Source organism: Hypanus sabinus, unplaced genomic scaffold, assembly GCF_030144855.1.
Source record: "Hypanus sabinus isolate sHypSab1 unplaced genomic scaffold, sHypSab1.hap1 scaffold_190, whole genome shotgun sequence".
Classification (NCBI taxonomy): Eukaryota; Metazoa; Chordata; class Chondrichthyes; order Myliobatiformes; family Dasyatidae; genus Hypanus; species Hypanus sabinus.
Genome location: NW_026779992.1, coordinates 458,650 through 530,738, shown reverse-complemented (window position 1 = coordinate 530,738; position 72,089 = coordinate 458,650). Strand labels below are relative to the sequence as shown.

At 44.7% G+C, this 72,089-nt stretch overlaps 2 protein-coding genes and 1 pseudogene across 5 annotated transcripts; 2 read left to right on the top strand and 1 right to left on the bottom strand.

Moving 5' to 3' along the window:
• Positions 1-9,535, top strand: part of LOC132387471 (zinc finger protein 850-like) — a 26,610-nt pseudogene extending 17,075 nt beyond the window's left edge.
• Positions 9,536-19,305: 9,770 nt separating this feature from the next.
• On the top strand, positions 19,306-37,833 carry LOC132387469 (gastrula zinc finger protein XlCGF26.1-like). Of its 4 annotated transcripts, XM_059959839.1 has the most exons (5): positions 19,628-19,650; positions 23,036-23,208; positions 24,409-24,575; positions 32,934-33,154; positions 35,015-37,833. In XM_059959839.1, exon 5 carries the CDS (start codon positions 35,423-35,425, stop codon positions 37,115-37,117), a length of 1,695 nt encoding a protein of 564 aa, XP_059815822.1. In that variant the 5' UTR covers positions 19,628-19,650; positions 23,036-23,208; positions 24,409-24,575; positions 32,934-33,154; positions 35,015-35,422; the 3' UTR covers positions 37,118-37,833. The 4 variants fall into 4 exon arrangements, with proteins under 4 accessions (XP_059815821.1, XP_059815823.1, XP_059815822.1 ...); XM_059959838.1 differs by lacking the exons at positions 19,628-19,650; positions 32,934-33,154 and adding an exon at positions 19,306-19,436; XM_059959840.1 differs by lacking the exon at positions 32,934-33,154 and having other exon boundaries at positions 19,627-19,650; positions 24,413-24,575.
• A 17,209-nt stretch (positions 37,834-55,042) lies between these two features.
• On the bottom strand, positions 55,043-68,942 carry LOC132387468 (zinc finger protein 229-like). Its single transcript, XM_059959836.1, has 3 exons — positions 68,813-68,942; positions 64,658-64,808; positions 55,043-56,809 (listed from the first exon to the last, which is right to left on the bottom strand). Exon 3 carries the CDS (start codon positions 56,335-56,337, stop codon positions 55,048-55,050), a length of 1,290 nt encoding a protein of 429 aa, XP_059815819.1. The 5' UTR covers positions 56,338-56,809; positions 64,658-64,808; positions 68,813-68,942; the 3' UTR covers positions 55,043-55,047.
• Positions 68,943-72,089: the final 3,147 nt, after the last annotated feature.

Sequence of the window (72,089 nt, the reverse complement as noted above, 5' to 3'; positions counted from 1 at the left end):
TATAAATGCTAAATTCTCACATAAGTGGGTCAGACACCCAGAAACATCGGCAGCACTTCAGCAGGTGAAAACAGTGGAATGAAACATGCTGAAAATATTGCCGGAAAAAAACCATATTGTCCACCACAACGAGAGGACGTGACAGATCCGGATCTCACTGCCTTGTCTGAACGGGGAAAGATGAAGCTACACGTATAGGTAGAGCAGTGACCCGCAGATGCTGCAGATCTGCAGAGAAACGTGAACAGGAAACGGGATCACATGGCCGCTTTGGTCCTCACCCCCAGATAGATGTCCGTTTACCCACTACTCTGTGGAAAGACGCAAACGCCGCTCACATCTCCACTCACCTTAACTGGATTAGACATTTCAACCCCCAGGAAAAATATATCGTCTGTCCACTCGATCTATTCCTCTCGTAATCTTGTAAACGTCCATCCAGTCTCACCCCAGCCTGCGCCGCTCTGGAGAAAACAACACAAGTTTGTCCAGCCTCTCGTTATAGCTCATGCCCTCTAATCCAGGCAGTGTCCTGGTAAACCTCTTCTGCGCCCTCTCCAAAGCCCCGACATCCTCCCGAGAATGGGGGCGACCAGAACTGTATGAAACACTCCAGATGTGGGCTAACTAGTTTTATAAAATTGTGTTACAAACTGTAGCGTTTTAGAAACAAACCAGCAGCAATAGAGTTCACAGTGGAGTCTGGTTTTGATGTTAAAACCATTATCTTTAGTAGTATCGACTGATAATATAGTAACTTAACGAAATAAAGGAAAGTTAACAGTGTTATGTGTATATATGTGTAAATATAACTCCCAGACTATCGAGCGTGAGGGAACAATGCTCAGAGTCTTGAGATGGTAAAGTAGGAAAGTTCAGTAATCCACGGAATAAATGATGGGAGAGAGATATTTGTAATCCAAGGTGAAACGTAGAGAAAAGGCCGTTACTTCAAAACAACCACCGTCGAAGTTCTTATCCGCTGAATCCGTCCACAGACGAGTTATCAGCGAAAGTGACCTGTCACATGAATACCGTCTTCCAGGGGTTACCACACAACATTCCCAGGCAAGGGTTAACACAAGATATTCCACAATCCACTCCTATGGATTATACGAAATGACAGCCACACACATTCGTTGTGTTTCCGTGTACCGATGATCAAACCACTCTTGTGGGCATAGGAGAGTTCCAAGCATCTGCTGCGACTAACTAAAGCGATCAGCTTTTCTTCTCTCTCTCTCTCTCTCTCTCTCTCTTCCCCTCTTCCCTCTTCCCTCTCTCCCTCCCTCTCCCTCTCGCTCTCTCCTCCTCTCTCTCTCCTCTCTCTCCTCTCTCTCTCTCTCTCTCTCTCTCTCTCTCTCTCTCATGGTTCAGTCCACAGTCAGCGCTGTCAGCCTGTGACTGACGTCATAGTCCCGCCTCCTCACGCCTGCGCTCTTAAAGAAACAGTCACAGTACGACCACAGGCTCGTAACAGCCGCAACACAACTTCCCGACTGTTGAACTCAATGCTTCAACTAAGAAAGACAACCACGCCATTTGCCTTCTTAACCACCCGATCAATCTGTGCAGTCTCTTTCAGGGAGCGATGAACTTGGAGTCTAAGATCCCTCTGATCATCAACACTGTTCAGGGTTTTACATTTAACAGTGTACTGTCTCATACATTCGACCTACAGAGCTGCCAAGATGATCATCACTAATCAAATCTCACTGAGATTTCTCAGGACCTGTTGAATTTATTGCCAAGTGCACAAGTACGGGAAGGTACAGGTACAGAGAAACACTGACTTGTGGCAGCATCACAGGCAAGTACATTCAGATAACACGCGGAACACAAATTATACGATTCTCTGTCAGTAACAATCTATAAATATGTTTTATGTCATTAACAATATATAAAATACATTGTGCCATGATCAATATTAAAATGTGCATTTTGTGTCAATAACAGACTTGGAAATGTTGAATTTGTTCCCTGTCTCCATTCCTCCTGTAATCCACAACCAGCTCCTGTGTTTTTGTCACAATGAGGGAGAGGTTGTTTTCTTGACACCACTGTGTCGGGGTGATGACTTCTTCTCTGTCGGCTGCCTCGTTATTATTTCGGATTCGGTCGATCAATGTAGTGCCGTCAGCAAATCTACTTAGCAGATTGGGACCCGCCACTGCAGCCCCACAGTCCACTATGTACTGATTGCAAAGCTACGAAATTGCATGTGAATAGCCTCCCCTCCCCCAACTCCACTCTTTCTGCGTCACCAGCAGACTGGGGCATCTCACATCTCGCTGCCTCCGCCAGGACATTAAACTGTGAACAACTGTGGTCAGGGACTGATCTCTGGGGTACTCCAAACGCTACCTCCTTCCAGTCTGAAAATGACCCACTCATCCAGACACACACTACCGGCAGTTTATCGATCTCCAACGAAAAAGCCTAATCACCTACTCCTGAGGGTCAATACCATTGCTGACTCGGAGTTTACAACCGTCAAATGCCGGGAGGGTCATAATAATCAGAAAGTCTCTAGTCACAGCCGTCTAAATACAATGTGATCTCAGTGGGTGTGTGGCGCATGCTCAGAATGCGAAGGAGACAGACAGACTGAGCCAAGTCACAGACTGATGAAGGGGAGGAATGATCCATTTTGATACAGAGAGGGAAGCGGAGAGTTTGATGTTGTGCCTGATGCCGGAACTGTAGCCTGTTAGAAGATGAAGTCTTGTTCCTCCAACTTGTTCTGAGCTGTTTCAGTTTTTTTCAGAAGGCACCATGGAGAGTAAAATTACCTGAGTTGAAATGTTGTCCTTCACCCTCCAACGTGCTTTGTAAGCTTTTAACAGTGTAGAAAAGGCAAAGGAATTGTCTATGCGACTCACAAACACGTTAGTCTGCTGTATCTGTCAGGTCACCATCGCTTGAATGCCTCCGGTCCTTGAATGTGGAGGCAGAGATGTTGGAGAAGACAGCGTCCCACTCGCGACAAGGAGAGCCCGATCACGTGTCCATGTCCGTGATCTGATTGGATACATCGCTATGACGTTATAGCACTGTGACGTCATTCACTGGCTCTCATTTTGGAAGGGATTCAGTCGGCCATCGCAGATACACTAACAGCTTCGCACAGGGAAGCGGCCGTTCACCTGCTCCGTGTGTGTGAAGAGACTCATTCAGTTAATCCACCTTGTGATGCTCCGGTGAGTTCGCAATAAATAGAGGCCACATTTCTGTCTGGAGTGAGCAAAGAGTTTTACTCAATCATCCCAGCTGCTGCAACACCAGAAACTTCACATCAGGGAGGAAGTTCAAATCAGCTCCGTGTTAAATGTTTAACCATCACGGTGACTGAAGGCAGCTGCAGGTTTATGAGGGACCGTTACTGTCAGATTCTGCAGTTCTTGCGGCTGCTCATCGCGCCCAGGACTGAACCCTGGTCACTGAGCATTGGAGGAGTCGGTTCTGCTGATGTTAGCCTTAAACTATACTGGTGTTTAATATTGTGGAGCTGTGAAAGATAAATCAGTTTGTATCAAATCCCGTGTCTCACTTGAGAGACCACTCGGCCCAGCTGATCCCTGTCCATTTTTCTGTTCCATATCAGTATATTAAAATCTATCCCTGCCGTTCCCCTCTCACCCTCCCTGAGATGACAGATTGCAACTAGTCACTACTCCGTGGGATAGGAGATTTCCCTTGAATTTCACAGAAACATAGAAATCTACAACATATTACTGATGCTTTGGCCCACAATATCGTACCGACCATGTAACTTAGTCTCTTAACTGTCTAGAATTACCCTACCGCATAGCCACCTATTTCCTAAGCTCCATGTACCTATCTAAGCGTCTCTTAAAAGATCCTATTTTATCCGCCTCTACCGACGCTGGCGGTGCATTCCACACAGACATCACTCTCTGTTTAAAAAAAAACTTGGCTCTGACGCCTCCCCTGTACCTACCTCCAAGCAGCTTAAACCTATTCCCCCTCGTGTTAGCCGTTTATGCCCTGGGAAAAAGCCTCTGACTATCCACACGACCAATGCCTCTCATCATCTTATACACCTGCATGAATTTCCTGCATGATTTTCTCCTGCTGAACAAGACGATGAGCTCACTGTGGTTGTGACGTTGTTCAGGGCTCAGGACGAAGTTGGTTAAACTCCTTCTTACCCGCCCTTTTCAACGTTTTAGGTCACTCTCACTAATTTCAAAGGTCTTCGCTTCGAACTGCTGGGTTGTTACAATGAACATCTGAAGTCTGACAGCAGACTAGCGAGTGAATGGAGCAGAGTCAGAAACCAAGTTGCCAGTCAGGGATTTGGGGCTCCAGAAAGAGATGGGGCCTGGAGTTTACAAGGAGGAGGAAGAAGACAAACCGAACCTGCAGGATGTGGCTACAAATGAAAGATCAGACACATTTGGAAACTGCTTGATTGAAAAAAAAGTGGTTAATTTCTGCAAAATACTGGAGGAAATCAACATATCAGGCAGAAGATGTGGAGAGGAATAAATAGACAACGTTTAGGCCGAGCCCTTCAGTATGCCTAGACTGTGGACTCCTCTGCTCAGTTGCTGCCTGAACTGCACAGTTCCTCCAGCATTGTGGGTTTGTGTGTGTGTGTCTGTATTTCTAGCAACTGCAGAATCGTTTGTGTTTTATATCTTCATTTGTAAGAGGGTTGTACTTCGGCATTAGATAAACAGAATGCCTGTTGATATTGTTTTTGGGAGCCGCTTTCTACGTTAAAAGAGCTGCTGAGTTTTCTACACAGAAAAAAACCCTGAGGTGTGGACATAGAACCGGTGCTTGCAGGAACTTTTTATGGCACCGTGATTACCCATAAAACAGTGCGTTTAAAATTTCTCTGCCTCTGAACCACCAATCAAATGCGCAGGCGTCAAGGTTGTTGACGTATTCAGATCGCATGCACGCTGTACACAAAAGGACTCAGCAGGAGCGTTCAAGGTAAGAATGAATCTACGGGCGGCTATCTTAAACACCGAGTGTGGAACAATTGCTCTGATGCCGGACACCGTGACCCACAATCCCGGGACAGTCCTGCTGTCTTCCCCTTCTCTCAGCCCCACGATCCGTACACAGGCCCTGGGAAGCTTCCGGCTGCTGAGGGAATGGGAACCGATGGATCTCTCAAACAGAGCTGAGATCCAGCTATTTAAATGCAAGGATTAGGAACTCGGAGAAAGGGAACAAAATCTTTTACATCACCAGTTGAGAAAATCTTCTTTGTTCTACCTCCAATCACAAACAAGAGAAAACCCGTGGAGAGGGCGCAGTTTTAAGGTGCTTCGAAGCAGGTACGAAGGAGATGTCAGGGGTGTTGTGTTCTTTATACGGACCGTGGGTTACTCATAACAAACTATATTAGGGAAGAATTGACCTTTTATTTAACAGCAACAAAACCACGTTTTACACTGCCATGCTTCTCGATCATTCTTCATTTCTGCGCATTCTCAGAACTCTGTCCAGTCACGTCCTGGCACGTGATATCACCACGGGGGGGTGAGTTTCTTTACGCAGAGTGATGAGTGTCCGGAATGGGCTGCCGGCGACTGTGATGAAGGCGGATGCAATAGTGTCTTTTAAGAGGCTTCTGGTACATGGTGCGCAGAAAAATAGAGGACTATGGGAAACTCTAGGTAATTTCAAAAGTAAGTAATATGTGGCACAGCATTGTAGGCCGAAGGGCCTGTAATGTATAAATGGTGAAGTCACTTACCCATGACCTCTGCTTGTCAGCCCACCCAACATCAGTGGAAAATGCTGCTTGCAAATACCTCTATCTATACCCTTATAATTCTGTATACTTCCAACAAATCCTCAAAGCAGTGTACAAACTCCATTTCCAAAAAAGTTGAGATATTTTCTAAAATGCAATAAAAACAAAAATCTGTGATATGTTAATTCACGTGAACCTTTATTTAACTGACAAAAGAACAAAGAAAAGATTTTCTATAGTTTTACTGACCAACTTAATTGTATTTTGTAAATATACACAAATTTAGAATTTGATGGCTGCAACAGACTCAACAAAAGTTGGGACAGAGTTAAAATAAGATTGAAAAGTGCACAGAATATTCAAGTAACACCGGTTTGGAAGACTCCACATGAAGCAGGCTAATTGGTAGCAGGTGAGGTATCATGACTGTGTATAAAAGTAGCGTCCATCAAAGGCTCAGTCTTTGCAAGCAAGGATGGGTCGTGGCTCACCCCTTTGTGCCAAAATTCATGAGAGAATTTAGGTCTTTCAATATCTACAGTACATAATATTGTGAAGAGATTCAGAGAATTCAGAGACATCTCAGTGCGTGAAGGGCAAGGTCGGAAACCACTGTTGAATGCACGTGATCTTCAAGCCCTCAGGCGGCACTGCCTAAGAAACAGTTATGCTATTGTGACAATTATAGCCATCTGGCCTTGGGAGTACTTCGGAAAACCATTGTCACTTAATGCAGTTTGTCGCTCCATCCAGAAATTCAACTTGAAACTGTATTACTCAAGGAGGAAGCCATACATCAACTCTATGCAGAAACGCCAGCAAGTTCTCTGGGCCTGAGCTCATCTCAGATGGACTGAAAGACTGTGGAACTGTGGTCAGATGAGTCCACATTTCAGTTAGTTTTAAGAAAAAATGGGCATTGAGTTCTCTGTGCCAAAGGTGAAAACGACCATTCTGATTGTTATCAGTGTAAGGTACAAAAGCCAGCATCTGTGATGGTATGGGGGTGCATCAGTGCCCACGGCATGGGTGAGTTTCATGTATGTGAAGGTAACATTGACTCTGAGGCATATATTAGGATTTTAGAGAGACATATGTTGCCATCAGGGCGACGTCTCTTCCCGGGACGTCCATGCTTGTTTCAGCAGGACAATGCCAGACCACATTCCGCACGGGCTACAACAGCGTGGCTTTGTAGACACAGAGTGCGTGTGCTTGACTGGCCTGCTGACAGTCCAGATCTATATCCTATTGAAAACATATGGCGCATCTTGAAGAGGAGAATCAGACAACGGAGACCACGGACTGTTGAGCAGCTGAAGTCTTACATCAAGCAAGAATGGACAAAATTTCCAATTGCAAATCTACTACAATTAGTATCCTCAGTTCCAAAACGATTCAAAAATGTTATTAAAAGGAAAGGTAATGTAACACAATGGTAATCATGCCTCTGTCCCAACTTTTGTTGAGTGTGTGTGTTGCAGCCATCGAATTCTAAATTTGTGTATATTTACAAAATACAATTGTTGTTCAGTAAAACTATTGCAAATCTTTTCTTTGTACTTTTGTCAGTAAAATAAGGGTTAATGTGAATTAACATATCACAGATTTCTGTTTTTATTGCATTTTGGAAAATATCCCAAGTTTTCTGGAAATGTTGTTTGTATAATTTCCTTGTTTATGCTTAGAGCCTTTTTTAGGTGTATGTGAGCTCGATTTAACATTTAAGAGGTTTTTAATAGGTACCTGGATGGCAGGGGTATGGGACTGGGCAGTTTAAATGGTTCAACACAAACTCGATGGCACATAGGGCCTGTTTCTGTTTTGTATTTTTCTACGACTGTGACAGGATCCTGAAATAATTCTAATATGTACTCTATGAACTTGTAACAGCTGTGTTGACCAACCATTCATCTCAGCAGGAATTTTTTATATGGCGTTAAAACGGTGGCACTTTAAGTTAATAATACATAAAAGAATTCCCAGCAGCACGTCAAGAAAGACTATTTGCGTTTCAGATACTGTGGGGCCAGGCACCCGTGCTGCTCAGCAGGAATAGGGAATATGAGCATTAGAGAGAGTCAAACTGAGCCAAGGCACAAATTCGAGATGGCAGAAATGCCCCATTCTTATAGAGACAGGAAGAGCATCAGGGAATTGATGGTCATTCCAGATACCAGCACTGTGCACAGTCAGGAGATAATTTCTCTGTCCAACTTGGGTTTAACATCACTGTAACATCAGTGTGATACGAGATCAAACCTCGGCAACTCAAGTAATTTCATCTCAGATGTTGTCCTAAACCAATTGATGGATTATGTAAATCTTTTTACAGGTTAAAAACGAGAAGGAATTTGTCTCCACGAATCTCAGATACGGCACGGCAATTTTGCTGTCTCTGTCCCGATATTTAAGAAGTGGAGCAAGGGATTCAATCGACCATCCTTCCTGCTCAGACTGTGGGAATGGTTTCACTCGGTTATCTCAGTTGAAGGTACATCAGCAAGTTCCCACTGGGCAAGGCCATTCATCTGTTCTGTGTGTGAGAAAGGGTTCTATTTGGCATCCCACCTGCGGACAGACCAGTCCGATCACACTGGGCCGAGGCTGGTCATCTGCTGAATTTCAGGGAAGGGATTCTCTCGGTCATCTGACCAAATGGCACACCAGCAAGTTCATACCGGGAAGCGGCCATTCACCTGCTCAGACTGTGGGAAGGGATTCACACAGTCATCCACACTACAGATTCATCAGCGAGTTCACACTGGGGAGAAGCCATTCACCTGCTCAGAATGTGGGAAGGGATTCAGTCAATCATCCAACCTACAGAGTCACCGGCGAGTTCACACAGGGGAGAAGCCATTCACCTGCTCAGACTGTGGGAAGGGATTCACACTGTCGTCCCACCTACAGAGACACCATCGAGTTCACACTGGGGAGAAGCCGTTCACTTGCTCGGTCTGTGGGAAGAGATTCAGTGAGTCATCTGACCTACTGGTACATCAGCGAGTTCACACTGGGGAGAGGCCATTCACCTGCTCAGTCTGTGGGAAGGGATTCACTCAGTCATCCAACCTACTGATACATCAGCGAATTCACTCTGGGGAGAGGCTGTTCACCTGCTCAGTCTGTGGGAAAGGATTCACACTGTCATCCCACCTACAGAGACATCTGCGAAGTCACACTGGAGAGAAGCCATTCACCTGCTCAGAATGTGGGAAGGGATTTACACTGTCATCCCACCTACAGAGACACCAGCGAGTTCACACTGTGGAGAAGCCATTTACCTGCTCAGAATGTGGGAAAGGATTCACTCAGTCATCCATACTGCAGATTCATCAGCGAGTTCACACTGGGGAGAAGCCGTTCACCTGCTCAGACTGCGGGATGAGATTCACTTGCTCATCTAAACTGAAGGTACATCAGAGAGTTCACTCTGGGGAGAAGCCGTACACCTGCTTAGACTGTGGGAAGGGATTCACTCAATCATCCAACCTACTGGTACATCAGCGAGTTCACACTGGGGAGAGGCCATTCACCTGCTCAGTCTGTGGGAAGAGATTCACTTGCTCAACAAAACTGAAGGTACATCAGAGAGTTCACACTGTGGAGAAGCCGTTCACGTGCTCAGTCTGTGGGAAAGGATTCACTCAGTCATCCAAACTACAGAATCATCAGAGAGTTCACACTGGGTAGAAGCCGTTCACGTGCTCAGTCTGTGGGAAAGGATTCACTCAGTCATCCCAATTACTGGCACACCAGTCAGTTCACAATGGGGAGTGGCTGTTGTTATGAATCCCTGGGTTTTGTTTGCTGTGGACTGTCATTTTAAGAGAGAGACAGATTAAGAAGGTGAATCAGTCTGACTTGCAGCTTGTTTACATCGCTCACAACTTGTTTAGTTTTAACTGAGGACACAGACACTCAGAGTCAGACGGAGACGAAGGAGGAAAAATGGAAGGATCGAAACCAGGGAACTGGAGGCCAAGGGTCAATCTTTGGAACTTTCCTATGCCCACAATGGTGGGTTAATTATCGATTCATCGTACATCGAATGTGTGGTTGTCACCTCGTTTGATCCATAGGAGTGGATCTGATTTGGGGTATCATGTGAAGACCACTGATGTGTTAACCCTTGCCTGGGTGTGGTGACGATACCCCTTGTGACAATTTGCTTTTGGTGATAATTCGTATTTGGATTTGGAATGACGATGGATAAAATCTACAGCGATTATTCTCTCGCTTTACCACCATGGAACCTGTGGAATTCGACATAATTGCCTTCTCTCGACATTTACCCCGGATTACAAATATCTCCCTCATCACCTATTCCGTGGATGAACTGAGCTTTCATACTTTACTATCTCAAGACTCCTTGTTTCCCCCGTGCTCAGTAGTTTGGGAGTTATGTTTACACACATTTATTCACATAACACTGTTAACTTCTGTTTGTCTTGTTTAAATTACAATATTATAAGTAGTTATTAATAAAGATAGTGGTTTTAACATCAAAACCAGACTCCAGGTGTAGTCTATTGCTGCTGGTTTGTTTCTAAAGCGTTACGGTTCATAACAAAATTGCATCCTGCGTCCGGGATATGAACAAACTTGGGGAAATATTGATCGATTAATTATCGAGTTGAATGGGGTGATCCCTTTTGATTTATTTGTGTGTGAAAATCAGCAGCAATGGATATTTATATAATTCTGGAAGCACCAACCCCTGAGGCATTAGGAAAAGCTAAAAAGAATGAATTGCTGACTATTGAACCTCAATGAGGTAAGGGGGTGTGAAGGAGCAGGGGAAGCATAAAACTGGGAGAGCAGGTAAAGGTGAAAAAAATAGGGGTTTTATTACCCAGAATGTTTATAAACTCAACAGAACTGTTCTAGAGTCAAACTTGAATCAGCTAAACAGAACAAAACTGGGTTACAACAATGCAGCGAAATACTCCTCAGACCTAGAGACACCGCTCAGCTCCTGGCTGTGGGCTTATATTGGATGCTGGCTATTCAATAGTAAATTGCATGGGACAGAAAACATTCCTCTCCTTTAAAAGATATGCCATAAATGACGTAGCTCCAGAGAACACCCCTCTGGCTGTAGCAGAATCCAATTATCCAGCCCCATCTACATAGGCTGGTGTCATGCAGCCACTGAGTCATTTCCCAGGTTATCAGGAGGACGGTCGGCTACAGGACACTTTAATAGGCCCGGCTGATGGTGCGGCTGCGAATTGCAGACGCCACAGGGGACTATGAGAAAGCCAGAAATTCAGAGGAAAATAGTTGAGCACTATATATCTATGAAGGTATTTGATAAGGAAGTGTTAAAGAGGTTTCCTGTGAGTAAAGAGGAGATCCAGTTACAACTAGAACAATTGAGGACTGATGTACTTAGATTAGAGGCTGAAGAAAAAGAGACAGAGGGGGTTTGATGCTAGAGAGGTAGACAAACAGAAGGAGGAAGCAGAAAATAAGGTGTTTTGAAGCTGAGGAAGCAGACAAACAGAGGGAAGAAGGAAAAAGACAGAGGCAGGTTCTGACAGATAAGTTAAGGCTCAAGAAAGAAGTTGCTGTCTCAAAGGAGTTGGTTGTACCATTTATTGCCAGCCAGGAAGTTAAATTGGTCCCTCCATTTGATGAAACCGACGTAGGTAAATACTTCCAGCCTTTTGAGAAAGTGGCTGAAAGTCAAAAGCGGTCGAAAGGAAGCTGGACTCTTTAGTTACAAAGTATAATTAAGGGCAAGGCTCAACACACACATTCTGCCCTATCAATTGAAAATGCAGCTGATTATGTCATTGTGAAACAGGCTGTGCTCAAAGCTTATGTGTTGGTTCCAGAAGCTTACAAAGGCTTGGAAATTGGAGGAAATCTATGAAACAGACTTACATGGAATTTGCTTCTGAGAAGTTTGTGTGTTTTGACCGCTGGTGCACATATAAAAATATAAATGATGATTTTTACAGATAGAAAGAGTTGGTTTTAATTGAAGAATTCAAAAGGTGCGTCTATGATGACATAAAGAGATATTTAGATGAAAATGATGCTGCCACTTTGCAGGAGTCTGCTAGATTAGCAGATGTTTGCTTTAACTCATAAGGTTAAGTTTACCCCGAATAAGAGCTTCCAAAAGAGTAGCAGGGATCACCAGGGTAAACCAGAAATTAAAGCTGGGACTAGTGACAAGAGTAAGGATGAAGGGAAACAGTTGAAGGAGACATATTCTGGTCTTGCTTGTTACTATTGTAAGAAAGCTGGTCATGTGATGGCTAATTGTTCTGTCCTGAAGAAGAAAAAGGAAAAGGAGGCAGTCCCAAATGCCCGTGGTCAGTATGTTGAAGCACCTATAAACCCACAGGGTTCTGAATATTCTGTTGAGGCTCAGTTAAGGACTGAGAGGTCTGACTGAGTTAAGAAGGTGTTCGATCATTTTATGTCAGATTTTTTGTATTAGTAAATGAAGAATCAACCCCAGTACCAGTGAAAATTCTTCGAGATACAGGGGCTTCTCAGTCACTTGCATTAGACAGTGTTCTAAAGTTTGGTGATGAGTCTAACACTGGTGAGGTAAATCTTATTCAAGGCTTTGGGGGCGGTGTGGTTTCTGTGCCGTTGCACAAGGTAACTTTATAATCAGGATTGGTTTCAGGACCTGTTGAGATAGGATTGTGCTCCAGTTTACCAGTGGAAGATGTTACTTTGCTGTTAGGGAATGACCTGGCAGATGGTAAAGTAGTTCCTGCAGTGCAGTTCACTACTAAGCCAACCACTGATGACCCACAGATGGATTTTAACATTTATCCTTCCTACGCAGGAACTCAAAGTATGGCTAAAAAGTCTGCCAATGCAAAGTCTGTGCAGCATGATTCTGATACCCATGATAGCCAAAATCGGGATTCAGGTTATGATGACTCGTCAGGGACTTTTCTGCCTTCATTGTTTCATCAGGATTCAGGTCGTAAGTCTGATGAGAAAGATTTATCCCTGTCTAGGAGATTATAGTAGAACAGAACCGAGACCCTGAGTTTGAAGCTTTAAAAGAAACAGCTCTCTCAGATGATGAGATTAAGAAAGTGCCAGTAGGGTATACATCCAGATTCCCAGAGGCAATAGCTCTCAGAAATATTAAAGCTAAAACTGTGGCAAAGGCTGTTACCAAGTTTTTTACTTTATCTGGTTTGCCTGAAGAAATCCAGTCTGATCAAGGAAGTAATTTTACATCTGGATTATTCCAGCAGGTAGTTTATGAACTGGGAACGAAACAAATTACATTAACTGCATTCCATCTGGATTCACAAGGGGCTTTGGAAAGATTTCATTCTGCCCTCAAAACACTGATTAAGACATACCATGATGAAAATGGAAAAGACTGGGATGAAGGAATGTATTTGGTTTTGTTTGCAGTAAGAGTTGGTACAGGATTAACTGGGCTTTAGTCCATTTGAATTTGTATTTGGTCGCAGAGTGAGGGGACCTTTGACCTTGTTAAAGGAACGGTGGATTGATGGGGATGTACATGTTAACCTGTTAGACTATGTTTTAAAGTTCAGAAATACACTGCACGAAGCCTGTATTCTAGAAAGACAAAACTGAAGGATTTCTCAAAACAAAATGAAGTGTTGGTTTGATAAGCGGGCTTGCGAAAGAAAATACCAGGTGGGGGATAATGTGCTTACCTTATCTCCAATGTTGATGAATCCACTACAGGTGAAATTCAATGAACCATTTCAAATAGTCTCTCAACTTATTGATGTGAATTATGTTATTAAAACACCTGATCAACGTAAACTAACACAGGTGGTACATATAAATATAATAAAACCTTATTTTGAGAAGCAGGCATCATCTGTGAGTGTTGTTGTCAAAACATATGAATCTGGTAACCCTGAGAATGAAACAATTGACTCGTCTGAGACTTTTCACAAGCCAAACATGGTCCCAGATAGACTAATGAACTTGGTTGTTCCAGAAAACATTGATAACAAGTTGACTGATCTGCAGCCAAAGCAACAACAACAGCTGACGGAATTAATTCTGAAGTTGAAAGATTTTTTTCCCGATGTTCCCAAACAACCACAATCGCAGTACATGGCATAGATAATGGTCAAGCTAAACCGATTAAACAACACCCATATTGCATGAACATGAAAAGTGTAAATAGGCTGAGCAAGGAATTGAATATATGCTGAAAAATGGTATTATTAGTCCTTCAGCATCAGATTGGAGCTCACCCTGCTTTATTGTGCCCAAACCTGATGGCAGTGTTAGATTTTGCACTGATTATAGGAAGGCAAATGCAGTAACAAAAACAGATGCCTATCCTATCCCTAGGATAGATGATTGCATCGATAAGGTTGGAATAGCTAATCTTACAAAGATTGATCTGTTGAAAGGGTACTGGTGTGTTCCATTGATGGACAGAGGTAGAGATATTTCTGCATTTGTGGCACCATCTGGGTTGAATGAATACAATGTTTTACCTTTTGGAAAGAAAAATGCTCCAGGAACATTCCAGAGAATGATTGATTCTGTAATTCGAGATTAGAACACACAGATGCCTATATTGATGACTTAGTCACAGGGAGTGACACTTGGGAAGAGCATATATCTGCAGTAGAAAAGCTGTTTGACAGGCTTTCCCAGGCCAGCCTTACAGTTAACTTAGCTAAGAGTGAATATGGCCATGCCACTGTGTCCTGTCTTGGCGATGTTGTAGGTCAAAGCAAGTTTGCTCCTGTTCGGGCAAAAGACCAGGCAATTTCTCAAGTTCCTATTCTGACTGCTAAGAAGGCTGTTAGAAGGTTTCTGGGAATGGATGGATATTATCGTAAGTTCTGGAAGAACTTTGCTGCTATCGCTCTTCCTCTGACTAATCTCCTAAAGAAGGTTGAAAAGTTTGTTTGGACCGAGCCTTGTCAGGAGGTATTTGATCGATTGAAAGTTATTTTTTGAGATTAGGCCAATCAATGTAGTGCTGTCAGCAAATTTAATCAGCAGATTGGAGCTGTGGGTGGCAACACAAGTCATGGGTGCACAGAGAGTAAAGGAGGGGGCCAAAGAGACAAACCTCTGGGTTATGTGTGCTGAGGGTCAGAGAGGCAGAGGAGATGGAGCCCACTCTTACCACCTGCGGCGACCTAACAGCAAGTCCAGGATCCAGCGACACAAGGCAAGGTGAAGGCCAAGGTCTCTGAGCTCCTTGTCGATACTTCACGCCTTCGTATGGCTACTGCTCTGCCCATGACTGCAAGGAACTGCAGAGAACTTTGGAGAGCAGAGAACATCAGAGAAACAAGCCTCCCCTCCATGGACTCTTCCTACACTTCCCCTGCCTCGGAAAAGCAGGCCATGTACTCAAAGACCCTCAGAACCTGGACATTTTTGCTGTAAACCCGCTCCCACATTGGCGGAGAGATACAAAAGCCTTAAAGTGCGTAACGCCAAGCTGAAGGATGGCTTCCTGTCTGCAGTTATGCCAAATGAATGATAAAATGGACCCGACTTCACAATGTAACTCAGCGTGACCCTGCACCATATGTCTATCTGCACTGCACTTTCTCTGCAGCCATAATGCTTCGTTACAGTTATTTTTTTTGTTGTATATCAGCTCAATGTACCGTCGTAATGTATCGATCTGTGTGGATGGTACATCAGGCAAGATTTTCACTGTAGCTCAGTACGTGATGATGATAAACAAATTTCCCCATTTTAATTCTGTGGAAATATTAGACAGACTGAGCTTCTGCTCTGGAACCTCAGAAGGAAACTGAACTGTTGTCATTTCTGTGGAATGCAAATATATGGAAAATGCTTCAATCTCACATTACGATCTGCAGTAACAGGGATCAGGTGACCGGTGGTGGGTCTCCCATATCAATATCAGAATCAGGTTTAATAGCACTGGCATATAGATAGATAGATAGATAGATAGATAGATAGATAGATAGATAGATACTTTATTCATCCCCAAGGGGAATTTCAACCCATGAAATATAACTCATGAAAGGGGAAATGTGCCATGAAATTTATTGTCTCTGTGGTAGCAGTAGAACCTAATTCTTAACAAAAGATTTTAACAATTGTGATTTAAAATAAGAATATATATATAGTTCAAAAATAGAAAAAATAAAAATCTAATAAACTTTTAATTCTGTGGAACTATTTGACTGACTGGGTTGTAGCTTTGTAAATTCTGAAGTGAAGCTGAATTAAACTTTACACATTTCTGAGAAACTCAGATAAATACAAATGGCTAAATTCTCACATAAATGGGTCATACACCCAGAAAAGTTGGCAGCACTTCAGCACGTCGAAACTGTGTATGAAACATGCAGAAAATATTGCAGGGAAAAAAAAATAACACTGTCCACCCACAACGAGAGGATGTGACAGATCCGGATCTCACTGACTTGTATGAATGGGTGAAAGATGAAGCTGCACGGACACGTAGAGCTGTGACTCGCAGATGCTGCAGATCTGCAGAAAAACGTGAACAGGAAACGGGATCAGGTGACGGGTGGAGGGACTCCCTCCTGAACCGGTGACTCTGCTCCTCGCCGCTCACACGCTGCCCGACCCATACGCCGCATTCCCCACATTATTCCATATTTACACCAGATACCTGTCTACTTTTCCACACCATATCTACCCCGATCCCTTTCCCTCCACCCCCAGGTCACAGAGTCACGGGCTCGATTCCCATCCCCTTTTTCAGAGACTGGGATCCCTGGTTCAACCGGTAATGATGCTGTGCATTTCAATGTGTTCAGATCTCAGTCCTCGATTGTCTAAATGACACTTAGAGTTATCACATTTGATCTTTCTTCAAGTTATGACCCCACCACTCCAGGGATCAGTTAGGTGTATCTTCATTGCACTCTCTATAACAAATACTCTCTAACCTTTTTGTTCATCCTCTATGGAATTAATTTAAACTTTCTGCAGCCCTGTGTTGCCCCAACTACTGACGTCCCACCCTTGTTACTATTTCCACCTTCCACCTCCCCCCTCACCTGGATCCACCTCTCACTCCACAGCTCTTGCCCCATCCCCACCCCTCACCTCCTTTCTCTGACTATTTCCCGTCCACTCTCACTCCAGAGGGATGGTCTCGGCCCGAAATGTTGACGGTCCATTTCTCTCCACAGATGCTGTCCGACCCATTGAGTTCCTCCGGCAGTTTGTTCTTTGGTGTGTATAACCCGTATTAGTATGGGGAGCGGGATTTTACACCATATTGCAGGGTTAGTTTGTTGAAGTTCTTTGTTACGTCAGCAATATTTCAATGTTATTTTCAGTTCGGTGCATTGTTTTACCATACCGAGCTGCAGAAATCTTTTCAGCATTTTGTCCAACTTTGCCAAATCATTCCTGATTCCCACATCACTCTCTGGGACTGGGAGCCTTTCCCCATCAGCAGGTCTGAGGAAAAGCAGGGAATCCTCTGTCACGGTTTCCTTCTCTGTGAGTTCTGTGATTTCCTGTAAACATGGAAGGTGTTGAGTGATGGATTGAGTGAAAGGGAATGGAGAAGACATTATCTGCTCAGTGATGAGACGTCTCAGTGACTTTGATCACAGGAACAGTCACTGGGCAGCCTCTACACCCATTCTGTAAATTACTGGGTTCGGTAATTAGCAGCAAAGCACATGACTGTGGAAATAACAACTTGCATACACTTCCCATCCATGTCCTTACCCAAATTTCTCTTTAGTGTCTAACTTGAACCCACATCCACCACTTCCACTGGCAGCTCATTCCACACTCTCACCAACCTCTGAGTGAAGAATCCCCCTTCAGATTCCCCAAAAATATTTCACCTTTCACCCTGAAATATCGTGTGACAGTGGGAAAGTGTGTATTGAACCGGAGGAAATAGCAGAGGTACTTAATGAATACTTTACTTCAGTATTCACTATGGAAAAGGATCTTAGTGATAGTACTGATGACTTGCAGCAGACTGAAAAGCTTGAGCATGTAGATATTAAGAAAGAGAATGTGCTGCAGCTTTTGGAAAGCATCAAGTCGGATAAGTCGCTATGGATATGAACATTTGGAGAGGTATAATATGATTAGTAATAGTCAGCATGACTTTGTGACGGACAGGTCGTGCCTTACGAGCCCGATTGAATTTTTTGATGATGTGACTAAACACATCAATGAAGAAAGAGCAGTAGATGCAGTGTATATGGATTTCTGCAAGGCATTTGATAAGGTAACCCATGGAAGGCTTATTGAGAAAGTAAGGAGGCATGGGATCCAAGGGGACATTGTTTTGTGGATCCAGAACTGGCTTGCCCACTGAAGACAAAGAGTGGTTGCAGATGGGTCATATTCTGCATGGAGGTCGGTGACCAGTGGAGTGCCTCAGGGATCTGTTGTGGGACCCTTACTCTTTGTGTTTTTTTATAAATGACCTGGATGAGGAAGTGGAGGGATGGGTTGGTAAGTTTGCTGATGACACAAAGGTTGAATGTTTTGTGGATAGTGTGGATGGCTGTCAGACTTTACAGCGGGACATTGATAGGATGCAGAACAGGGCTGAGAAGTGGCAGATGGAGTTCAGCCCTGGTAAGTGTGAAGTGGTTCATTTTAGTAGGTCAAATATGATGGCAGTTAACATGTCGGGACTGAGATGAGGGGAAATGTCTCCACTCCGAGGGTGGTGAATGTCTGTAAATCCACACCACAGAGGGTGTTGAAGACTCGGTGATCGTCCTCACATAAAACAGAGGCTGGCAGATTTGTGGAGAGCCAAGGGATCGAGAAAATCAAGATCGGTAGAAGCATGTGGCTGAGATGGGAGAGTAGCCTCCATCTTGCTGATGGTTAAAGGGGCCGAACGGCCTCCTCTTGTTGTTTCTCACTTAATGTTTCAGTGTTCCTGTCCAGTGAGGCCAGAGGAATGTGAATAGAAATGAGTGTTTATAAACATAGACTGATTTAAATGACAAACACGAGGAGATTTGCAGATGCTGGAAATTCAAGCAACACACACAAAATGCTGGTGGAACGCAGCAGGTCAGGCAGCATCTATAGGGAGAAGCGCTGTCCACGTTTCAGGACTGACGAAGGGTCTCGGCCCGAAGCGTCGACAGCGCTTCTCCCTGTAGATGCTGCCTGATCTGCTGCGTTCCACCAGCATTTTGTGTGTGTTGACTGATTTAAAAGAAACCAGCTCATTTTCTGTGTGGGTCTGAACTGTGTGTCGGGATGGGAAGTGAATCGAGACTATATCTCTGAGAACTCTGTGACCTGGGGCTGGAGGGAAAGGGATCGGGGAAGATATGGAGGGAAAATCTAAATACGTATGGAAATGATATAGGGAAATAATGTGGGAAATGCGCCGGTGGGTAGGGCAGTATGTGAAGGGCGAGGAACAGTCACCGGTCACATGGGAGACCCTCCAGCGAAACGTGATCGTGTTTTACCGCAGATCGGCAGCATTTTCAGGTTTGTTTCCGTGGCTCCGCCCACCGCCTGTGACGCAAAAAAGAAGCATATTGCGCATGCTCACAGTGCCGAGCCAGGCAGTGATTTTTTTTTCTTTGTGGAAGTGGGTCAGCGGTGGGTCCGGGTCCGGGATCGGGATCGGGATCGAGATCGGGATCGAGAGGGGGTCCTCGCCCCCTTGGACAGGGAGCCGGAGACGGATTATTCTCTGCGGGGCAACACCAACAATTTCCCTTCAGTGAGTATTGAAGCCGGTCCCGAGCGGGGTGGTCTGACGTTGTGTGGTGAGTTAACTTTCCCGAACTTAAACAAGAGAAAATCTGCAGATGTTGGAAATGCGAACAACGCGCACAAAATGCCGGAAGAACTCAGCCGGCCGGGCAGCATCTAGGGGAAGAATACAGTCGACAATACCGACATTACTGCCCTTCGGCAGGACTGGAGAATAAAAGGTGGGGGAGGGGAAGGGAGCGAGAAACACAAGGTGATCGGTGAAACCTGAAGGGGGAGGGGATGAACTTTCCAGAACTGGCGGCCTCGCCTCGCTTCCTTCACAGAATCTGCCGGGGTCGGTCCGGGTTGTGAGACCTTCACACCGAACCGTCTGAGATGAGCCGCCGCTCAGCCCCTGTTGTTCTGGTCCCATTAGCAGGATGAAGTTAAACATGTTTCTATCTTGTTACTGACAGAGAATTGTAAAATTGCTGTTCTGTGTGTTATCTGAATGTACTTGTCTGTGATGCTGCCACAAGTCAGTGTTTCTCTGTACCTGTATCTTCCCGTACTTGTGCACTTGGTAATAAATTCAACAGGACCTGAGAAATCTCAGTGAGATTTGATTAGTGATGATCATCTTGGCAGCTCGGTAGGTCGAATGTATGAGACAGTACACTGTTAAATGCAAAACCCTGAACAGTGTCGATGATCAGAGGGATCTTAGACTCCAAGTTCATCGCTCCCTGAGAGAGACTGCACAAATTGATCGGGTGGTTAAGAAGACAAATGGCATGGTTGTCTTTATTAGTTGAAGCATTGAGTTCAAAAGTCGTGAAGTTGCGTTGCAGCTTTATAAAACTAGTTAGACCACATCTGAAGTGTTTCATACAGTTCTGGTCTCTCCTATTCTCGGAAGGATATCGGGGCTTTGGAGTGGGCGCAGAAAAGGTTTACCAGGATATTGCCTGGATTAGAGGGCCTGAGCTGTAACGGGAGGTTGGACAAAATTGTGTCGTTTTCTCCGGAGCCTTGCCGGCTGGGTTGAGACTGGATAGACGTTTAGAAGATTACCAGACGATTAGAAGCCATGTCTCAGAAAGGCAGCGTCCATTATCAAGGACCTCCAGCACCCAGGGCATGTCGTTTTCTCACTGTTACCATGAGGTAGGAGGTACAGAAGTCTGAAGGCTCACACTCAGTGATTCAGGAACAGTTTCTTCCCCTCTGCCATCCGATTGATAAATGGATTTTGAACCCTTGAACACTACCTCACATTTAAAATATATAGTATTTCTGTTTGTTGCACGATTTTTAATTTATTCACAGAAACATAGAAAACCTACAGCACAATACAAGCCCTTCAGCTCACAAAGTTGTGCCAACATGACCCTAACTTAGGAATTACTATGGTTACCCGTCGCCCTCTATTGTTCTAAGCTAGTATTTCTTTATTTTTCTCCAGTGTCTCCAGGTACCTATTGTGCTGTCTTGCCATAACCATTTCAGACCAGGGAAAAAGTCTCTGACTATCCACATGATCAATGCCTCTCATTATCTTATACACGTCTATCAGGCCACCTCTCATCTTCTGTTGCTCCAAGTAGAAAAGGCCGAGTTCACTCAAACTTTTCTAATAAGGCATGCTCCCCAATCCAGGCAACATCTGCGTAAATCTCCTCTGCACCCTTTCTATGGTTTCCACATGCTTCTTGTAGTGAGGCAACCAGAATTGAGCACATTGGGGTGTGACCAGCATCACATATAGCTGCAACATTACCTCTCGGCTCCTAAATTCAATCCCACGATTGATGAAGATTGATTGAAGATTGATATGCCTTCTTAACCACAAAGTCAACCTGCGTAGCAGCTTTGAGTGTCCTATGGACTGGGACCCCAGGATCCCTCTGATCCTCCACACTGCCAAGAGTCTTACCATTAATGTTATATTCTACCATTATGTTTGACCTAACAAAATGAATCACTTCACACTTATCCTGGTTGAACTCCATCTGCCACTTTTTTGCCCATTTGTTCATCCTATCAATGTCCCACTGAATCCTCGGACAGCCCTCCACATTATCCACAACTCCTCCAACCTTTGTGTCATCAGCAAACTTGCTAACCCATCCCTCCACTTCCTCATCCAGGTCATTTATCAAAATCACAAAGAGTAAGGGTCCCAGATGAACTGTAAATGATTTAGTTGTTTATTTTTATTATTTTATATTGTTTTTTTTTTCCTTCTATAATATGTATTGCATTGAATTGCTGCTGCACGGTTTTCAAATTTCATGACACACACCGGTGATAATAAACCTGATTCGGATTCTGAGTGGACAGACAATCTATTTTTCCTGGGGGTTGAAATGTCTGATATATTTATGGTGAGAGGAGATGTAAGCAGCAAGTTTGTTTCTTTACACAGAGTGGTGGGTAGCTGGAGAACTCTGCCTGGGGTGGGAGACCTGACTGTTCACGTGATCCCGTTTGCCCCTCCCATTTAACAGCAGATGGGCAGCACCTGTGCACCTGTTTCCGAGGACCCGCCCTCCGGATGATGTGACACTCACTTCGCGCATGTTCAATGTCTCCGTCTGGGTGGTGTTTTCTTTTCCGCTCAGTGCTGAAGTGCATCACCTGTGGGATCGAGGGAAGGCTCCTCACCTCCTGGGTGGGGGAGCCAGGGGTTGGAATCACTCTGTGGGCTGAAGATACTGCGTTCCCATCGGGGAGTATTGAGACCGATCCCGAGCGGGGAGATCCGATGTTGGCCGTGAGCCCCGAACTGAGGACCAATTACTCATTTATTTTCCGATTATCTGGGCTGGGCAAAAATGTGTAGACTTCACTTAATCTGCATTGAACGATCCAAACCTGGAGCCCAGGATGTCTATTTCCACAGAGTTGAAAAGGGAGACCCACTGACAGGTCACGTGAGTCTGTTTACTGTCGATCTGCCCTACCCTTCACTTTGTAATGCAAGATGACGTGGTGTGTGTTCAGAGTCCCCAGATGGGTCAGGGTACTTCCTCTATGTTGTGTTGGGGAATCTGATGTTGGTCACTGAGTCCCGTTAACTTCCCCCAACTCGCCTCGTTTCCTGAGGCTGCTCAAATTTGTCCTTGAGCTTTCTGACTGTTGTGTCTTCTCCTGGACTGGGGTGGCTGAGAAAGGAGAACGTCTCAGGTTTTGGGGATCTTTGATTTCACTGCCTGCTTTACCGAGGGACTGGGAAGTCTAGGGGGGAGAGTGGTTTCTGTGATGTGCATGTGGCCAAGTGGTTAAGCAATCTGAAGGTCATGAGTTTGAGCCTCAGGCCAGGCAATGTGTTGTATCCTTGAGCATGGCACTGAACCACACATTGCTCCTACATGTTTATAGCCCAGATGGATTAAATCACCTGATCCTGTTCCTGTACTACCATGACAGAATGATGGCTCCTTCTTATCCTATATTGTTTTTTGATGTGTGAGCGACAATATAATACTGTTCACTGAGATTATTATATTTGGCTTCAACGTTTAAATTTCAGTGAGTTTTGTTCTTAGTAATATTAAGCAGAAATGTTTGGTTCTCTTTTTCATTGTTACTGTGCTTCATTATCTCTTTGGTTACTGTTAGACCTGCGGTGAGAGGTTTATTGGAAGAAAAACCCCAACTGGAAGCAAACCATGGCTAAAGATGTGGGAATAGCAACAAGTGAACTGGCCCGAGGACTGAGAGCATCAACTGGAGAGAACAACACTGAATCAGCTGACTTGGAGTTCCCAGTGAGTCAGTGAGGAGGAAGTTTGGTGAGTCTCATTTACTCAAACACTGGTTCTTTATACATTACATACCTGTACAATAGAAGATGGGAAAAAGTTGTTGAGACTGAATGTGCCCAGAAGAAACATTTATGCCTCTGTCAGACACAGTTGCAATCACACCAGGTCCGGTAATGTGCTTCCAGCAGCCCAACCCTTTAAAATCACTCACATATTGTGGAAGTCAAATCTGGATGAAGTGGTGGAAATCGGGCACAATCTTAAGTTGCTGGAGCTCTGCACTAAAAACTGAAAATGTTTGAAGTCATCCTGACAAAATGTTATTAACCTGAATTGTAAAGATTGTCCCCCTCCCCACAGCTGTTCCTTACATGCTGAGCAGTTTGGTCATTCCAATTTCTTTTTATTACATTCACTCTGGATTGGTTTATGTTTCCTAAAATGTATCAGTTTTAATGTGGAAGTGGAAATGGCTCACTCTTTGATAGTTGAACAATAAAGTAACCACAACTTTTCCCTGCAAATTACCCTGGTGCCAATTAGTTTGTTATTCCTAGAAATGTGTTCAGTACAGTTGTTGTGAACAAGGTTTACAAGAATAATCTCAGGAATGTTCGGCATTATGTATGAGGAGCATTTGATGGTTCTGGACCTGTGCTCAATGGAGTTCAAAGGGACGGTGGGGATGGTGGAGGGATGTTTGGTTAAATAAACCTACCAAATACTGAAAATCCTGGATACAGTGGACATGGAGAGGATGTTTCCATTAGACTGTGATCTGATGGCACAGTCTCGGAATAAAGAAGCTTTCCTTTAAAACTGAGGGGAGGAAAAAATTCAGCCAGAAGATGTCTGATCTGTGGAATTTGTTGCCACAGAGTTGGTTGAAGCTGCCATTTGGGTATACATATGACAGAGATTAACATATTGATGATTGCTGAGCAGCTCAGGGTTACAGGAGGAAGGCAGGAATGTGGTGTTGGAATGAAAATCAGCCATGGTTAAATGGTGGGGCAGACCAGTTGGACCAAATCACATAATTCTGTTCCTGACTGAATGATGGCTCCTCCTTATCCCGTATTGTTTTGTGATGTGTGAGTGACAATAAAAAAATGTTTACTGAGATCATTATATCAGCTTTCTACGTTTTGTTCTCAGTAACATTAACCAGAAATGTTTGGTTCTCCTTTTTATTGTTATTGTGCTTCATTGTCTCTCTGGTTAAAGTTAGACCTGCGGTGAGAGGTTTCTTGGAAGAAAAACCCCAACTAGAAGCAAACCACGGCTAAGACAAGGGAACAGCAACAAGTGAACCAGCCCGAGGACTGAGAGCACCGACTGGAGAGGACCCATCTGACTCAGGGTTTCCATTGATTCAGTCAGGAGAAAGTCTGGTGAGTCTCATTTACACAAACACTGGTCCTTTAGACATTACATACCTGTACAAAGGAAGGTAGGAGATAGTTGGAGTTGGAGAATGTGCCCAGAAGAACCAGTTATGCCTCTGTCAGACCCAGTTGCAATCACTCCTGGTCTGGTAATGAGCTTCCAGCAGCGCAGCCCTTTAAAACCATTCCCATTCTGTGGAAGTCGAATCCGGATAAAGTCACTCAGAGACCGTACGGTACAAACTCTTTATTCCAAGCACCCGGGGCTTACTTAGTTAGTTGCTCAAACAGGAACAGTCTGTGACTGTTCCCACCCAATCCACTAACTGACTAACAATTCCCCTTACACCACAGATATATCCATCCAGATACCCCCACACAAGACAGGCTATGTACTACATGACAGGCTGGAGCCCCTAAAGACAAACTACAAAATAGTCATAATGGTTTACCCACACAGAACAGACTGAAGCTATCCTATCTCTACATGTGAATGCGCAAGGAGATAAGCATCCGGAAACCCTAGCTCGCTACCCTCAAGAAGAAATATGGCTCAGCATGGCTTAGTACATCTATTGATCATCAGAATTTTCTTTCAGAAAAACAGGCTGCTATTGTTTAACAAAGTGTTAACCATTTTACACACTTTATCCTTCCCTCCTTTTGATCATTACATTATCAACAACGCAGTAACTTTTTACAGAGAAAGCAACTGACGACAGCATTGACTTATCAGTGGGTAAAGACAGTGTACAACAGTAATTGTAACAAAGATATATACAAATATTAGGCCATAATGCAGTCTTATTCCCCACATATTACCAAATAGGCCTTCACAGATCACCCGTGTAATCGGTGAACCCGTGTAAATCCTGCCCTACTTTCTTGATGCTGTCAATCTCCTTTTCAGTGTGCTCGGAGAGGGATGTAATGTTAGTAGATTCATTAGGGGATATACATGCAGCATTCTGTGTCAATAACAGCACAGGTTCCCTCTTTCTCAGCTGGGATAAACTCTAAAGCCGTACGATTCTGTACGACTGTTTGCCAGATTGCAATCATTTCAGTGGATATTTCCATTACTTGGGCTTCTGTTACTGTCAGGGCCCCTGCAGTGTTGTGGCCAGCTCCTCAAGTGCTGTATCCAAATTGATTATCTCTAATGAATTCCTGGCTACTCCATAGGAGAGAAAAGTAATCATTCAAAATCAAGCAGACTCAGTTGTTCCTCTCGGCTGCTGGGCACCTGCAAGTATGGCCAGGATGCATGTTTTCCAGTATTGGAAGTTCCATTTGATGGGGGTCTGAGACACCATCCCTCAAAACACTGACAGCCGCAGTCATCTCTGACTGGACCACAGGTCCTCATCTCACTTCCCCGGAAGTTATTTGAGAAAGCCCGGGCTGAGAGTTCCTCACTCTGGTTGAGCAGGATTACTGACATTGGAACCACAGTTTGACCATGCTGTGGAATTTCAGCACAAACCCAGCAGGCCCCTAGTTCTACCTGTTTGGCATAGGTATGACAGAAAGATGGAAATGTTGACATGGGTGCCCCCGGATGCTGGGGTGAGCCCTCTCAAAGACATAACCATGAACACCACTAACAACCAATACGTTTTCCATTAGTCTAAGAGGGACCTTCTACACAGTTCCTTCAGTAACATGTTTGGCACCTAATTGCTGTATCCACCGAGATTGCCCCTTCAGTTTCACACCCATCTAAGTGGTCAGCAACACCTAATATGGTCCTCTCCACCGAGGTCCAAGGTTCCCTCAATCCCAGTTGTTTGTCCGGAAAAAAGTATCCCAGGTTCCATGGTGGGATAGTCACTCCTCTCTGCAGAGTAGTTCTCTTCCTTGTAAGTCTGTCGTACCTGTGAATGTATGCTTGGAAAATTTTGGTTAGTTAGCATATATATTTCCCCATGTCTTCCCCTTGGGTATGAATATCCAATTTTGTTGGTAGACTTTCTGGGAGCAATGGTACACAAGGTCTTAGTCCCCAGGGTGTCCTCATGGGCCATCCATAAATAATTTCAGCTGGTGACAAATCTGTTTTCCCCTGTGGAGTAACCCTCATATGGAACTGGTAGGACTTTCAACTGAGTCCATTCTCCACTGTTAGTTTGGCCAATTTACTCTTCAGAGTGCCATTGGCTCTCTCCACTGTGCCAGCGGCCCGTGGGTGGAGTACAAAGTTGAATTGTTGCTGGATAGCTAGTTCATTACTTATGCCTTTGTTTACTTTCATCACGAAGTGTGGGTCATTGTCAGAGCTCAGCATCTCTGGCAGGCCGTACCTGGGAATTATATCCTGTAATAATACCTTCACAACAGTCATAACAGTATTGTTGGTAGTTGGAATAGCTTCAACCCATCTACTAAACACATCTATAATATCTAAGCAGTATCTATAGCAATGTACTCTAGGCAATTCAATAAAATCAACTTGTAGACACGAAAAGGTCCACCTGGCAAGGGACTCGTACCCGGTGTGCAGGGTACAGGTTACCAACCATTCCCTCCTTTCCCAGGTGTGTATAATTACGTATATAATCGACCAATGTTGGTAAAAACTGTGTAGGAACACAAACCTGTCCCACTGGGGTGATCCAAAATCCTAGGTCGGGGTCTTACTGGCACCCCATCTGGGACCACAGTTTTCGCTTCTCCTCAGAGAAAAAACAAAACAAAACTCGAGGTAGCTGTAGAGCGGTGAGTAAGTTGTTTACAAAGGTGGCATTACTAATGGGGTGGGCAGAGAAAGTCAGGGATCCCCACGTTCCCAGAGAGCCCAGTAGTCATGTACAATTCCAAATGCGTAACGGGAGTTTGTGTAAACGTTCCCACTTTAGTCTGTTGCTGGGATACAGGCACGAGTCAGAGCAAACAGCTCAGCCTTCTGGGCGGAGACAGCTGCTTCAAAAGAGGCCTGTTCAATTACTTCACTGCCCATCACTATTGCATAGTCAGAATATTGTTATCCTGCTGGATCCACAAAAGAGCTTCTATTCTCATAAAAATTTGCCTCGGGATTGAGGGGATATTGCTAAATGGATGGGAGAGTCTGTCCTTCTTTCATGGTGATCCAGACAGGGGGGCAGTTGGTGCGACAGACTTCTTGGCCTGAAATTGCACAGAGATGGGGTACAGCATGGGATTGGCCACCATTAAAAGGTTTTCTTACCAGATATCCCGTCTTCACCATAGACTCCTTCCTATATTGGACTAGACCAGGCATGGGCAAACTACGGCCCGGGGGCCATATGCGGCCCGTTAAGCTTTTTAATCCGGCCCGCAGAACTTGATGAAATTATATTAATAAGCCTTGTTAACGTTTTTTCCCCGCAATTCTGGCGTTTTCCCAATAGATGACGCACTCTATATACATTTGTGGCGACCCATTTCCTGGCACATCGGAACCGGCTCACAATTAGCCAGCGTTCCGGCTAAGGGAGATAGCCTGCGGGGATTTGTGAGCACAGAGCTTTGGAGCCTCTGCGCCACGGGGGGCAGGTTGAGGGAGGCTTAAAAGTGAAGCTGGGGATTTCGAATAAAGTTTTTTTTCTTCGACTGCAGTTACCGACTCTGTGTCGTAATTTTAGCGCTGCATGTAGCACACCGCTACACATTGACCTTTGTTGAGGTGCAGCGTATTACTCCACATTTGCACTTTACTCTTTGTTCGGCTCGACCTATTTGTGTGAACAGGCGTTCAGCGTCATGAACATCAACAAAGCCAGCCACAGATCCAAGTTAACTGACCAACACCTCAGATCCATCCTGAGAATCACCACAACAATACTAAATCCAGACTTCGATGCGCTGGCTAAAAAGGGAGACCAACAACATTGTTCCCACTGAAATTAAAAATAAGTTTCTTCGTTGTGTTATGTAAAAAATGCATTTGAAAATATTTTTTTCAATAAGCATTACATGTTACGTCATTGCTGTTAAGTGATGGACATGAGTAGTGCGCAGGTGCACGTACGTTCTCAAGATAAAAAATGCGCTCCAGATCAAATAACGCGCTCTGCATACTGGCGCGCTGTCATTGTTCTGTCCTTGTGCTGGTCATTGTTGAGTTTTGGCACAGGGGACTATTGAATAAGAAGGAGCAGGACAAGTAGACCTGCATCTCCTACCGTTTTTGAAATAAAGACAGGCAGGAGGAGAGTGATGATGATAATATCTTGAAGGATAACAGAATTTTCAGTGCTTTAAAATAGTAACTGTTACTATTTAAAAAAGCTGTATTTTATTCATTTAATTTTCAGTGTTTTAAAAGTCATTTCAATAAATAGCTAAATACCATGGGACTTCAAAGACAGATATTTTGTTGTAATGCATTTTCAATTGAAATTAAAGCACATGTTGTCTACATATCCCATGATATTTTATTTTCTCTTATGAGGTGTATTACCAAAACACTCCGTCCATCTGCTCCTGGTCCAGCCCCCCTGTCAAATTTTAGAACCCTTTGTGGCCCACAAGTCAAAAAGTTTGCGCACCCCTGGACTCGACCCACAGTCTCCCTCGGTGCTGAAGGCTTGTTTTGTTAGGGTGTAGGGCAGGAACCCTGGGCTCTTTGGCTTGAACCCAGTGCAAATCCTAATGGTGGTATTGTAGCGGTGTGCTACACGCAGCGCTAAAATTAAGACACGGAGTTGGTAACTGCAGTCGAAGGAAAAAACTTTATTCGAAAACTTCAGCCTCACTTTTAAGCCTCTGTCAACCGGCCCCCCCCATGGCGCAGAGGCTCCAAAGCTCTGTGCTCGCAAACCCCCGTAGGCTATCTAATTGTGAGTCGGTTCGGATACGCTAGGAAATGGGTCGCCACAGTATGGGCAACTACCAGTTCTGCCTGTCGCCAAAGGAAATCCGGAAATTCGGCCAGTAATGCAATACCGTCTCTTCCTTTAACCTCTCTAATCACCGTGACTGGGAACTTCTGTCCCTCGGGGGATGCATAATATTGGCTTTCCTCAGTGGCGCACCCCGTAGGGTCAAAGCGCAGAGTCACATGAGGGTTGGCTGCTGGCAGAAGGAGTGTCCAATTTAATTGCCCTCCTCCTGGGGGTCAGAAACTGGGGAAGCTGTCGATTGTTCACCTGACAAGGGTGACAGCATTGACTGTGCAAAGAATCTCGACTTCCAACGGACAGAGCAAGTCTCTCCCTGCGAGATTACACCCCCCGTCTGGTGGTGACTGTAAATGAAACCTCACACTGGCTCCCCTGGAATTCCACCTGCAGAGGCTGGGTACGTGAATATGTACGTTCCGTGCCTTCGAACCCTAACAGAGTGATTGTAGCGTCTGATAGCTGGAATCCCTTTTCCGATACTATTTCCTGATTGAGAGTGGAAAACTGACTGTAAATGATTTATAGATAAGTGAACAGAAAAAAGATTGTTTAAGACAAATGTAAGTCCCTTTCAGTTCGAAACAGGTGAATTGATCATAGGGAACAAGGACATGGCAGACCAATTGAATAACTACCTTAGTTCTGTCTTCGCTAAGGAGGACATAAATAATCTTCCGGAAATAGTAGAGGACCAAGGGTCTAGTGAGATGGAGGAACTGAGGGAAATACATGTTAGTAGGGAAGTGGTGTTAGATAAATTGAAGGGATTAAAGGCAGATAAATCCCCAGGGCAAGATGGTCTGCATCTCAGAGTGCTTCAGAAAGTAGCCCAAGAAATAATGGATGCATTAGTGATAATTTTTCAAAACTCCTTAGATTCTGGATTAGTTCCTGAGGATTGGAGGGTGGCTAATGTGACCTCACTTTTTTAAAAAAATGAGAGAGAGAGAAACCGGGGAATTATAGATTGGTTAGCCTGACATTGGAGGTGGGTAAAATGTTAGAGTTTGTTTTGAAAGATGTAATAACAGCACATTTGGAAAGAAGTGAAATAATAGGACAACATGGATTTGTGAAAGGAAAATCATGTCTGGTGAATCTTAAAGAATTTTTTGATGATGTAACTGGTAGAATGGATAGGGGAGAACAAGTGGATGTGGTATATTTGGATTGTCAAAAGGCTTTTGACAAGGTCCCACACAGGAGATTAGTGTGCAATCTTAAAGCGCACGGTACTGGGGGTATGGTATTGAAGTGGATAGAGAATTGGTTGGCAAACAGGAAGCAAAGAGTGGGAGTAAATGGGACCTTTTCAGATTGGCAGGCAGTCACTAGTGGGGTACTGCAAGGCTCTGTGCTGGGACCCCAGTTGTTTACAATAATGATTTATACGATGGAATTAAATGCAGCATCTCCAATTTTGTGGATAACAGAAAGCTGCGTGGCAGTGTTAGCTGTGTGGATGCTAAGAGGATGCAGGGTGACTTGGTGAGGTTAGGTGAGTAGGCAAATTCATGGCAGATGAGGCCACAGCCGGCGTACTGTGTGCAGTTTTGGTTCCCTAATCTGAGGAAAGAAATTCTTGCCATAGAGGGAGTATAAAGAAGGTTCACCAGGTTGATTCCTGGGATGGCAGGACTTTCATATGAAGAAAGACTGGATCAACTAGGCTTATACTCGCTGGAATTTAGAAGATTGAGGGGGGATCTTATTGAAACGTATAAAAATCTAAAGGGATTGGACAGGCTAGATGCAGGAAGATTGCTTCCGATGTTGGGGGAGTCCAGTACGAGGGGTCACAGTTTAAGGATAAAGGGGAAGCCTTTTAGAACCAAGATGAGGAAAAACTTCTTCACACACAGAGTGGTGAATCTGTGGAATTCTCTGCCACAGGAAACAGTTGAGGCCAGTTCATTGGCTATATTTAAGAGGGAGTTAGAAATGGCCCTTGTGGCTAAAGGGATCAGGGGTTTGGAGAGAAAGCAGGTACAGGGTTCTGAGTTGGATGATCAGCCATGATCATACTGAATGGCGGTGCAGGATTGAAGGGCCTAATGGCCTACTCCTGCACCTATGTTCTACGTTTCTATGTGTGGACATTTAAAATCTCCCACAATCACAACCTTGTGCTTACTGCAAATATCTGCTATCTCCTTACAAATTTGCTCCTCCAATTCGGTGGTTTACAATACACCCCTATAAGTGTTACTATACCTTTCCCATTCCTCAATTCCACCCAAATAGGCTCCCTAAATGAGCCCTGTAATCTATCTTGTCAAAGCACTGCTGCAATATTTTCTCAGACAAGCATTGCAATACCTCCCCCCTTGCCCTTCTGAAACAACAAAATCCAGGAATATTTAGTTGCCAATCACACCCCTCCTGCAACCATGTTTCACTAATAGATACAACATCATATTTCCAGTTATCAATCCATACTCTAAGCTCATCCACCTTTCTTACAATGTTCCCAGCATTAAAATAGATGCATTCAAGAAACATTCCACCTTTTCCTCTCTGTTTATCCCTAACGGTGCAAACAACTTTATTATCTCTTTTTTTTCCTTCTCCCGTACATCATCGGTCTGAGCAGTCCTACATCAGGGAGGATGTTCAAGTCATCTCTGTGTTAAAAGTTTAGCCATCACGGTGACTGAAAGCAGCTGCAGGATCATGAGGGACGGTTCTGATTCTGAAGTTCTTGTGGCTGCTCGTCGCACCCAGGACTGAACCCTGGTCACTGAGCATTGGAGGACTCCGTTCTGCTGATGTTAGTCTTAATCTAGATTGGTGTTTAATATTGTGGATCTGTGAAAGATAAATCAGTTCTGTATCAAATCCCGTGTCTCAGGTACTTACTGTCTCTACCACACTCATAATGTACACTAAAAAGGCCACTCAGCCCATCTGGTTCCTGCCCATGTTTCTGTTCCATATCCGTATATCAAAATCTCTCCCTGCCGTTCCCCTCTCACTCTCCCTGAGATGACAGGTTGCAACTAGTCACCACTCTGTGGGATAGGAGATTTCCCGTGAACTGCATGGAAACATATAAATGCACAACTCATTACAGATGCTTTGTCCCACATTGCTGTGCCGACCATGTATCTTACTCTAGAAGCTGCTTAGTATTACCCTGCCGCATAGCTACCTATTTTCCTAAGCTCCATGTACCTATCTGAGAGTATCTTAAAAGACCCTATTGTATCCACCTCTACCATCGTCGTTGGCAGTGCATTCCACACACACACCTCTCTTTGCTTAAAAAACTTGGCTCTGACGCCTCCCCTGTACCTACTTCCAAGCAGCTTAAACCTATTCCCCCTCGTGTTAGCTATTTCAGCCCTGAGGAAAAAGCCTCTGGCTATCCACACGACCAATGCCTCTCATCATCTTATACACCTGCATGATTTTGTCCCGGGTGAAAAAGACGATGAGCTCACTGTGGTTTTGACGTTCTCTCTCTCTCTCTCTTTCCTTGTGAATGATGTCACAGCCCCACCTCAGTGAAGCACTTAAAGCGACACTCACTGTAAGTGAACCTGGGGTCTCGAAACACAATGCACCTCTAAAGTCTGACAGCAGAGTAGCGAGTGAATCTTCGATGGTGCAGAGTCAAAAACCAAAAGTTGCTCCAGAGAGAGATGGGGTCCAGTGTTTACGAGGAGGAGGAGGAGGAATCAGGAGGAACCAGCAGGATGTGACTACAGAAGAAAGGTCAGAAACATTTGGAAAAAAATGGTGGTTAATTTTGGGCAGCAAATGTGGAGAGGAATAAAAAGACAATGTTTAGGCCGAGCCCCTTCAGCATGCCTAGCCTGTGTACTTAGCTGCTTAGTTGCTCTCTGAATTGCAGAGTTCCTCCAGCTTTTTGTGCATGTGTGTGTCTCTGTATTTCCAGCAACTGCAGAATCTCCTGTGTTTTATAACAGCATTGTACTTTGGCATTAGATACACGTTGATATTGAGTATATTGTTTATGGGAGCCACTTTCTGTGTTAAAACAGCTGCAGATTTTTTCTACACACACTATAAAAAAAAATGAGGTATGGTCATTGAACCAGTGCTTGCAGAAATGGTTAATGGCACCGTGATGTGTCAGAGGGCCATGCGTTAAGAATTTTGCTGGCTCTAAAGTGCAGATGAAATACGCAGGCGTCAGGCTGAGGCCATCGCTGAGTATCACGTATGCGCGCATTACACAGAAGGCCTTGAAAATGTTGGGTACAGATAAGAGCAATTCTCTGTGTTTTTATCTTAAACACTGACTTCAGGACAATTCCTGTGAAATCCGGACACCATGGCCAACAATCCCGGGACAGTCCTGCTCTCGTCCCTGTCTCTCAGCACCACAATCCGTACATGGTCCCCGGGGAGCTTCCGGCTGCTGAGGGAATGGGAACCGATGGATCTCTCAGATAGAGCTGAGCTCCAGCTATAATAAAGGCAAGGATTAGCAACTCAGAGAAAAGGAACAAAATCTTTTACATCACCAGTTGAGAAAATCACCTTTGTTCTACCTCCAATCACTAACAAGAGAAAATCTGCAGATGCTGGAAATCCAAGCAACACTCACAAAATGCTAGAGGAATTCAGCATTAGTACTCTTTTCCATAGATGCTGCTTGGCCTGCTGAGTTCCTCCAGCATTTTATGTCTGTTGCTTGTTCTACCTCCTCTTGTTCTGGACTTTTCTATCCGGGAGAACATGTTTTGTCCCATTCTCTCTGGGTATGTAATGATATCAAACACCTTTGTCATGGGCAGCAAGTATCTTTCACATCCCAAATGTGCCAGACTCCAATGAGACAGACTCCTGTCCTTCCCTTTATATTCATTGGCATTGCCATCACTGAGTTCACCACTGTCAGTCAATGGGGGAGGCTTCAGGGGAATACTGGTGATACTCGTGTGTATTCTGGTGTTGCAGTAGTTGCTGGAGAATTTGCAAATGGGTAGAAGTGGAGTGATATTTGGAAATCTGACTTTTTAAAGTGTAACTTAGCAAGCAAACCTCATATGGACAATATGCAAAAAATTTTGGTGAGAAAATCCTTCATTATCCATTACAGGCCAGCTACATAGGTTGTGTGAGAGTGCAGATGAACTGGATCGAACCCAGAGGAGATCAATGTTCCTATTGACAGTGATTTGCCAGCTCTTAAAATGAATACCTCTCTATAAAAATTCACTGTGCATATCTTGTCACTGGGTAAAAAAAAAAATGCACAGTGCAAGATTTATGTACACACTGGTTATTACAAGTTAGAGGGTGTATTGGAGGGTATGGAGGGTAGATGGGAAGACCTGTAGTGTCCCTGATGCCCTCACTTCCAAGATGTGCATCCAGCTGCAGTTTGTAACCCTGCACTGTAAGGAGTTGGAACTTGAAATGCATATGGGAATAGATGGTCATTCCAGATAGCAGCACTCTGCCCAGTCAGGAGATGATTTATCTTCCAACTTGGGTTTAACCTCACTGTAACAGTGCGATACTAAATCAAACCTTGGCAACTCAAGTAATCTCATCAGAAATGTTGTCCTACACCCATTGATGGATTTTGTCAATCTTTTACAGGATAAAAAATGAGAAGAAATTTGTCTCCAGGAATCTCAAACACGACACGCCAGTTTTGCTGTCTCCGTCTAGATATTTAAGAAGTGGAGCAAGGGATTCAATCAACCGTCCTTCCTGCTCAGACTATGCGGAGGGATTCACTTGGTCATTTGAACATCTAGCAAGCCCGTTATTTTACACAGGAGAAAGGCCTTTCACCTGCTCAGACAGTGGGAATGGATTCACTCGGTTATCACAATTGAAGGTACATCAGCAAGTTTACAATGGGCAAGGCCATTCACCTGTTCTGTGTGTGAGAAAGGATTCTGTCGGGCAACCCACTTGTGGACACACCAGTCAGATGACACTGGGCAGAGGCTGGTCATCTGCTGAATTTCGGGGAAGGGATTCTTTCGGTCTTCTGACCTAATGGCACACCAGCGTGTTCACACCAGGGCGCGGCCATTCACCTGCACAGTCTGCGGGAAGGGATTCACTGCATCGTCCAACCTACAGAGACATCAGCGAGTTCACACTGGGGAGAAGCCATTCACCTGCTCAGTCTGTGGGAAGAGATTCACTCAGTCATCCAACCTACAGAGTCATCAGCAAGTTCACACTGGGGAGAAGCCGTTCACCTGCTCAGACTGTGGGAAGAGTTTCACTCGGTCATCCCGACTACTGGCACACCAGTCAGTTCATACTGGGGAGAAGCCATTCACCTGCTCAGTCTGTGGGAAGGGATTCACTCAGTCATCCCACCTACTGAGACATCAGCGAGTTCACACCGGGGAGAGGCCGTTCACCTGCTCAGTTTGTAGGAAGGGATTCACTGATTCATCCGCACTACAGAGTCATCAGCGAGTTCACACTGGGGAGAGGCCATTCATCTGTTCAGTCTGTGGGAAGGGATTCACTCATTCATCCCATGTACAGAATCATCAGCGAGTTCACACTAGGGAGAAGCCGTTCACCTGTTCAGAATGTGGGAAGGGATTCACTCAGTCATCTGACCTGCAGAGACATCAGAAAGTTCACACTGGGGAGAAGCCGTTCACCTGCTCAGAATGTGGCAAGGGATTTACACTGTCATCCTACCTACAGAGACATCAACGATTTCACACTGGGGATAAGCCATTTACCTGCTCAGTCTGTGGGAAGGGATTCACTGAGTTATCCACACTACAGAGACATCAGAGAGTTCACACTGGGGAGAAGCCGTTCACCTGCTCAGTCTGTGGGAAGAGATTCACTGATTCATCCCACCTACAGAGTCATCAGCGAGTTCACACTGGAGAGAAGCCATTCACCTGCTCAGACTGGGAAGAGTTTCACTCGGTCATCCCAACTACTGGCACACCAGTCAGTTCATACTGGCGTGAAGCCATACACCTGCTCAGTCTGTGGGAAGGGATTCACTCTGTCATCGACCTTACTGGTACATCAGTGAGTGCACACAGGGGAGAAGCCGTTCACCTGCTCAGACTGTGGGAAGGGATTCACTCATTCATCCAGCCTACAGAGTCATCAGCGAGTTCACACTGGAGAGAAGCCGTTCACCTGCTCAGTCTGTGGGAAGAGATTCACTCGGTCATCCCACCTACAGAGACATCAGCGAGTTCACTCTGGAGAGAAGCCATTCACCTGCTCAGTCTGTGGGAAGAGATTCACTCGGTCATCCCACCTACAGAGACATCAGCGAGTTCACACTGGGGAGAAGCCGTTCTTCTGCTCAGTCTGTGGGAGGGGATTCACTCAGTCATCCCACATACAGAATCAGCGAGTTCACACTGGGAAGAAGCCGTTCACCTGCTCAGACTGTGGGTAGAGTTTCACTCGGTCATCCCAACTACTGGCACACCTGTCAGTTCATACTGGGGAGAAGCCATACACCTGCTCAGTCTGTGGGAAGGGAATCACTCAGTCATCCCACCTACAGAATCATCAGTGAGTTCATGCTGGGGAAAAGCCATTCACCTGCTTAGACTGTGGGATAGGATTCACTCAGTCATCACAACTACTGGCACACCAGTCAGTTCACAGTGGGGACTTGCCATTGTTATGAATCCCTGGGTTTCCTTTGCTGTGGACTCTCATTTTAAGAGAGAGAGATTAAGAAGATGAATCAGTCTGACTTGCAGCCTGTTTACATCGCTCAGCTTGTTTAGTTTTAACCGAGGACACAGACACTCAGAGTCAAATGGAGACGAAGGAGGAAAAATGGAAAGATTGAAACCAGGGATCTAGTGACCAAGGGTCACTGTTTAGAAGTTTCCTATGCCCACAAGGTTGGGTTAATTATCGATTCATGTACATCAAATGTGTGGATGTCACATTGTTTGATCCATGGGAGTGGATCTCATTTGGGATATCCTGTGGAGACCACTTATGTGTTAACCCTTGACTGGCTGTGGTGTGGTAGTTCACCTGAAAACATACCCCTTGTGACAAGTCACTTTCGGTGATAATCAGTATGTGGATTTGGAATGATGACGGATAAATTCTACAGTGACTGTTCTTTCATTTTACCACCATGGAACCTGAGGAATGTACACATTTACATATCTACATAATATCGACATATTTGCCTTCTCTTGCCATTTATCCTGGATTACAAATCTCTCTCTCTTATCGCCTATTCTGTAGTTGAACTGAACATTCATACTTTACCCTCTCAAGACTCCGAGCCTTGTTTCCCCCCGAGCTCAATAGTTTGGGAGTTATATTTACACACATTTATAAATGTACCACTATTAACTTCTGATTATCTTGTTTAAGTTGCAATATTACAAGTAGATTCTAATAAAGACAGATTTAACATCAAAACCAGACTCCAGGTGTAGTCTATTGCTGCTGGCTTGTTTCTAAAGCATTGTGGTTCATAACAAATTTGGGGCCTGCGTCTGGGATATGAACACATTTGGTGGCTATTGATCGATGAATTATCAGTTTGATTGGGGAAATCCCTTTTGATTTATTTGTGTGTGGAAATCATTTATTTATAATTTATAAATTTCTGGAAGCGCCAACCCCTGAGGCATTACGAAAAGCCAAAAAGAATGAATTGCTGACTGCTGCTAATGGGCTGAATCTTAAACAGGTAAGGGGGTGTGAAGGACCAAGGCAACCATAAAATTGGGAGAGGAGGTAAAGGTAAAACAATAGGGGTTTTATTATAAAATATAGGCATCCACCCCCTTTTTCAGAGACTGGGATCCCTGTTTCTACCAGTAATGATGTTGGACATGTCAATGTGTTCACCTCTCAGTCCTCGATTCTCTAAATGAAAGGGTTATCACATTTGATCTTTCTTCATATGATGACCCAACCATTTCAGGGATGAGTCTGTTGAAACTTTATTGCACACTCTATAACAAATACTCTCTAACCACTTGGTTAATCATCTGTGCAAAAAATGTTCATCTTCAGCAGCCCCGTGTTGCCCCAAACACTCACCTCCTACCCCTGTCATTGGCCCACTTGCAGGTCAACCGTCTGCTGGTGTTCCCCCCCCCCCCCCCCCAATGTGAATCCCTCTGTTCGCCACCACTGTGGTGTCAGATATTTCCACAGATTTCCACCGGGACAAACATATTGCCCGCCCCCTCTCACACTATCTTTTTCCATTCAATAAAATCCCTCCTCTCCCTCCCCAGGGAACTGGCATCAAACCGATGGGCCGAGTGGTCTCCTCCTACCTCTCGGCGACACATCAGACTCCGGCCGCAGCAGACGCTTCAAAGAACGCCCCAACTTCCCTTGGAGGGAAATGGAAATAAATCAAAAAACGGACATTTACTCCGCTGTGATGTGGAGTTTAAGGCCGGAGCGGGAGGCTAACTCAGCGGGGGTAACACCCTCTGGACTTGTCCACCTCTGCGACTGGTGGTAACAAGTGATTGACATCGCTTTGGATCAGAGGGAATAGCGCAGCCCCTGAATCCTCAGTTGACAGCTGTGGGGGACGGCTGGTCACGTGACTATTAGCCCAGCTATTAAACTGTTAAAGCCCGAGCTCAGCAGCGCATGCATGACGTAAGACACTGTGCACGTAAGGACAGATCCCGGTGTGGGAAGCCCATGCGTGACGTCAGCCACGAGGGGGGTCTGTGTGACATCACCTGTGGGGAAGCGCTCGTATTAAAATGCACCTCAATGTGCGTTTCTTATGATTTCAGAGGGACAAGAACATTAATCACGGGTTTCATTACTGAATCCAGTGTTGTGAGATGTAAAGTTCCCTGTTATGTGTCCGGCTAGGCCGTGTTGTTTGGGGGCTATTGATCGATTAATTATCTATTTGATTGGGCATAACCCTTTTGATTTATTTGTGTGTGGAAATCAGCAGCAGTGAATATTGATAAATTTCTGTAGGTTGGATGACTGAGTGAATCCCTTCCCACGTACTTCCTCATCCTGGTCATCCACACTTGGTCTTCCTGGAATCATTCTTTGACACTTCTCCGGACCCACTCCAATACGAACACATCTTTTGCTCAGATAATAAGTCGGAAGTACAGGTCGGAATCTGCTCACAATACACCAACAGTGATCTGCCCAATGCGTTATAAAGCTATAGTATCGCATCCTTGCTCTTATATTGCTAACATTGCAGTTGTCATCCTTAATCAACTCAATCTACAAGCAAATCTTTAGGGCCTCTTGCTCAAGGACTTACAAGCACTTATGCACCTCTAATTTTTTCAAGCTTCTCCCATTTATTTTTTTTCTACGCCCAATTAATTCTACCAAATGTACATGACTTGCACATACTGTATTTCAACTGCTACTTTGCTGGCATTCTCCAGACCTATCGAAGTCCTTCTGCAGACTCCCGCTTTGCTCTAAACTACCTGTCCCGTACCTATCTTTGTATCAACTGCAATGTTCGTCGCCAAGGTATCAATGCCGTCATCCATATCATTCAGATTTAACATGAAACGATGCGGTCTCAATACTGACCCCTACAGAACAGCATTTGTTACCGACAGCAAAACAGAATTGCCCACATTATTCTGACAGTACATTATTCTTGTCAGTACAAGTTTCTTTCCTGTAATTCCATGAGCTGTGATCCTGTTAAGCAGCCTCACGTGCAGCACCTTAGAAACATAGAAAACCTGCAGCACGTTACAGGCCCTTTGGCTCACAAAGCGATGCCGAACATGTCCTTGCTCTAGAAATGCCAAGGGTTACCTACAGTTCTCTGTTTTTCTAAGTTTCGTGTACCTATCCAGGAGTCTCTTAAAAGACCCTATCGTGTCCGCCTCCACCACCATTGCCGGCCCATTCCAACCACTCACCACTCTCTATGTAAAAAAAACATACCCCTGACATCTCCTCCGTACCTACTTCCAAGCATCTTCAAACTATGCCCTCTCGTGCTAGCACTTTCAGCCCTGGGAAAAAGCCTCTAACTATCCACACGATCAATGTCTCTCATTTTCATGAACACCTTTATCAGGACACCTCTTATCCTCCATCACTCCAAGGAGAAAAGACTGAGTTCACTCAAACTATCCCTATCCAAACAACATCCTCGTAAATCTGCTCAGCACCCTTTCTATGGCTTCCACATCCTTCCTGTAGTTTGGCGACCAGGACTGAGCACAGTACTCCAAGTGGGGTCTGACCAAAGTCCTATATAGCTGCAACATTACATCTCGGCTTTTAAACTCAAGCCTGCGGTTGATTAAGGCCAACGCACAGTATGGCTTCTTAACCACAGAGTCAACCTACATAGCAGCTTTGAGTGTCCTGTGGACTCCGTCCCCAAGATCCCTCTGTTCCTCCACACTGCCAAGAGGCTTACCATTAATACTATATGCTATCATATTTGACCAAAGCAAATGAACCACATCACACTTCTTTGGGTTGAACTCCATTTGCCACTTCTCAGCCCAGGTTTGCAGACTATCAATATCCCCCTGCAACCTAACCCAACCTTTGTGTCATCAGCAAATTTACTAACCCGTACATCCACTTCCTCATCCAGGTCATTTATAAAAGTCACGAAGGGTAGGGGTCCCAGAACCGATCCCTGAGGCAGACCACTGGTCACCGACCTCCATGCAGAATATGACCAGTCTACAACCACTCTTTGTCTTCTGTGAGCAAGCCCGTTCTGGATGCACAAAGCAATGTTCCCTTGGATCCCATGCCTCCTTACTTTCTCAATAAGCCTTGAATGGGGTACCTTGTTGAAGATCATCTGAAAATCCAAGCAAACAACATACACTGCCTCTGCTTTATCTATCTTTCCTGTTATTTCTGCAAAGTATTCCAAGAGATTTGTCAGTCAAGATTTCCTTGAAGGAATCCGGCTGACTTTGGCCTACTTCATCATGTTTCCCCAATTACAGTACCCAAAAAACACACTCTTAGTACACTCTAACATCTTCCTGACCACTAAGGTCAGACTGTCCAATAATAATAACTGTCCAACAATAATAACTGTCCAATAATTTTCCTCTTAAATTGTGTAGTGACATTTGCAAATTTCTGGTCCACCAGAACCGTTCCAAAATCTAGTGATTTGTGATAGATCATTACTCATCACTTGAAGAGAAAACTAAGGGGGAACTTCTTCATTCAGAGGCGGGGAGAGTGTGCACCGAGCTGCTGAGCAAGTGCAGGGACGATTGTAATCTTTAAGAGAAGTTTGCTTAGGTCACTGGATGAGAAGCATATGGAGGGCGATGGTCCAGGTGGAAGTTATTGGAACTCGGAAGATTAATGCTTTCGCACGGACTAGACTGGCCGAATGGCATTTTCCTGTGTTGTAGTGTTTTATGACTCTAATGCCTTCACAATCTCTTCAGCTACCTCTTTCTGAACTCTGCGGTGTCTTATCTACCTTCAGGCCTTTCAGCTTCAAAAACACCTCCTCTCCTTGGTAAAAGCATGTATCCTCACTTCTGCCCCAGGTACTGCTGAATGTTTGGCTTTTATGTAATAAATTTAATGACACAACTGTAGTGGGTGACTTCAATCTGCAGGAGGATCGGGAAAGTCAGATTGGCGTGAGATCGCAAAAGAGGGGAAGTATTGAATGCAAACGAAATGGCTTTTTAGAGCAGCTGATGGTTGAGCCTACTCGGGGAACTGCTATCTTACATTGGGTGTTGTGTAATAACCCAGATCTTATTAGGCAGGTTAATGTAAAGGAACCATTAGAAGGCAGAGATTATAATATGATTGAAGTCCTACTGCAATTTGTGAGGGAGAAGCACAGGTCACATGTGTAGTATCGCAATGGAATGAAAGTGAATTACAGAGGCATGAGAGAGGTGATTCCCCAGGTGGATTGGAGGATGCTGGTGGAGATGATGCCAGAGCAGAAATGTCTGACGTTTCTGGGAATAGTTCATAATGTGCAGGATAGATATATTCCACAGACGTAGTTCTCAAACAGCGGGGCTGGGCTATCGTGGCCGACAAAGGAAGTTAAGAACTGCATAAAAGCATATAAGGTAGCAAAAGTGAGTAGTAGGTTGGATAAATGGGTAGCTTTTAATATCCAACAACAGGCAAATTTAAAATAAAAGCTATAAGGGGAAAGGTGAAATAAGACAGCAAACTATACAATAATATAAACCAGTTATAAAATATACGAAAGTGAGGCGAGAGTTGATATTGGACCACTGGAAAATGATGCTTATGGGGTACAAATGGGGAAGAGATGGTAGACTAACTTGATAGATACTTTGCATCCATCTTGTCTGTGGAAGACACCACCCGTGTGGCAGAGATCCATGAGTGTCAGCGAACAGGAGTGAGTGCCATTGCTTTTACAAAGGAAAACGTGCTTGGCAAACTCAGGTTCTTAAAGTGGATAAGTCACCTGGACCAGATGGATTACATCCCAGAGTCCTGAGAGAGGTTGCTGGAGAGATAACAGATGCATTGGTCATGACACGTCAAGAATCACTTGATTCTGGCATGGTCCCGGAGGACAGGAAGATTGCAATGTCAATCCACTCTTTGAGAAGGGAGGAAGGCAAAGTAAAGCAAATTATAGTCCAGTTAGCCGAACCTCAGTAGCTGGGAAATTGTGGAGTCATGATAACAGATGAGGTTTTGGGGTACTAGGAGACTAATGATATAATGTCAAAGCCAGCTTGGTTCTGTACAGGCAAATCTTGCCTGACAAGTCTGTTACAGATCTTCGAGGAAGTCAAAGATCCTGGACAAACGAGAGGCAGTGGATATCATTTACTTGGATTTTCAGAAAGCTTCCGATAAGGTGTCACACATGAAGCGGCTGTTCACCTACTCAGACTGTGGGAAGGGATTCACACAGTTATGTAGCCTACAAGTACACCAGTGAGTTCACAGTGGGAAGCGGCTGTTCACCTACTCAGACTGTGGGAAGGGATTCACACAGTTAGGTAGCCTACAAGTACACCAGTTAGTTCACAGTGGGAAGCGGCTGTTCACCTACTCAGACTGTGGGAAGGGATTTACCACATCATCTCACATAGTGACTCATCAGTCAGTTCACACTGTTACGTATTCAGGCAACAATAAATATATGAGATCGGCAAGGGTTTCTTATAACAAACAACACGTTTATTAAACACAGAAAACAAACCCCCCCAAAAGTAAACAAACACTACCGTAACCGGAAACAGCTGCTGAGCGGCAGCCCAAACAGTTCGTAAAGTGATATTCCAAAAAACAGTTCTTTAAAGTGATATTGCCAAAAGTTCGATATGCTCACAGTCCATCTAAAAGGAGAGACTTTACAGGACGATTTAGGTTCTCTTTCACGTCGCTTGCTTCGATCCCCGACATCGAACTTCCCACGAAGAATTCACGAAACAGAACGGCTTAAACGCACTGACCTTTCCTTCTCCACTACCTTCAATCCCTTCTAGGTAAACCTAGGGATTAACACGAAGATAGTCAACGAAATCCTTCCAAATAAGGATCAAACAAAGGTCGCCCCCGTTTCACCGTGGAAAGCGATTCTCCTCGATCTTTAACTTCCAACTTCGAATCTTCACTCTCCTCTAATTTCGAACTAAAAGAATCATAAAGAACCTGCTGGCAATAACCTTTTAAACTTTAGGCATTAAATAAAAACTTCATCCTTCAACTAAACTGCGTCATCTCTTAAAACACGCAGTGACATGAAGTCAACCTGGCAAATCCAGCCACGAACTGCCCCTCCTCACAGGGTGGGGTCTACCTTTCATAACCTGTAAAAAAACACCCGTCACATGATCTCTACTGGCGGGAAAATGACATCATTCCACCATCACAAGACCATCACCTCAAGTCCAGTACAGCTTCAACCCCAGTCACATGACAAGGGCTCCACTGTCATGTGTCACGAGTACGTAACAACACAGCAGAGAGGGATTTCACCCGCTCAGATTGTGAGAAGGGATTCACTCAGTTATCTGATCTGCTGGCACACCAGTGAGTTCCACTGGGGAGAGGCCGTCGACCTCTAAATGTGGGAAGGCATTCACACGATCATCTCATCTATTAAAACACCAGCAAGTTCACACCGGTTAGATAATGATCGTCTACTCAGACTTTGGGAAGAGATTCACTCAACCGTCTCCACGAATGCTGCATCATTGTGTTCCACTGGGGAGAGGCCGTTCACCTGCTGTGAATATGGGAAGGGATTCACTCAATAATCTAACCTTGTAACACACGACTGGGTTCACATTGGGGAGAAAGTTCCAAGAAGCTGCAGGCTGGATATTAGTCCATCCCCATTGCTGAATGCAATTTCAGGAGTGACTGGGGGAGCCTAGTACAAGAGGGCATGACTTAAGGTTTGCAGGGCGCCCATGCAGAACAGAGATGTGGAGAATTTTTTTTAAGTCAGAGGGTGGTGAATCTGTGGCATTTTTTTGCCACGGGCAGCAGTGGAGGCCAAGTCATTGAGTGTGTTTAAGGCAGAGATTGATAGGTATCTGAGTAATCAGGGCATCAAAGTTTATGGTGAGAAGGCGGGGGAATGGGACTGAAGGGCAGATTGGATCAGCTCATGATGAAATGGTGTAGCAGACTCGATGGGCCAAATGGCCGATTCTGCTTCTGTGTCTTGTGGTCATATGTGATTTTTTTTCTCATGTGCGTTATTCTTCTTCCTCCTTCTGTCCAAGGAAGTGTTAATCCCGTTGGGTTTGAGTGTAAATAGACTTTTCTAAACTTGTCATTTCTGTTCTTACTTAACTTTGTAAATTTTATGATCGAAATGGGACTAAGATATTTTCATTTTAAAAAAGTCAATGTCGGTATTGATGGAAGTGTTTATTGCCTTTGTTGTATTTGTTGAGCATGGAGCTCTGTTCCGCAGTTTTTAAAGCCTTGAAATAAATTTTGTCACAGGTTTTCTCAATATTGCACTACTTTCTGTTGTCTTTGCTTGTTGATTTCCCAGATTCGTGGTTATCAAGAGTCCCAAAGAAGGGTATTGGCCCGAAATGTTGATTCCCATCCACAGATGCTGCCTGACCTGCTGAGCTTCTCCAGCACTTTGTGTGAATTTCTCTCGATTTCTTGCACCTGCAAGTCCCCTTGTTTCCCAGATATTTATATGTTTAGTGAAATAACAAGCTGGTCGTGGGGTTGTGTGACTCTGTTGGTGAAATATTAAATAAAATCGTTAGATAAGAGGTGGCATAGCGTTGGGCAGTGTAGAATCTGTGGGTAGTATTAAGGAACAGCAAATGTACAAAAAACCCCTGATGGGAATTTTATAGTGACCCCAAAACAGTAGTAAATATGTGATCCACAAATTACAATGAGAGATGGAAAATGAGTGCCAAACGGGCAATGTTACAATAGTCATGGGGATTGTCATGCAGGTGATTAGGAAAATCAGGATGGTGTTGGTTTGAAGAGGAGGAATTCCTAGAATGCCTACAAGATGCTTTTTAGAGCAGCTCGTGATTGAGCCCACTTGGGGATCAGCTATTCTGGATTGGGTGTAGTAACGAACCGGAATTAATTAGGTCACTTGAGTTCAAAGAACACTTAGGGGCAAGTGTTCTTAATCTGATCAAATTCACCCCGATATTAGAGAAGGAGAAACTAAAGTCGATGTGGAATAAAGAGAATTAGAGAGGCATGAGAGAAACATTGTCAAAATTGATTTAAAAAGAACATGAAACAGAGCAACAATGGCTGGAATTTCTAGAAGCAATTCAGAAGTCAGAGTGGAAGTGGTATTCTAAAGGTAAGTTGACAAAACCGTGGCTGATAAGGGAAACCGAAGACAACATATAAAACAAAGAGAGGGCACAGAACAAAAATTACTATAAGTTGGAGGATTGTGAAGCTTTTAAAAGCAAACAGAATGCAACTAAAATCATTAAGAAGGAAAAGATGGAATACTTAGGTGAGCTAGCCAGTATTATTAAAGAGGATACTATTTTTATCTTCAGGCATATATAGTGTAAAAGAGAGACAGCAGCGAATATCAAACCAACGGAAAATGATGCTGGAGAGGTATTAATGGGGTGAGGGTGAAAGATGATGGCTGATGAACTGAATAAGTATCGTACATCACTCTTATCTATAGAAGACACTGGCAGGAATATGGAAGTCCCAGATGTCAGTGGTCAGAATGTGTAAAGTTACATTACTCGGGGGTATGTAGAAGGAAAGGTGGGCAGTAATTTTTTTACTGGAAGGAGAAACCGATATTCATGCCTTCCTGTTGGAGCTCTGCAGGTGGAATATGATGTGTTTCTCTTCAACCCTGAGGCTGTCGAGTTGAACAACTCCAGCCATAGCAATTCTGCCATCATCCCTGCTAGTGTCCCCTTCCAATCAACTTTGGTAAGCTCTTCTCCCGTGCCTCCGAAGTTCCCCTCACCCTACTAATAATGATGCATCTTGTTGTACCTTTCCTCTCTCAAAGTGCAGGGTGAATTGCAACATGTTACGATCACAATGTCCACGTGTTTCCTTTACCATAAGCTCCCTAATCAAATTTGGTTCTTTGGACAACACCCATTCCAGAATTAACTTTTTTCAAGAGGGCACAATTACAAGCTATTCTAAAAGCACCTCATTAGTATTTTCCAAATTCCCTCTCTTGAGATCAAGCACCAACCTAATTTTCATAATCTATCTCCACCCATCCCACTGATGGACGATTCATCTCACTCTCATTGGTGGGGAGATGCTCAGCATCCTTACCAGGATTACCAGCCTCCGGGACAGATACTTTTCCCAACCAGTAAGGCTGATAAATATCTCTACCCTCTAACCCACCCTTCCACAACACCAAACACCTCTACTTTATCATTTCCCGTCTGTCATCTTATATACAGGCATCCAATGCCGAGCGTCACTTTATGAACATACAATCAATCCGTGCACAGTATATAAGCTGTGGATATATGTTATTACTATTGTGTTTTTGTGTTGTATTGGAGCCGGAGTAATAATTATTTCGACCTCGTTTACACATGCCTGCTGGAAATGGAATTAAACAACTCTGAATCTTGAATAAATATTTCAGCAGGCTGCGCGTTACATTTCTGTCTCTCAGCATTATTGCGGCAGAGCGCCACCTGGTGACAATGGAGTCCACAAATCGGGGGGGGGGGGGTCCTGTTATTGTGGCAAATCACCAGCAAGTGGCAGTGTTGTCCACAAAAGGGAGAGGTTTACAGCGATAGTGAAGTGGACTGGAAGCGAACTGCAAGTGGATGAAGTGCCAGACCTGCCCGAAACCACTTTCCTCACCACTAGTCAGGGTCCCAAACTGTCCTTCCATTTGAGGCAACTTTTCAACATCGTGACTGTCGGGGTCATCCACTGTTTCCAGTTTTCCAGGTGTGGCCTCCTCGACATCAGTGAGACCCGATGTAGTCTCTGCATTCTGCACTCTGTCCCGATGAGATTCTGCAGACTTTGGAGATGCAGAGTCACATAAACAAAATGTTGGAGGAAGTCAGGAGGTCCGGTAGCTTCTATAGAGGGGATAGAGCAAAGCAGAGATTTCCTGCCGAGACCCTTCATCGGGACTGGAAGTGCGGAGAAGCCGGAACAATATGGAGCGGGGAGTGGAAAGCGTCCAAGCTGGTAGGTGATAGGTGAAGCCAGATAAGAGTGAAGGTGAGTGGGTGGGCGAGGTGGGAGATGAAGTGAGACGCTGTGAGGTGGTTGGTGGAAAATGCAAAGGACTGAAAAGGAGGAATCTGATAGGAGAGGAGAGCGGACAATGGGGAAGAAACTAAAGGGGAACCAGAGGGAGACGATCCGCAGTGGAGAAGAGAGAAGTGAGGAGACATAATGGAAGAGACTGGCGTGTGGATTGATGAAATGAAAAGGTGGAGATAGAAGTTAAAGATATCGATGCTCATGCTACCCGGAAGTAATATGAGGTGTTGCTCCTCCAAACTGAGAGTGCACTCATCGTGTTAGTTAAACAATGAACCGGAAGGGAGAGTGGATTGATAATTTTCCCCTGGGATCTCTATTAAATCAATCCTCTCTTACCTTAAACCAGTCCTCTCTGGTTGTTGATTCCACAAAAATGGGGTAAAAGAAAAAAATAAACTTAGAAAACCTACAGCATAATACAGGCCCTTCGGCCCACAAAGTTGTGCTGAGCATGACCCTAAATTAGAATTTACGAGGGTTACCCATAGCCCTCTATTTTTCTAAGCTCCATGTACCTATCCAGTAGTCTCTTAAAAGACGCTATCGTAGCCGCCTCCACCTCCGTCGCCAGCAGCCCGTTCCACACACCCACCACTCTGAGTATAAAACTTACCCGTGACATCTCCTCTGTACCTGCTCCCAAGCATATTAAACCCGCAGCAGGCATTTTAGCCCTGAGGAAAAGCCGCTGACTATCTACAAGATCAATGCCTCTCATCACCCTGTACACCTCTATCTGGTCACCTCTCATCCTCCGTCGCTCCAAGGAGAAAAGGCCGAATTCTCTCAACAGCGCACTTTCTCCATTTCTGTACACTTATAGTTTGGAACACCTGCATAATGTCGGCCTCATTAGTAAGTCTTCGGAATCTGTTGAATTTATAACAGTGCTAGTGTACAGTAGAGAGTCAACTCAGGCCTGCTAAACCCTACCACTGATTCTGTTCCACGACACTCCTTTTAAATCCTCCCCTGTTGTTCCCCTCTCGTTCTCCCTGCGAAATGGGTTGCAGTCACCACTTTCTGGGGGAAGAGGTTCCCCTTGAGTTATCTGCAGACTGAAGAAGACGAGCTGACTGCAGTTCTCTCCAACATGTTCTTCGCCCCTCTCATCTCTGGACTGAGGAAGAATGACTTTGCTAGTTAACCTCGTTATTCACGACTCATTTCCATATTATGGGTCATTTTCCCTGCTTCTAAAAGTTGTTGAAAACACCCCTGTCCTTTAAAGACTGAAAGCAGAATGGGGAACCACCTGTCGGATGTTCAACGAAGCAGGGTCAGAAACCCGAGGGGGGTCTACACAGGGCAGAGATTGGGGCTCTGGATTATGAACGTATGATGAGGAGAAGGGAAGCTGCAGCGGGGCGTGGCAACGAATGACAGAGTAGCAACATTTGGAAGCTGATTGACAGAGAAAATAATTTGGTTGTCTGATTGATGACACAAGAAATGACTGTGGTGAGGTGCTCCACTGGTTGAGGAACATGTGTTGGGAATGGTTTAATCTGCTGGGGGAGTTGATCGTGTTTGGTTAACCTGTAATATTACAACCGGATGGTTATTATGGATTGTCCTATCTGACATAATGTATTGATTATCATATAATATGTAAGATTTTGACACTAAAACCGTATCGGGTTTGAATTTATGGTACCTTTATGAAGTGATGGGCATTCATGAGTTTGTATTTTCAAGCAAGATTTTGGTAAATGATATTTGCCATTTGTTTGTACCTTTGTAAGTAATCAGATTGAGTTAAACTGCTGCAGGATATTGGAATGTGTTGGATTGTGTCTGCTTTCTCTGGCATTTTCTGCACTAACTGCCTCGTTTGTTAATATTTCATGTATTTTTGATGTTTCCCCCCTTTTGTCAAACGTCCTTTATTTCTGCAAGGAACCCCTTTGTTTTTTGGGGAGAGGTCTCCAACTCTCAGTCAGGTGCTCACGGCTTCCTTGTCACCATCTAGTCTACTCAGATTGTTGGGATGTCTCGCATGGAGGGTCATACTCATTTCACTGGTTAAAGTTTTCTTCCGGAGTGATGATTGATTGTTCTGAGTTGGCCTCACATGTACGTGTTCTGGTCTGTATTTCTTATCACGATTGCAAATACACACATGGAGAGCTGAATCCTGTTCATTTTGTTGAAAATATACACTTAAACGTTTTATCTGTTTTTCTTGTTTTTTTTTTTATTGAAGTTCATCGTCAAACAAACATTTCCAGAAGTTGTATTTCAGACTTTGTAGATATATATCATATAATCAAATATGTCACAAATCTCAGCATTGAATTTATCTGAGGTATACACTTATAGAAAAGAGTGAAAGAAAAAACAAGCAAAAGGAAAAAAAAAACTATGTACAAGTAGGGAGTGATCTTTTTTTAACAACATATTAAATGATTTGTGAGAATAAAATCAGGCCTATGAGGCATTATGTAGTTAAACCATTTTTCCCAGTATGAATCAAATTGTTCCAGATTATGATTATCTTCTGCATTTTGTAAATGTCCATTGTAATTTCCATCCATGCATTTAACCTTGGGCTCTCCTGTGATAACCATATCCCAGTAACAGTCTTTTTACCAGCCACCAACCACATATTCATTAAATATTTATCTTTTTTCAACCATTCTTGAGGTATATATCCAAAATATATGGTCTTACTCCCCAAGGGTATTTCACACTTAAAGATGCCATGTCGGGCATTGTGTATCCCCCTCCAATAGTCTTTGATAGCAGGGCAGTCACAAAAAAATATAATAATGATTTGCATTTCGATTTCCACAGTTTCTCCAGCAAACAGCGAGGTTACTATCATAATGGGATTTCTAAGAGGGTGTAATAAAATATCTTATCAAGTTTTTCTGTCCGAACTCCCTCCATTTCTGTGAACTGGTACACTTCCATTGATACCTCCATATTGTTGTCCATTCTTCCTCAGATATAATTATCCCTCCTTCCTTCTCCCATTTTGTTTTAAAGTATGAAGTCAAATGTATTTTAAGATTTGACAAACCCTTATTCATGCTTGAAATAATTCCACTACCGTTATCTGAATTATATGCTTTTCTAAACAGCTCTAACATGCACGTACTTGCCTTGGTTACAATCTTAAGCATCCTATTAACATACTGTCGCATCTATAAATACTGATAAAAATCTTGTTTTTCTAAATGTTTCCCTTTCAGCATTTCAAAGCTGAACAGTGTTCCTTCTTTTATTATGTTGCAAAGAACTGTTATTCCTTTAGCTGTCCAGTCCTTAAATCTAGCATCCAATTTATTTGGTGTAAAATCCGAGTTATATGCACACCATTGAAGAATTGCAGTATCTCCCTCGAGATTATATTCTTTTAGAGTAGTTTTCCACATTGAGTCAATTTCACCCATGGATTATCAATATTATTTATGTACCTTTGCAAGTTATTATCAGCCAAAACTGCTTGTATGGGGATGGGAAGTACCCGCTCCTCAATGTTTTTCCATTGAGCGTCATACGATGGGTTGCTCCAGCATATCACAGCTCTCAACTGTGCTGCAAAATTATAACCTCGAAGAGAAGTTAGGCCGCATTCACCCTTTTCCTTTGCCAATTGCAAAGTTTTGAGATGAACTCTAGGCCTTTTACCTTGCCAAATATACCTTGATAACATCTTGTTCCATTCATTGAATTGATTTTGATTAATCTCTATTGGTAGGGGCTGAAAGAGATATAACAGTCTGGGCAGTATATTCATTATAATAGACTCAATCCTTGAACTGAAACTAAAAGAAAGGAATCAGGTTCCATCTTGCTATATATTCCTTAATGTTCTTTTTATATAAAGGCTGATAATTACATTCTGATAATGTTGCCTAATCTTTTGGCATAATGATGCCCAAATATTTGAAAGACTCTGTTTGCCAAGCCCGGGGTTATCTACTTTCAATTTCTCTTGCTGGGCTGTAGTAATATGAAAGTAATTGGGTTTTATCTATGTTGATAATGTATCCTGATAATTGACCATATTGTTCAAAGGATTGCATCAATCAGGTAAAGAGTATGTTGGTTGCCCTAGATAGATCAAAATGTCATCCACGTAACAAGCCAATTTATGCTCTGCCCCTTTACTAGTAATTGCCCACTTTGTCTCATGTATTGAGCTAATGGTTCCAGATATAATGCGAAGAGTAGTGCTGACCATGCACAACCCTGTCTTGTGCCCCTTTCTAGGGTAAGACTATTTGATTAAATATCCATTGATTTTAATCCAGCGGTAGGGTTGTCATATAGTGCCTGTATAGTTTTAATAATTGTTATGGAAACCAAATCTATGTAAAACTCTAAAGAAAATTCTAATTAACCGAATCAAATGCTTTTTCAGCGTCCACGCTTATCACTATTGCTTTGATTTTATTTTTTTGTATATATGATCCATAATGTGAAGTATCCTTCGTATATTGTGCAAACACGAGGAAATCTGCAGATGCTGGAAATTCAGACAACACACACACAATGCTGGTGGAACACAGCAGGCCAGGCAGCATCTTTTGGGAGAAGCACTGTCAATGTCTCTGGCCGAGACCATTCGTCAGAACTAACAGAAAGGAAAGATACTAAGAGATTTGAAAGTAGGTGGGGGAGGGGGAAATGCGAAATGATAGGAGAGGACCGGAGCGGGTGGAATGAAGCTGAAAGGTGATTGGCAAAAGTGATACAGAGCTGGAGAAGGGAAAGGATCATGGGACAGGAGGCCTAGGGAGAAAGAAAGGTGGAGGGGAGCACGAGAGGGAGATGGAGAACAAGTGGAGTGATGGGCAACTAAGCATGTCAGGGATGGGGTAAGAAGGGGAGGAGGGGCATTAACGGAAGTTAGAGAAGTCAATATTCATGCCTTTCTTTCTCCCTTATCACTATTGCTTTGATTTTTTTTTGTATATGAATTTGTATACAAGTTCCCTCTCTTCAGCAAGAGTCATTCCTTTGCCGCCTGGCTGGCAGTTTCCGCAGCCACAACCCCCGCATTTTAGCTCGCATTCTGTAACAATACTATCCCACTTCCGATTTCCACACTCCATTTCCATAGCGGTTTTCTAGAACACAGAAGATGACTTCTGCAGTTTTATAAGTTTTGAGGCGAAGGTCTCTTCTGACTTTGTCGTCAAGACTGTCCAGCAGTTGAATCTTTTTCACCTCTCTTGAACCGGTCGGCTCTCGCTGCCTCTGGAGTGCTTCCCAGTCCTTTCTCCACCTGTGAAAATCACGTCTGCTGCCAGTAAACTTGGGAAGGGCCGTCGGTTTCAGTCTGATGGCTGGCGTGGGAAAATTGGAGGAAAAGCCCAATGCCGTCAGTGTTAGTCTTTCAGCATCCTCCTTTCTCCTTGCCTGTATGAAGTGGGCCTTCTTGGAAACCAGCTTGGGGATTTGGAGTTCGAGCCCCTTTAGGCGACTCTGAAGGTGCTTCCGATCCCCTGGCCGGTTCCATCGTTCCCACCTTCTTCACTGTCTTTACCAGTCCTTGCAGATGGTTAAGCATGAAGCCGTCCGCCTCCTGGTGGCCATCGGGTTGTACAGCAGTGACGTCTTCACATTCATCCTCTGCTGCTTGTAGTACGGTGAGCAACTCAACATTTCCAAAGTTGGTCCAAAGAGTCTCCCGGATCAACCTTCTGATTTCCTTCAGTTTCAACTCACACTCATTTGCCGTCTTTGCCAGGTCAGCTTTTTGCTGTTCAGTTAACACAGCTACTTTCTCTGTGTTCAGCTCCACCTCCCGTTCTGCAGTGAGTCCAGCCTCCACATCATCATTGGCTTCCATGACTTTCTCGGTTTCTATTGTGAGTTTATTGAAACTCACTCTGAGCTCCTCTTCAGACATGTCTTCATAGGTCCTGGTAATACTGTTGGCCAGACAAGAAAACAATCTTTTTGCTGTCATTCTCTCTAGCTTGAGTTGCTCAACTGATTTCCCAATAGCTTGATCAGACATGTTTGATTCCCTCTGCAGGGGAGAGTACAACTTTTTAGTGATGCTTTGATGTTGTTTTATCTGAACTTGATTTCCTTCCTATTTCAGGACTCCAGGTTATTGCTCTTGCTGTTCCAGCTCAAAGCTCCCAGATTTCTTTTTCCTGGTCAAACAGTGTTGTCAAGCAGTATTTTCACTGTCAAGTCGGAGTTCTTGCTCCCATGTGCAGCTTCCCCACTTGAAAGGGACAGAATACGCCTACCTGAAGGTTTTAACCGGATTCCACTCAATGACCAAACAACTTTCTTTCTTCTTCCTTTTTTATTTTTATTTTCGCAAGTGTGGCAGTTGGTAATTATTAGTCAGTAGTCATAAATAATCAGCGGTAAGTCAGTCATTAGTCTAGTCAAGGATAGTCATAAGACAGTGGCAGTAGCATTAGCATTAGGATCAGGTGAAAAACTGGCTGCCTCTCGGACTTTGGAGATGATTTTGGACCTGCACCTCTGTTTCTCTACTGGACCGTTATGGTTCCAAACTGGGTGAACTCTCTCGAAGGTTCGCAAGCTCTTCTTAAGCCTCGCACCGGTTTCAAGAAGTCCCTGCATGCGATGATCCCGGTGGCGGAGTTCACCCAAACGCAGTGACAGCAGTGCTCCTTTCCCTGAAACAGTTTCAACAATTATTTAAAGTTCGGCATCTTACCGCGGGTTGTGACGCTGCTCCTGGCTGCCGATGCGACGCTGCTCTCGGACTGCCACTGTGACGCTGCGGGGTCCGCCCAAATGTTCTGGGCAGAAACCGCCCTCAGGCAGTAGGTTCCGTCCTCTCTGCCAGTGAATTCTTGCTCTTCCTTGATACCTTCCTGAAACTCAAGTTTGACTTGACAATCATGCACATTTGGTGGAGATGGCCGAGAAAATCTCTGACCAAAGACTGAGCAGGTGATCAGCCTCTACCCAGTGTGAACTCGCTGGTGTCTCAGTAGATTAGATGACAGCGTGAATCCCTTCCCACAGTCTGAGCAGGTGAACGGCTTCTCCCCAGTGTGAATTCGTTGGTGACTGTGTAGGCTTGATGACTGTGTGAATCCCTTCCCACAGTCTGAGCAAGAGAATGGCCTCTCCCCAGTGTGAACTCGTTGGTGACTGCGTAGGCTGGATAACTGTGTGAATCCCCTCCCACATTCTGAACAGGTGAATGGCTTCTCCCCAGTGTGAATTCGTTGGTGACGGTGTAGGGCGGATGAATCACTGAATCTGTTCCCACAGACTGAGCAGGTGAATGGCTTCTCCCCAGTGTGAACTCGTTGGTGACTGTGTAGGCTTGATAACTGTGTGAATCCCTTTCCACAGACTGAGCAGGTGAATGGCTTCTCCCCAGTGTGAATTCGTTGGTGACGGTGTAGGGCGGATGAATCACTGAATCCGTTCCCACAGACTGAGCAGGTGAATGGCTTCTCCCCAGTGTGAACTCGTTGGTGACTGTGTAGGGTGGATAACTGAGTGAATCCCTTCCCACAGTTTGAGCAGGTGAATGGCCTCTCCCCAGTGTGAACTCGCTGGTGATTTTGTAGATCAGATAATTGAATGAATCCCTTCCCACAGTTCGAGCAGGTGAATGGCTTCTCCCCAGTGTGAACTCGCAGATGTCTCTGTAGGTGGGATGAATTACTGAATCCCTTCCCACATTCTGAGCAGGTGAAAGGCCTCTCCCCAGTGTGAACTTTCTGGTGTCCCAGTAGTTGGGATAACCGAGGGAATCCCTTCCCACAATCTGAGCAGTTCAATGGCCACTCCCCAGTGTGAACTGACTGGTGTCTCAGGAGGTGAGATGACTGAGCAAATCCCATCCCACATTCTGAGCAGATGAATGGCCTCTCTCCAGTGTGAACTCGCTGGTGACTCTGTAGGTTGTATAACTGAGTAAATCTCTTCCCACAATCTGAGCAGGTGAATGACCTCTTCCCAGTGTGAACTCGCTGGTGTCTCAGTAGGTGAGATGACTGAGTAAATCCCATCCCACAGTCTGAGCAGGTGAACGGCCTCTCTCCAGTGTGAACTCGCTGATGTACCTTCAGTGCAGATAACTGACTGCATCCCTTCCCACAGTCTGAGCAGGTGAATGGCCTCTCTCCAGTGTGAACACGTCGGTGCGCCAGCAGGTCAGATGATCGAGTGAATCTCTTCCCACAGTCTGAGCAGGTGAACGGCCTCTCCCCAGTGTGAACGCGCTGGTGAGCCATTAGATCAGATGACCGACTGAATCCTTCCCCACAAATTCAGCAGATGACCAGCCTCTGCCCAGTGTGAACTGACTGGTGTGTCCACAGGTGGGAAGACCGACTGAATCCCTTCCCACACACAGAATAGATGAATGGCCTTGCCCAGTGTGAACTGACTGGTGTGTCCACAGGTGGGAAGACCAACTGAATCCCTTCCCACACACAGAATAGATGAATGGCCTTGCCCAGTGTGAACCTTCAGTTGAGATTACCGAGTAAATCCATTCCCACTGTCTGAGCAGGAGAACGGTCTCTCCCCTGTGTAAAATGACAGACGTGTCAGTTGGTCGGATGACCGAGTGAATCCCTCCGCACAGTCTGAACAGGAAGGATGGCTGATTGAATCCCTTGCTCCTTAAATATCTAGACAGCGACAGCACAACTGGTGTGTTGCGTTTGAATTCCCATAGACAAATTCCTTGTCGATTTTAACCTGCAAAAAGATTTAAAAATCCATCAGTCGGTGAAGGACAACATTTGAGATGAGATCACTTGAGTTGCCAAGGTGTGATCCGACATCACACTGTTACAGTGAAGCTCAACACAAGTTGGAGAGAGAAATCACCTTCTAACTGGGCACAGTGCTGGTATCTGGAACGACCCTCAAACTCTCTGATGCTCTATAAGTATGGGGCACTTATGCCATCTCCAATCTGTGACTTGGCTCTGTTTGACTCTGTCCTTTTGAATTAGTCCCTCTTCCCACTGAGCTGAAAGGGTGTCTGGCCCCATGGGAACTAAACCCTCTCACGTAAATAGCCTTTGTTGACGTGCAGCTGGGGTTTCCCTTTATGTAATGTTAATATAAAGTTCCACAGTTTCAATGCCATGTCATTGCCATGTCCTGACCTGGCTGGTGGCATAGTGGCATCAGTGCCAGACTTCGGGACGAAAGGTCCCGAGTTCGAATCCGGCCGGCTCCCCTGCACGCTTTCCATCCGTGCTGAGTTACGAGCTGGTGATCTCTTTGGAAACTCACCTGGCAGAAGTTTCCCCTCATGTTCCCCTGAACGTTTCACCTTTCACCTTTCACCCTTAACCCACGGCCTCTGGTTATCGTCACACCCCACCTCAGTGGTAAAAGCCAGCTTGATTTTACCCTATCTCTAACCCTCATAATTGTAGAATACCTCCATCGAATCTCCCCTCAATCTTCCACATTCCAAGGAATAAAGTCCTGGCCTGTTCAATCTCTCCTTGTAACCCAAGTCCTCCAGATCTGGCAACATCCTTGTGAATTTTCTCCAAACGCTTTCCAAGTCTTTACATCTTTCCTGTAGGTTGGTGACCAAAACTGCACACAATACTCCAAATTAGGCCTCACCAATGTCTTGTACAAAGTCAACATAACATATAATTCAGTACTTCGGATTATGAAGGCGAATGTGCCAAAATCTTTCTTTCCGTCCCTATCGAAATGTGTCAACAGTTTTAGTGAAATTTTGACCTGTATTCCCAGATCCCATTCTTCAACAACACTCCTCCATGTCTGACCAGTCACTGCGTAACACCCACCCTGGTAGGTCCTACCAACATGCAACACCTCGCATTTGTCTGCATTGAATTCCATTTTCCATTTCTCAAGCCATATTTCCACCTGGTCCAGATCGCACTGCAAGCCATGATAGTCTTCTCACAGTCCGCTGAATCCCCAGTCTCAGTTTCATCCACAAATTTGCTGATCCCAAACCATCTGATCATCCAGATTACTGATATAGATGACAAACAATAACAGATCCAGCACTGATCCCTGTGGCAACCACTAGACACAGGTTCCAGTCAGAGAGGCAACCATCTGCTACCAAACTCTGGCTTCTCCCAAAGACAGTGTCTCACCCAATTTACTGTCTCATCTTGAATGCTGAGTGACTGAACCTTCTTGACAAACCTCCCATATGAGACTTTGTCAAGTGCCTTGCTAAAGTCCATGTAGACAACATCCACTGCCTTGCCTTCATCCACTTCCCTGATAACTTCCTCGAGAGACTCTGTAAGACTGGTTAGACATCACCTACCATGCAAAAAGCCATGCTGTCTATCCTTAATCAGTCCACATCGACCCAAATACTTATATATCCAGTTTCTGCACTTATGTTCTAATAACTTTCCCACAACTGATGTCAAGCTCAATAACGTAACATTTTCTCATTTATCCTTAGACCCCCTTCTCGAACAGTGGAACAACATTGTCTGTCCTCCAATCCTCCAGTACCTCACCTGGCACTACGGATTATTTCAATATCTCTGCTTGGACCCTGACAATTTCTGCACTTGTCTTCCGCAGGGTCTGAGGGAACAACTTGTCAGGTCCTGGGGATTTATCCATGCTAATTTGCCTTAAGGCAGCAAAACCTCCACCTCTCTAATCTGTCCAGGGTCTCTGAAGTTGATGCTGCTTTGCCTCACCTCTATCGACTCTGTGTCCATCTCCTGAGTAAATACGGATGCAAAACCACTATTTACAACCTCCCCCATCTATTTTGTCTCCCGTACAGATTACCATTCTGATCGTCCAGGGTGGGCATGTTTCTGTTCTGACCTTCTCCATGTTTCTGTGACAGAGAAGCTGGCCAATCCTGACTGGAAGGGGAATCTGGTAGGAATGACGATGGAGCAGCAATGGCTGGAGTTTCTGGGAGCAACTCGGGAGCTGAGTGATAGACACATCCCAAAGAAGTGGAAGCATTGGAAAGGCAGGAGGACACAACTGTGCCTGAAATGAGATGCAAAAGCCAACATAAAAGCCAAAGAGAGGGCAAATAATAGAGCAAAAAACATTGGGAAGCTTTAAGAAACCAACAGAAGACAACTAAAGCAAGTCAGATGAGCTCAGGGTGTGGAAGTATGATATTGTAGTCATTAATGCATCTTGATAGCACCCAACAGCCTGAGGAATTTAGAGGAACAAAATATCTGGGGCCACGATATCTCTTGAAAACCAAGGTTCCCTGCACCAGTTACCTTTCAACTTTTATTTTGGTAGGCACATACAAACTCTGCACCCTCAAAATTTCACTTCTGAAGAACCCCCACTTACCAAGTGCTCCTTTGCAGAAAACAGCCTGTCCCAATCCACACTTGTCAAATCCTTGCAAATACCATAAACATTGATGTTGCTCCAATTTAGAATCTCAAGAGAGGTCCAGACCTCTGTTTTTCCGTACTTGGAATTTCATGGCATTATGATCACTATACACAAAGTGTTCCCATTCACTAATTTTTGTCACCAGCCCTGGATCAGTTCCCAACAGCTTATTGTACAATTCTACGCTGGTTGTTTTATGTACTGATTAAGGAGCATTTGACAAACTCTACCCCATCTAGTCCTTTTACAGTATGGGAGTCCCAGTCAATATATGGAAAGTTAAAATCACTTACTATATCAACTTTTGTTTCTTGGTATAGTCTGTGAACTCTCTAAAAATTTGTTCCTCTAGATCCCTCAGACTGTTGGGTGCAACCAATTCCCAGTAATGCCTACGATATCACAATTCCATGCCCTGGGCTCATCTGGCTTTCCTGCGATGCTTCTTGCATCGTGATTTCCACAGCTCCACGCATTCATCGCACCAGGCTCAAGCATTTGATTACTGACTCTATCTGAGCTCTGAACCACATCTGTCTGGTGTCAAGAAAGCAACCTGTCCCTCAATGTCAGGAAAACATCTGACACTGAATTTTGTGGTGAGGATGCAGGAAAGGTTTTCTTCTGATGACTCTCCATGCAGGTCATATTTGTGCAGGTGTCACTGCACAGTAGAACAGTGCACCACCACTCCAGAGTCTGCTAAATCTTCCTGAATGTTTTTTACAGTCAAACAGGGGTTTTGATTTGCCTTTCTAGCAATCCTACGAGTAGTTCTCCCAAAAAGTTTTCTTGGTCTTCCAGACATCAACTTGACCTCCACCGTTCCTGTTAAATGCCAGTTCTTACTTACATTATGTACTGAGGAAACGGCTACCTGAAAACGCTTTGCTATCTTCTTAGGGCCTTCTCCTGCTTTGTGGGCATCATTTATTTTAACTTTCAGAGTGCTCAGCGGCTGCTTAGAGGAGCCCATGGCTGCTGATTGTTGGGACAAGGTTGGAGGAGTCAGGGTATTTATAAGGCTTTGCAATTTGTACAGCCTGGCCTGTCCTAATGATGATTGCAAACAAGCCATAGCCCTAACAAGCTAATTCAGATCTGAGACCGCGGTAAAATTTAACTGAGAGCTCAAATCTCTTGGGGTGCCTGAACTTTTCCATGGTGCTCCTTTCCCTTTTTTCTCCCACTCTAAAATTGTACAAAACAGAAATAATACACTAAACTCCTGATGAAGGGTTTCGGCCCGAAACGTTGTCACTACCTCCTCCCATAGATGCTGTCAGGCCTGCTGAGTTCTGCCAGCATTTTGTGTTTTTAATAATACACTCATCTTGCTTAAAATGTTGAATGTTTTGTCTTTAATTTTCTGACTTTTGGAGACCAGTTCACCTTCTACTCACTTAACTATTCACAGTAACAGGAAGTTTGACCACTGGTGCCCAGCCGTTTGCATACCACTATATGGGATGGGGTGGAGAGTGCGGGGTGTGACGGGAGAAAGGGGGAGGAGAAGGAGGACTGACAGGGAGCGAAGTGGGAGAACGCGTGGGGTGAGTGGTAGATTTAGAGGATGAGAAAGAGGGGAAGACAATGTGGGATACGGGAGACAGCAGGGAGTGTTTGAGAGAGGGGAGAGGGTGGGACGTAGGGAGAGAGAGAGAGAGGTTGAGAGCTGGAAATGGAGGTGGTTACAGAGTGGCGGAGGTGAGTGAGTGAGAGACAAGTTTGAGGTGCGTGAGAGAGGAGGAGATGGAGAGGGGAAGACAGAGGGTAACTGAGATTGAGAGTGGGATGGCGGGTGATAGGGGTAGGGACAGGGATTGTGGAATGGGAGAGAGAATGGAACAGTAAGAGAAATAGATGGAGAGATGGAGAGAAAGAGGGAGAGAAATGAAAAGAGTCATGACAGAGTGAGGAGATGAAGAGAAACAAGAGAGAGGAGTATGATTTATTACTAGAGGGGTAGAGAGAGTGGCAAAAAAGGAGAGCGCGAGGAAAGGGGTGAAAGAGTGGGAGACTGGTCAAGTAGCAGTGCAACAGGGATAGGGAAAGAAGCGGGAGGGAGAGAGGCGGTGAGGAAGCAAGGATGATTGAGGGGGCGATGATAAGGAAGGGGTGAGGGAGAGTAGAGACAGTGAGGGAGAGAGGGAGCAAGAAGGAAGGGCTGGAGTAGAGGGCCCTATGAGGAAGATGAACTGTGAGGAGGGTGTGGTGAGGGAAATGGGGTAAGTAGCTAGGGGTGAGTGAGAAAGGCAAGGAGATTGGTGTGTATGATCTGAATTGTTAGATGAACTATTTACTCAGTCCCCAGTTGCAGGGTCATTAATCACGTATGTTCACAAGTCACGGAACAAATCCACCATGCGATTACGGTTCCATGCTGGGAATTATGAGTGTGAGGGCAGCTTGCTGTTCTCGGTGTCGGATGTGGGAGGTCCTGGAGTCTCCTAGCCTCCCAGACGTTCACATTTGCGCCTGGTGTGTCGAGCTGCAGTTCCTCAGGGTCTGTGCCAGGGAACTGGAGCTGCAGCTCGATGACCTTCGTCTGGTCAGGGAGAGTGAGGAGGTGATAGAGAGGAGTTACAGGCAGGTGGTCACACCGGGGCCACGGGAGGCAGACAGGTGGGTCATGGTTAGGAGGGGGAAGGGGAAGAGTCAGGTACTAGAGAGTACCCCAGTGGCTGTACCCCTTGGCAATTAAGTACTCCTGTTTGAATACTGTTGCGGGGGGTGGGGGGGGGGGGGGGTGAACAGCCTACCTGGGGGAAGCAACTGTGGCCGTGCCTCTGGCACAGAGTCCAGCCCTGTAGCTCAGAAGGGGAGGGAAAGGAAGAGGAAGGCAGTAGTAATAGGGGACTCGATAGTTAGGGAGTCAGACAAGCGATTCCGTGGACGCAGTCAGGAGATCTGGATGGTAGTTTGCCTCCCTGGTGCCAGGGTCCGGGATACTTCTGATTGCGTCCAAGATATCCTGAAGTGGGAGGGTGAGGAGCCAGAGGTCGTGGTACATATAGGTACCAATGACATAGTTAGTTAAAGGGAAGAGGTCCTGAAAGGAAAATATAGGGATCTTGGAAGGGAGTTGAGAAGAAGGTCTGCAAAGGTAGTAATCTCGGGAATACTGCTTGTGCCACACTGCAGTGACAGTAGTAATGGAATGAGGTGGAGGATAAATGCGTGGCTGAGGGGTTGGAGCAGGGGGCAGGGATTCAAGATTCTGGATCATTCCAACCTCTTTTGGAGCAGGTGTGACCTGTACAAAAAGGACGGGTTGCACTTGAAACCTAGTGGGACCAATATCCTGGCGGGGAGATCTGTGAAGGCTACTGGGGAGACTTTAAACTAGGATGATTGTGGGGGGAGTGGGAATCAAACTGAAGAGACTGGGAGAGAGGAGGTTAGTTCACAAATAGAGAAAGCTTGTAGACAGTGTGAGGAAATCTAGGAATAATGATGCATATTTCCCTGAAGGTGGAATCTCATGTGCTGGTGAAGAAAGATTTTGGTATACTGGCCTTTATAAATCAGAGCATTGAGTACAGGAGTTGGGATGTAATGTTAAAATTGTACAAGGCATTGGTGAGGCCAGATTTGGAGCATTGTATACAGTTCTGGTCACCAAATTATACGTAAGATGTCAACAGAGAACAGAGATTTACTAGAATGTTACCTGGGTTTCAGCACCTAAGTTACAGAGGAAGGTTGAACAAGTTAGGTCTTTATTCTTTGGAGCTTAGAAGGTTGAGGGGGAACTTGATAGAGGGATTTAAAATTATGAGGGGGGTAGATAGAGTTGACGTAGATAGGCTTTTTCCTTTGAGTGCAGGGGAGATTCAAACAAGAGGACATGAGTTGAGAGTTAAGGGGCAAAAGTTTAGGGGTAACACGAGGGGTAACTTCTTTACTCAGAGAGTGGTAACTGTGTGGAACGAGCTTCCAGTGGAAGTGGTAGAGACAGGTTCGATTTTGACATTTTAAAAAAATTGGATAGGTATACGGACAGGAAAGGTATGGAGGGTTATGGGCTGAGTGCAGATCGGTGTGACTGGGTGAGAGTAAGCATTCGGCATGGACTAAAAGGGCCGAGATGGCCTGTTTCTGTGCTGTAATCGTTATGTGGTTTTACTGCGTACGATTCTGGTCTCCGTATCCGACAGCAGGGAGTTTTAACACATACGGGGACCAACTGCAGCTCAACCCCAGCTGACGCGGGTGTTTCTACTGTTCAGGTGGCGGTGAGGAAGGTGTTAATCTCGGGTTTGTGTAAATCCAGGGCCGGTTGCAGTGGGAAAGGGCCGAGACCGAGCCGGACAGCGGGAGGCTCCGGGCTCTCCAGTCTTGCATCCCTGGTTTTAGTTTTGCACTGTGTCGGGATCACGGGATCAGTTTGTTGTGGTTCCCCAAGCTGGGAGGGTGGACGTGGGTGAAGGGGGCCTGTCTATGTGTCGGTGTGGGATGAATGGTCAGAAGGGTCTGGGGCCACTGGCGGGACGGAGAGTGGTTGGGGTACTGTGGGTTATCGGAAGTAACATGACCTGGGTGGATGGGCAAGGGGTAAATTACGTTGTCAACGAGGGTGGATCTGGTCCAATGAATCAGACAGCTCAGCTCGCGTGTCCTTTCAGGAGGCCACAATTCTCTCATCATCTTAATCACTGACTAATCTTCCTGTTAACATTGAGTTGGTTACAGAGCCCCAGAGTCTGGGAATGGCTGGGTGGTAGGAGGCACAGGGTGATGGTGAGAGATTGCTTCTTGGACTCGAGTCCTGTGCTTAGTGACGTTCTCTGAGGTTACACCCATTGCTACTTGTAATCTATGTCAATAATTTAGTTGAGAAAGTACAGGGTATGGGGAGAGAGTTTGCAGCAAGTTCAAACAATTACTGTTTTTGAAAGACAGTCAGTATAAACAATCCCCTCTCTTCCCCTCTCCCCACTCAGAACTGACCAAAAGCTACATCAGAGGATGCAAGATCTTGAACTGAGTAACCACTGTGAGGGAATGGGAGTGGTTTCAAAGGGCTGGGCTGCTGGAAGCACATTACCAGACCTGGAGTGATTGCAACTGGGTCTGACAGAGGCATAACTGGTCCTTCTGGGCACATTCAGTCTCACTCCCCACTATTATGTACCTTCCTTTGTTCAGGTATGTAATGTCTAAAGGACCAGTGTTTGAGTAAATGAGACTCACCAAACTTTCTCCGGACTGAATCACTGGAATCTCCGAGTCAGATGGGTTCTCTCCAGTCGGTGCTCTCAGTCCTCGGGCTGGTTCACTTGTTGCTGTTCCCTCGTCTTCAGTCGTGGTTTTTCTTCCAATAAATCTCTCACTGCAGATCTAACTTTAACGTGAAAGACAATGAAGCACATTAATAATGAAAAGGAGAACCAAACATTTCTGCGTAATGTTACGAAGAACAAAGCTCACTGAAATTTAAACACTGAAGACAGATTTAATGATCTCAGTGAACAATCTTTAATTGTCCCTCACATGTCACAGAATGTTATGGGATAAGAAGGAGCCATCATTCAGTCATGGTAAGACATAAGACACAGGAACAGAATCAGGTGATTCGATCCATCTGGTCTGCCCACCATTCAACCAGGGCTGATTTTATTCCAACAACATATTCCTGTCTTTCTCCTGTAACCCTGAAGCTACTTAGCAATCATGAATATATTAATCTCTGTCATAAATATACCCAAATGGCAGCCTCAACCAACCTCTGTGGCAACAAATTCCACAGATCAGACATCTTTTGGCCAAAAAATTTTTCTCATCTGAGTTTAAGGGGAAGCATCTTTATTCTGAGACCATGCTGTCAGATCACAGACTCTGTCTAATGGAAACATCCTCTCCATGTCCACTGTATCCAGACTTTTCAGCATTCGGTAGGTTTATTAACCATACATCCCTCCACCACCCCAACCGTCCCTCTGAACTCCATTGAGCACAGGTCCAGAACCATCAAATGCTCCTCATACATAACACCGATCGTTCCTGAGATTATTCATGTAAACCTTGTTAGCAACAACTGCACTGAACACATTTCCAGGAAAAACAGTAAAATTGGAACCAGGTTAATTGACAGGGAAATGTTGTGCTTTCTTTACTGTTCTACTATCACATGTGTTGGCGCGTGGCCAAGTGGTTAAGGCGTTGGTCTAGTGATCTGAAGGTTGCTAGTTCGAGCCTTGGCAGAGGCTGCCTGTGTGTCCTTGAGCGACGACACCGGTGCCATGCTGTATGGGTCCTAATGCCCTTCCCTTGGACAACATTGCTTGCGTTGAGAGGGGAGACCTGCAGAGACTCTCAAAGAGGCCTACAAACTATCACAACCATTTTCATTTCCAGGTTAAAACAGGTCCATTTCATGAAATATAAACAAGAAATAAAAAGAAACTGGAATTACCAGAAACACTCAGCAGGTAAGGAACAGCTTACAATACAATTCAATTAATAACATTTCATCAGAATGACTTCAAACATTTTCAGTTTTTAGTGCAGATCTCCAGCACAGCTGCCTGATTTCCACTGTGTGACAGTGGGGGAGGATGGGGGGGGGGGGGGGAGATTTCCGAACACAGTTTGAACACCAATCTCTGGGTCTATTTCTACTGTTGTAAACACGGAACAGCCCATTTACTCACAGCCTCTCCCTGTGAGGATGGAAGTGGGAACTCATCCTCTCCTCAGACTGGCAGTCATTGCTTCCAAAGGAACTCCAGAAACAAACATCTGATCCCAGACCAGAAATACTCACTCAACACCTCACAAGCCCAAACAGCTCAATCCCTGGATCCACTTTAGCTGGATCAAAAACTATGATATCCCAGAACCCAACCTCACAGCGTCACACAGCTGAATCTGCCACTCACTGACCCTGAGAGTCTCACACATCGTCCCCACATCTCACACTGGGTCGTTCAATCTGGGATTTCCCCACAACCAATGTCCAGCTGCTTGAAATTTCTGCTTCATTGCAGGACGAGCATCCGGCCCCTTCTGTAGAAGCTCAAACCAAAGTCAAAGCTAAAACACCAATAGTTCCATTTGCCTGGAAAGCCGATCACTGGATTATAGCCCAAGCACCAACTCTCCCAGTACTCTTTGCTGCCAGCAAAATGCTGCAGTGTGTCAGCCCGTCACTGTTCATAAACGAGCATCTCCACACCAATGCACAACAGAAATGGGATCTGATGACCCTCCGGCATTCCAGCTAACAAAAGCCGATTCTGGAAATGACTCAGCGAGGCCAAAGGTACAAAAGAACACTTCACAATGAAGACAGAGGTTGGAAGAAAGTTTGCTGATATATAACATTGAGCTGGTGGGATACAGGGTGGACCGAAGATGACCCAGGTGGGAGATGTAAATCACTGAAGCAGGAAGATGGGTTTAGGAGACTGCACAGAGGTTGAACAAGATGAGCAGAGATAAGCAGATGGAACCAGGTGGGAGAAGGGATCATACATTCAGAGGTGCAGTGCTACCAGAGCTCACCGGACAACTGCTCCGATACCTCTGTAAAAAAGTCAAAATAAACAAGTGGGTAATTTAACAGCAGCTACATAATAAATAGAGGGAATTCTACGGAAGCAGGGGGTTGGGAAGTGGGGGTGTTGGCTGGTGGGGAAAAGTACCACTAATAACATTAGGATATTTGATCGTTTTTGGTTTAGTCCTGGAGCTGTGACTGTTTTTTATTTAGGTATTTGTGAAATTCCTTCTCGCTCGACCCATTGTCCAAGGAAGCTGGGAAATACCTGCACAGAAGTGCAAGCATTTTCCTGCTCTTTCCAACGGGTACCATTGGATTCCAGGAAGCAGCTATATTAAGCACGGAATGAACATAGAAACCCAAGTATAGAAGTTGAAAACAATGAAAGAGAAATTCACTGCTCGCTCATCTTCTTCCTGATTTTGATCAAATACACAAGCTAATCATCCAAAATCCTCTTCTACACCTGGATAAATTTAGTTTTGTTTTACAAGCTAAATGGAAAAAAAAAACATTTCTGGGCTATAAGGTAGTTTTACGTCATTTCAACTATCATCAATAGCGGATCAACCCCTTGGCCTCGCTCCACCAACTGTAGCTGATGGTAAAGAGGCTCTTTTTTTCTTTGTGTTGATAGGAAAAAGAGTAATTTAGTGAGGCAATGAATGAGATGAAATGCATTTCCAAAACTCCCAAATGGTTGCTGTCCTCCTGTTAACATTTGTCACTTCCAAACAACGATATTTTCTATTTGTATAAGTGCGATAATAATTTATGTAAAGATTCAAACTTCTTTAACTTTTTATATATTTAAAGACTAAACAGGATCTGTAAAGGTCGAACTATGTAACACCCGACGTGTGAGGAGATTGTATCGACACTCACAGATACACTTCCCGTCCAACCATTTCTGCGAGAGAAACGGTACGAGGCAGATTTGCCAACCTACCACTTTTGAGAATAACATTCAGCAATATTCGTGGCTTTTGCAATAGTTGATCAGAGTTTATTTTTTCATACTTGATTACTTGGTACCAATTTAGGTGGCTAAAATTGTAAAAAATGAATTGCTTTATTTCTGTTATTTTTATACTTCTGAGGAACACTGCTAAGCGCTGCGGGCCCTGCCGTCTGCTCCGAATCAGTCGTATTAGTAAGGCTATATCTGTGGTGGTCCGTGGATTACTCGCTCATCCTGAAGTAAATTTTTCTCAGTAACAACCCTTTGGCTTCCAAGCAAAGTTATTTTACTTGCTTGATAATTATATTTTATGATAATCGGTTAAGTGCAACAATGCAATATTTTGTCAAATTATTAAATTAAGTATTATATGTTTAATTTTACCAGTTATACACTGAAATGTAATGATAGGCTGTCATCTTGTTAATGTCTTAGCTATCACTATATTTCTGTGGAGCTCTGGAATTCATATATTTCTTTCACCTTGGTTTACTGCTTGCCATTATAGGAAGCCCTATATATGTCACATCCAATTTGTGCACCTGCTCATTACACGAATGGGGCAAGGCAGTTGCCCAGTAAATGAAATGAGCATGTACACAAATTGGATATCACAAACTGGAAGTGATTGATAAGTTCATGGCCTAAGGTGGAAGGAGTCTATTTTACAAAACCTAGCAATTTTCAATTATCTGAAGCAGAAATGCCACAAAAGTTATTAACTTCAAGCTTTCTGCATATTCACTCAAAGAGTTGAACTACACGTGCAGGTACCGAGAGCTGTATAACTTAAGGCCTTCGAACTTAGGCCACGAACTTATCAATCAAGCAATCTCCCAACACACACCCCTCCCCCCCACAGCTCCGGCAGCTAAAAACTTACCACTGCAGCCATGCTCCTCAGCCGTCCGGCAGAGCTCGGGCCCGGCCCTTTCCCAATGCAACCGGCCCCCGAATTACACAACACCGGGATCATTCCCTGATCGAACCGGAGAACCGCCAACAACAGCGGCAGTCGGCACTGCGCATGCGTTCAGCAGGCGTTTCTCCGCAGCGCCACCGGCTGCCGGAGGTCTGCACATCGTCGCCGAAGGCCGGAGATCCGCACAGCGCCACCAGTGGCCGGAGATCCGCACAGCGCCACCAGTGGCCGGAGATCCGCACAGCGCTACCAGTGGCCGGAGATCCATACAGCGTCACCAGTGGCCGGAGGCGGGAGGGACAACGGAGAGGTAAATCACAAACACGACAAAGTCTGCAGATTCTGGAAATCCAAAGCAACACAAACAAAATGCTGGCCGAACACAGCAGGCCGGGTAGCAAAGGGAATGGAAAGCAGAATGAATATGTTTGGACACCGGGAAGTCCCGCTCGGAGTGGATAGTTCAAAGGTTAGTTTATTATTAAAGCAGGTATCCCTAAATAACGCTTAGTTTTTTCTTTCTCCAGAGAACCACGAATCAAAGAAAGAGCATGAAAGTCGTACAAAGAGAAAAATCAAACTTCTACCCCACCCCCCGGATCAAGAAGAGCGGGATCCCAATAATCAAACCCCAAAACCCAACCCTCCGCACAAAAGTGAACAATAATATCGACCCCCGATAAAAAAAAAACACTCCTACCCCGCACAACTGCGGAGGAGCCGGTGTCACCAGTGTCGAGGCGGCCGCATCGGGAGCAGCGGACACAACAGGGGACCCCGGAAGATTCACAGGTGAAGTGTCGCCTCACCTGTAAGGATGTTTGGACAACGGAGAGAGTTCGGCCGTCCGGCCCTTTCACTGTGACACCCCGAACTCCACATCAAATCCGTCCAAACGAATCTGGGCCAACTTTAATGACCAATAAATATAATTCCTCTCAGCGATCAGCTGTCTGAATGATCCCTTGACTCTGAGAGGAAGGGGTGTCTATGGTCCACACTGTCAGGGTGTTGAGTTTACCGGGAGACAAAGACTGCAGGGACGGGAAGATTTCTGTTGACTAATACACTGTGTGTGGACCCCGCTGGGAATTCTGGTGTTGTGACCCGGATCATGACAAACACCACGTTGCCCACTCCACCAACAACACGGCACAGCCGGACACATAACAGGGGACTTTACATCCCACAACACTGGATTCAGTGATGAAACCCGTGATTAATGTTGTTGTCCCACTGAAATCATAAGGAATGCCAATTAAGGTGCTTTTAAATGCGAGCGCTCCCTTACAGGTGACGTCACACAGACTCCCCTTTGCGCCTGACTTCACGCATGTGCTCCCCCACACCTGGATCTGCCCTCACGTAAATAACTAAATGTTAGATAGATAACGTATGGGGAAAGAAGGAGAGGAGGGGCATTAACAGAAGTTAATCAATAGTAATCAATATTCAGTTTCAATAAAAAGAGTAATCAATAGTCATACCATCAGGTTGTAATATCAGGTGTTGTTCCTCCAACCTGAGTGTGGCTTCATCTTGAAGTAGAGCAGGCCATGGACAGACATATCAGAATGGGAATGGGACGTGGAATTAAAATGTGTGGCCACTGGGAGTTCCTGCTTTCTCTGACGGACTGAGCGTGGGTGTTCAGAAACACAAGGATGCGCAAGTAGAGAATATGGCAGAGGATGGTTTCGATCCATCGACCCCTGGATTATGGACCACTCTGCTACTAACCGGAGTAACTCAGCAGATCCGGGCAGTATGTATGGAACTGAATACAAAGGGAACGTTTCGGGCCAGGTCCTTTTATTGGAACTGGAAATGAAGAGGGGAGAGGAAATATCATTGAGTGAGTTAGAATGTGTGGGTTGCTTTTCTGTGAGACTCGGAGCTCAGGGTCTGACTTTAAACAGCACATTCCTCAGAACAGGGAGCGGACTTTCTGCTGAAACCAAATCCAACTGGTTGGAAGTTTCACTCTCAGTCATGCAAACAAAGTCACTTTAGAATTCTATATGTCTATTTAATGAATAGAATGAATGTACAAGGGTATAATGTACAATGAAATGAATGTACAAGGGTATACGTGCTATCGTAGGGACAGAAATGTGGGCGGACGGGGTGGGGTGGCCCTGTTGGTGAGGAATGAGATTCATTCCTTTGCAAGGGGGTACATAGGATCAGGAGAAGTAGAGTCTGTGTAAATAGAACTGACAAACAGTAAGGGCAAAAGGGCCCTAATGGGTGTTGTCTACAGGCCCCCAAACAGTAGCATGGATATTGGATGCAAGTTGAATTGGGAGTTAACATTGGCATGTGGCAAAGGTAAAGTCGCTGTAGTTAAGGGGGATTTCAACATGCAGGTGAACTGGGAGAATCAGGTTGGTGCTGGACCCCAGGATAGGGAGTTTGTAGAGTGCCTACGGGATGCATTCTTGGAACAGCTTGTATGAGAGTCGATCAGGGACAAGGATATTCTGGATTTAGTGTTATGTAATGAACCGGATTTGATAAGCGATCTTGAAGAAAAGGAGCCATTAGGAGGTAGTGACCATAATATGATCAGTTTTTATCTGCAATTTGAGAAGGTTAAGGGCGGATCGGAGGTGTCAGTGTTGCAGTTGAACAAAGGAGACTATGGAGCCATGAGGGAGGAGCTGGCCAAAGTTAAATGGACAGATATCCTAGCAGAAAAGACAGTGGAAGAGCAATGACAGGTATTCTTGGGAATAATGCACAAGGTGCAAAATCTGTTCATCCCCCGGAGAAGGAAGGATTCAAAGGGGGGAAAGGGGCCACAGTGGTTGACAAAGGAAGTCAGAGATTGCATAGCATTAAAAAAAAGAGAAGTATGACAGAGCTAAGGTGAGTGGGAAGACAAATGATTGGGAAATTTTTAAGGAACAACAGAACTTAACGAAAAAGGCAATACGGGGAGAAAAAAATGAGGTACAAACGCAAGCTAGCCAAGAATATAAAAGAGGATAGCAAAAGCTTTTTTTTTTAGGTATGTGAAGAGAAAGAAGATAGTTAAGTACAATATTGGGCCCTTGAAGAATGAATTGGGTGAAATTGTTATGGGAAACAGAGAAATGGCAGAAGAATTTAATAAGTACTTTAGATCTGTCTTCTCTAGGGAAGACACAAGCAATTTCCCAGATGTATGGATGGGCCAAGGGCATAGGTTAACAGAGGAAATGAAACAGATTGACATTAGGAAGGAAACGTTGAT

Excerpts from the sequence above, each read along its gene's own strand:
- LOC132387469 (XM_059959838.1), top strand. The coding sequence starts at position 35,423 with ATGGCACACCAGCGTGTTCACACCAGGGCGCGGCCATTCACCTGCACA.
- LOC132387468 (XM_059959836.1), bottom strand. The coding sequence starts at position 56,337 with ATGGCTCACCAGCGCGTTCACACTGGGGAGAGGCCGTTCACCTGCTCA.